At 41.2% G+C, this 72089-nt stretch overlaps 3 protein-coding genes and 1 long non-coding RNA gene across 4 annotated transcripts; all 4 read right to left on the bottom strand.

The window, feature by feature from the left end:
* Positions 1-881: 881 nt before the first annotated feature.
* LOC123607696 (olfactory receptor-like protein OLF3) lies at positions 882-1935 on the bottom strand. The gene has a single exon (XM_045497108.1). The coding sequence runs from the start codon at positions 1933-1935 to the stop codon at positions 982-984; it is 954 nt and encodes a 317-aa protein (XP_045353064.1). The 3' UTR covers positions 882-981.
* Positions 1936-25014: 23079 nt separating this feature from the next.
* LOC123607695 (olfactory receptor-like protein OLF3) lies at positions 25015-25968 on the bottom strand. Its single transcript, XM_045497107.1, has one exon. It carries the CDS (start codon positions 25966-25968, stop codon positions 25015-25017), a length of 954 nt encoding a protein of 317 aa, XP_045353063.1.
* A 26672-nt stretch (positions 25969-52640) lies between these two features.
* On the bottom strand, positions 52641-55555 carry LOC123607047 (olfactory receptor-like protein OLF3). The gene has a single exon (XM_045496010.1). It carries the CDS (start codon positions 53888-53890, stop codon positions 52937-52939), a length of 954 nt encoding a protein of 317 aa, XP_045351966.1. The 5' UTR covers positions 53891-55555; the 3' UTR covers positions 52641-52936.
* A 10620-nt stretch (positions 55556-66175) lies between these two features.
* On the bottom strand, positions 66176-71558 carry LOC123607694. Its single transcript, XR_006716855.1, has 3 exons — positions 71263-71558; positions 70835-71157; positions 66176-67664 (listed from the first exon to the last, which is right to left on the bottom strand). It is a non-coding gene; the product is annotated as an uncharacterized LOC123607694 (long non-coding RNA).
* Between the last annotated feature and the right edge of the window lie 531 nt (positions 71559-72089).

The raw sequence follows: 72089 nt of genomic DNA, 5'->3' as shown, positions 1-72089 counted from the left end.
ATTAATTAATGAGAATTTAAATTCCTGAGAAAAGACAATCTTGAGGGGAAAAAAGTCTATAAAATGAAAAAGATAAAAGTAAAACTTAACACATGGAATATAAAACTATACTCATCTGTTTCTACATATCTGAGAAGCCTGTTCTTAACATTTCTTCTTCCTGAAAAAATGAACATCTGGAAAACCCTTTAGGTGGTCCCAAACAAGCTAAGTTGCTGGAAGAGAGCAAAGGGCTCTTGGCTCTTCACGGGGCTTGAACCCACGAACCATGAGGTCATGACTGAGCTGAAATCAACAGTGGGGTTCTTAATCAACTGAGCCACCCAGGCAACCCCCCACCCCTGTCTAATGTTTCCATAGTGATTATGGAGCGAAACAAGACGTTCAGTTGATGCTCCTCCACTGAGGTACCTTCATCAGGCAGACAAGATGCTGTGAACACATGTAGCAGGTCCAGCACAAAGCCATCTTAACAGCCTTGAGAGCATCTCTCTTCTCAGAACAGTGACTCACAGTTACTGGATGTGGCTTTATACGTCACACATTATTTTTAAGTGAGTCTAAAATATGAAAACGTTTTAGTTCCCAGTAGAAACACAATTACCTTGTACAAAATTTGGATAAATAAGAACCAGCGGTCCAAAGTAAGATCCATGATTAGGCCCATGATTACAAACAATATGACAAATCAAAACAGTAAATGTTTTTCTTCTTATTACCCTCAGGCCATATGAATGGAGACTGAGAGAGTGTGGGAAGTTCTATTACAACAGTGCTTAACTCCACTGAACATGCTGCTGTGACATAAAAATATACCCACAACCCACACCCCAACCCAACCTCCAGCCTCCTACCCAGCATCACCTGTGTCAGCATCTCCTTCCTGGTTGCCAGGGCAATGCAGGTGATGCCTGCCATATCTGAATTAAGTGGGAGAAAACACAGGCAAAGCTCTTTTCTCTAGCTAATGCTCAGGATTCATCAAGTTGCCAGTTTTGACGTTAATCCAGATAACTGCCCTAGTAGTTTCTGCCAGGCCCCCTTCACCTCCTTATTCCTTACACTATAAATCATAGGGTTCAACATGGGTGTCAAAATGGCATAGAAGAGAGAGGTCAACTTCTCCTGAAGAATAGAGGGGCTGGAGCTGGGCTGGATGTAAGTGAAAATGGCCATGCCATAGCACAAGACGACCACTGTGAGGTGAGATGCACAGGTGTGGAAGGCTTTCTTTCTTCCCTCTCTGGACTGGATCTTCAGGATGGTGGAGATGATCTGGATGTAGGACAAGAGGACCAGGCAGAAGGGTGTCATCAGCAAGACAATGCTAGAAACCATGATCGCTATCTCATTGGAGGAGGTGTCCACACAGGCCAGTCTGACCACAGCTAGGAGTTCACAGGATATGTGATCAATATACTTGTTTGCGCACATGGGCAGCTGAAAGGTGATGATGGTCTGCATGAGAGAGTTGAGAGAACCACTGACCCAGGATGTGATGGCCAACCTAGTACAGAGCCCTCCATGCATGATGACCGAGTATCGCAGGGGGTCGCACACAGCCACATAGCGGTCGTAGGCCATCACTGCCAGTAGAACAAACTCAATCCCACCCAAGCCCAAGGAGAAAAATAACTGGGCTGCACAGCTCACAAATGGGATTGCTTTATGTTCTATTAGAAGATGCGCCAACATCTGGGGGACGATGCTTGTGGCATAAGAGACATCAACAAGGGAGAGGTTGGTGAGAAAGAAGTACATGGGAGTGTGGAGTCGGCTGTCCAGTCTGATCAGAAGAACAATGAAAAAGTTCCCCAGCACTGTCACCATATATATGATCAAGAAGAGGACGAAGAGGGAGACCCGTGTGTCCCAGTCACTGGACAGGCCGAGGAGTATGAACTCTCTCACGTAAGTCTGGTTACCCGTTCCCATTTAAAAATGTGAAGATTGTTGGGGCGCCTGGGTGGCGCAGTCGGTTAAGCGTCCGACTTCAGCCAGGTCACGATCTCGCGGTCCGTGAGTTCGAGCCCCGCGTCGGGCTCTGGGCTGATGGCTCAGAGCCTGGAGCCTGTTTCCAATTCTGTGTCTCCCTCTCTCTCTGCCCCTCCCCCGTTCATGCTCTGTCTCTCTCTGTCCCAAAAATAAATAAACGTTGAAAAAAAAAAACAATTTAAAAATGTGAAGATTGTTAATCTGCAAAGAGAGTCAGAAACAAGAGAAGTGGTTGAATCAAAGAATTATAAAAATAACTTTTTATGAGTTCATTTTATATACAATTGGCTAGCCTTAATCAGATGTTTGAGACCATTTGTGGGCCAAGATGATAGGCTTTATTCCAACATATATCTATTCTGTACCAGAGGCAGCCCAGCACCTTCAAAGGACATGAGGCGGTCTCAGGAAGACCCAGTTAAATCCTGGAGATAATGCACTGCAATTTTAGGAGCTCACATCTTTGCCAACTTACCTCAGATTGAGAGTGAGGGGAGTTTGGGAGGTGATAGTAGTAGGTAAAATGATAATGAAAAAAAAATCTGGTTGAAAACTTACAAACACTACCTTAAATATGTCAACTAGGCTCATCATGATAAAATGGATAAATCTATTACAAGAGGCAGGAACTCACTCTTTGGGAAGAAGCAGGGACTGTGGAAAGATCTAGAACTAGAGAAACCAGGTTTGTAATATGGTTTTATTTAGCAGCTTTGTTATTGTGGCTTAGGAACAAAATTTTATATACAAAAAAAGGATACTATTATGCAACCCTCAAGTACTTTCAAGCTGAAATGTAGGTAACTTTGGAGAAAGTACTTTATGGACTGTACTGATAATAGTAGTTCGATAGTAGTCTGAATATCAGTAGTAACATAACCTCTGCCTTGGAGTAGATAGAATAGCAAACAGGATTTTCCCATGTATAACCTCCAAAAAATCAGATATAAATGAAATTGGAGGCATTCTTTAATAGAACTGAGGGCTTTGGGATGATTGGTCTCCCTGAGGACCTGGGAACACTTTGTTCTTTTTTATAGCCTTGATCTCTTCAGTCTTCAGTGAGATCAGAAAGGAAAGGCAGGGGTGCCTGGGGGGCGCAGTCGGTTGAGCGTCCGACTTCGGCCAGGTCACGATCTCGCGGTCCGTGAGTTCGAGCCCCGCGTCGGGCTCTGGGCTGATGGCTCAGAGCCTGGAGCCTGTTTCCGACTCTGTGTCTCCCTCTCTCTCTGCCCCTCCCCCGTTCATGCTCTGTCTCTCTCTGTCCCAAAAATAAATAAACGTTGGAAAAAAAAAAAAAAAGGAAAGGTAATTGTGATCATATCTTGTTCTTTTTGTTTTTCTCTTTTTAACTTGATATTCTTAAGATTCTACCTCTGCATATGGGCTCAAAATAAAGGAAATGAGAGTATGGATATTTGGCTTTCTATCAAGGCAGAAAGGGAAGCAAGTGTTCATCATTGACCAGGGAAGAGTAGAATATATGCACAAATATACATAGATGTATGCTGGAATGGAGTTTCTTTCGTGTTTTCTTTCATCCCAGAAGGGTTCTTTAAGTAGAACTACATGTTACAATATCAACTTTGAACATTAAACAGAAACCGTTCAAATTTTTTTAAAGTTTCTTATAGGATTGATTCATGCTCATTATGACTCCATGTCTGTCCATTCCCTAACTTTCCTTTCCTTGATAAGGAATAAATAAGAGAAAGTAAAGGATAAGGGCAGTAAGAGGACATGAAGGCAGATGCAGAACCCATAAGCGTCTTGCCAGGGTCTGTGAGCAGAGAGGAGAAAGGCAAGACTTTCTATGCCTCTACTCTTACCTGATAAAGGATGAAACAAAATAAGCAGTTCTCCAAATGCCCATCTCTTTCATGGTTCAGCCGCATACATTTTTATAAACTCTGCTGGCATCTTCCTCTAACCCTGATCTGCCTTGCAACTCCTCTATCATGATCCTTCCACCACCACCCCTCACTTTACTTTCCTTCCATCATGGTCAGACCAAAACAACGTCTACTTACCTCAAAGGTGACTTTCAGATTTAATTCTAAAACCTCAAGAAAAAAATCTGTTCACTAATGTTGAATATGAACAAACCTGCAACAGAAAGTAGACATTTCTTTTTCCATTCATTCGGCAAACATTTGTGAAGTGCCATTGCTGCTAGATGCTGGGATTTCAAAGTGAATAGTATGTTTCCCTACACTTAGAGCTCATGTGGATGAAAAAGACACAGAACAGATGGTCATCACATCACTGCCCTCCCACCATTGCAATTACAAGCTGCCTGGAGAACAAGACAGCCCATGACTCACGCTGCTCCTCTCGCCCACCCTGCACGTCTCTCTACTACAGTCCTTGTCTCGTGACAAATGAGTGATCTGCTCTGAATCCATTCTCTTTTGCTTCCTGGAACCTGAAGCAAGCCACCCGGATACCCCTGAGCCTCATGGTTCTTCAATGGCACAATGTGGATAATATTGGCCAACCAAAAGGAGCTGAAGATCCAATATTCCTATACTAATGACTGAATCAGGGCAGGTATCCATTATTTGGTTTTAATAGTGGATCTAACCTTTGATTTTATACTCTGTATCTCTTTCATCTATCTCTTTCAAAGAAGATCTTATTCCTTCATTTATTCCCTCTCTTTGCCAGCCAGGGGTTTCTCTTGCTCCTCATTGACCACTTTCCCCTCATTAAAAAAAAACATACAGGGGCGCCTGGGTGGCGCAGTCGGTTAAGTGTCCGACTTCAGCCAGGTCACGATCTCGCGGTCCGTGAGTTCGAGCCCCGCGTCAGGCTCTGGGCTGATGGCTCGGAGCCTGGAGCCTGTTTCTGATTCTGTGTCTCCCTCTCTCTCTGCCCCTCCCCCGTTCATGCTCTGTCTCTCTCTGTCCTCCAAAAAATAAATAAACGTTGAAAAAAAAAAAAAACATACAACCTCTCAATATGGGGAGAGAAAGCTTTGCTATTTATTCTGATTATTTCCTCTTTCACATCCAGAGTTCTCAAACGATTGCTATCCACTTGCTATCACTATTTCCTCATAACATTCATCCTTTAAGCCATCAAAATGTGGTTTTCACCTTTACTAAGCCATAGAAATTATACTCTTAAAAACCACTGGTGGCCAAATACATGGGCTTTCATGTGATTTTCGCTGTTTAACTTATAACAGCGTCAACTATTTTGCTCCTTCAAACTCTTGACTCTATCCTGTGCTTCCGCCCTGCCCTGACTTGCCTCTGATCTGTTATCTCTCATCTGCATTCTTGGGGGATTTTTCCAAACTTTCCCACTCCACTGCTGTGAGAGCCTGGTCAGTTCTGTGCTCACCAACTGCACTGTTCTGTTTTTTCCCCCTGAAGGGATTGTAATTTCTAACTAAAATAATTGTGATCAACTGTGTGCAGTTCAGCCTCAGTCCTACATTTATCTCCTGGACTCCCCTCTGGAAGGTCCAGATGCTTTCCCCAACGGCATAATGCACGTCTTATAAATGTCTCACCAAGGCCTCCACTCATCTCCGCCTACACAGGATCCCTCCTGACGCCCTCATTTCTGTCAGTGCAGCAAAAGTTCTCCCACTCGCCAAACACATTCTTGCTGGACTTTTCCCTCCTCCTCCCCACTCCATGAGAGAAATCCTCTTTCTTTGTTTCCTTTATTACATATCCTCTATCTTCCCAGTGTCATTCACACTGACACTTGCCCTCATCACCCATGTCATGGAGTACAGGGCGTCCTTGTGAATTTTCCTGACTCCACCTCTACAGCTCCACCCTCCTACCCACTCCCTCCAAATCCCTCAGGAGATACAAATGTTTCCCCATCACTTCCTTGCACAGATCGTGACGTCTACGTGTCCACAGAATTAAGTTTTTCCTGGACAGGGGAATTTCCACACAATCCTCAATCTGGTCCTGTTCTATTTCTTTTATTTTACTATCTCTAGCATTTATCATCATACTCTGTATTTTACAACAAAGTATTTTATTAAAATAAGCTGATTAAAATAATACTGAAATAGTGGCACCTAAGTGGCTCAGTCGACTGAGTGTCCGACTTCAGCTCAGGTCATGATCTCGCGGTCCGTGAGTTTGAGCCCCGCGTCGGGCTCTGGGCTGACAGCTCAGAGCCTGGAGCTGCTTCATATTCTGTGTCTCCCTCCCTCTCTGCCCCTCCCCTGCTCACACTCTGTCTCTCTCTCTCTCTCTCTCTCTCTCTCTGTCTCTCTCTCTCTTTCTCTCTCTCTCTCTCTCAAAAATAAACATTAAAAGAATTTTAAGTGATACTGAAATAGCTTACTGAAATACTGAAATACTGATAGGTTAGCTGGTTATTTTTAATCCACCAAGGCTGCTATTCATTTCCAAAGACCACGGCCTTATTTCAAAATCATTAATATCCAAATACACCTTTTGTCCACATTCATATAGTCCTTCTGGGGACTCATGGTAAACAAAGAAAACTTAAACAGACCAGCCTTTGGAAAGGCAAATGCAGGAGGAAACAAGTGTTCATCAGATGCTGAATTAACATGACCTGCAGTTACTACCATCACCTTATTATTTTGGGGTCAGTTCCACTTAAATACAGCTGGGTTTCTATCCTGGCCTAGGATAGGAAAATGAACTCAGTGCAGGATGAGGGACTTTGGATCTCATGACTCCTGTCAAGAGGCCGGAGCTTGGTCTTCTCAGATCTAACTAATTTATAGGATCTGTAGCTCTCCCTAAATGTGTGCTTTTCACTTAAGTCAAAAAACAAAGGGGAAATGTGGGAATATTTGTTCCATTTGTCTGTATAAATAAGTCAACGGAAACCTTTTGGTACAAGGTTAGGCAGGCAGCTGATGTCCAAAAGCAGTATTGAACCAAAATGACCACAGTTAAGAGCCACATCTATTTAGTTCTTCCTCCTGCACGGTGTGTTTTGTGTTCTCTTCTGAGAATCTGTCCTACCTCTGGATACTTTGCCTTTTTTCCAGAATATTAACAATATTCTGTCAATAAACAACAGAATCCTATTTTACATATTTTCTCAACAAATCTCAAACCATTCTATGTTTTGAGCTATCATGGTCTATTCACAAATGAGTAATCCATGCTGTCTGCTCAGAAATAGTACTGAGGAATGACATCTCCTTGGACCTGATTCATCCTTGGTTCATCTCCTTGGACCTGAGCACCATGAAGGAAGAACTTCATGCCTCTGTTTTATGAATTATGGTGGATGTAGGGTAACTACTGTGGCCATAAAAAATAGAGCACGCTATGTGACTTAGTATGAAAGATGCCATAGAAATCCTCTATGAAAAATCTCATTACTAATGCCTGAAGTCTGTTATTTTTATGTGTAACATCTCCTTTTGATGACATATTTAAATCTGGAAAACATTAAATGGAAGGTTTAAAATATAAAGCAACTAATCTTTTTGTGAACTGGTATATGAATGACCCTGACACTGCAGAAAAAGTCAGGGTGAAATGTAGACAGCAACCTCAAATTTTCCCAGTTAAAATTTTACCTTTATAGACCTCCACTAAAATTAGCTCCAAGTGCCTCCTCCCATTATCCAGTAATTATTAGTTGCACAAATATCAGGACTAAAATGTTCTCTCCATGACAAAGAAATAAAGACACAGAGCAGGTGAACAAATTTCTCACACAACACCTTTTATGTGACACAATACACCTAATTTAAAAGTTAAATTTTAGTCAACCATTATGATCTTTTTAAAAATCAAATCTATTCATTGATTCCATGGAAACGGTTATTTTTTTCTGTTATAAATTTCATGTAAATTCTAACAAGTTAAATGTTATTTTTCAATCCTATTCCACTTCTATCTCCTTAAATTCAACCACAATTCTTTTTCTTATCTTTTTCAAAAAAATTTTTTAATGTTTATTTATTTTTGAGAGAGACAGAGAGACAGAGTGTGAACAGGGGGAGGGGCAGAGAGAGAGGGAGACACAGAATCTGAAACAGGCTCCAGGCTCTGAGCTGTCAGCACAGAGCTCAACATGGGGCTCCAACCCATGAACCGTGAGATCATGACCTGAGCCAAAGTCGGAAGCTTAACCGACTAAGCCACCTAGGCGCCCCTTTTTCTTATTGTTTCAATCTCCTACTATCTGGTGACATCTTTGGCTGAAAGTATATGTCATCTGAGCAAGAAGATGAACAGTGAACAATTCAGACAGTGATGCTTGCCAGTGTTAAAACCAGGATTGGTCTTTGTCTCCATGGGGCAGATAAAATTTGGCTGCCTCCCTTCATTTACAAGCGAAAAAGTTTCATGCCATCTCTGTAACTCCCTACACCAAGGTCTGCCTTCCAATAAAATGGTCCATGCTCTAAACTGCCCTTTCCTCTCCCCATCTTAAAAAGAATGTCAGCAAAGTCAAGATCTTAAGTCAAGTTAAATACATTTCTAATGGTAAATTCTCAGGAAGGAATTTTTGGTAAAATTTGTAAACACATTTGGGAGTCACGGAAGCGAGGCATCTCCAACTCATCTGTCATAATTTAAAATCTGACCAGACCTCCCAGATGGGAGCTCCTTCCACGTTCACCTCCCTACAGCTCTGCAAGAGGCCTGAGAAGAAGGATATCATGCCTTGTCCCTTGTAACCATGTGTGGCTTCTCAATATAAAGTGCCCCATTGGCCTTTTACTACGTCCTCCCCAGATTCCTGCTCTAATAGAACTGATAAGGCCTTGAAGAACTATGAACAACTACTCATCAAGAAAAATGAGGAACCTGGCCCACTGAGAAAATCTAACAAGCACTAAGAGAATTTTTACTATGCTGATGCCACACAGACAGGATTATTTCTTGTGGTTCTCTGGGAGGTCTTCAGTTGCTGCTGCTCACATTTTAAAATCACTTCTAATTGCACTTATTTTCCATTGCCTCTAAAATACTTGATTACATTTTGTAAGGATGGAAATATTCAGAGTTTCACAAATGGGTGAAAGGTTTCACATACCTTTTCTGCTTACAACATTCATCGCCAAATTTACCTTCCTACTGTCATGTGTAAACATTTAAAACTAACAATGTTTTCCAGTTCTTTTGGCTGGCTGCTTCAGTAAATTATCTTCTCCCTCTCCCCGTACATTAGGAAGGGTGAATTATTGATTTGAACAGATTCAGGAGGTATATGTACACTATAGAAGTATTCCTCAGGATCTCACTTCTTTCCAGAATTATATTTCAGAACAATATTTCTTCCCACCATTCATTGCCTATTCAAAGAGTGCATGGATGGACAAAACATTGATTCAGCCTCAAAAAACCAATCTGAAACACAGTGAGGCTTATGGGTAAGCCCAGGTATCCATACTGCACATTCATTACAGCAATAATACCCCACAGAAAAGGGGGAAAAGTCATAAATAAGCTTTATCTCCTCTGGAAGCTTTTTATGCATCATCTTTTTTAACACTCCATCGAGTCTTAATCTTACTTGCCTTTTTTGGAGTTCTCTACCATTTTGCTGTGACAGATAGAAATCCTGAACACAGAAACAAGCACATGAAGGTAAATCCCACAACCTACAGACATGTTTTGTCTCATGCTGGTCAAAATAAGCCAGAATCATACATTTACATACTTGAATCATCAATAGAAGTAGCACTTTAATTTAGAGAAAGATTCATCGGACCTAAGGCTAGACACGTAGATATTGTGTACATTTAATGCATCCATAATGGGCAGAAATATTTGCAACAACTTAATGCTTGGAACAGAAAACCCAAGGACCACTTGGGAGGGTCCCAAAAAGGTTTTATATCCTCAGAAGGCAACCAGTTTTCTACTTCCCATCTGTATTTGGCACCTGGAATTTCACATAAACAACAATTATTGACCCTCCAATATGTGTGATCCAATATGTGGATCCCTCCAATATGTTTCTCCAATATGTGTGATCCTCAAACCACCTTGATGACATATTTTATCATGATTTCACTCGGAAAATGCTCAGCTTCTTTGTAGGTCTTGTCCCCAGGGGGGAGTCTATGGCAGTACAATTCCCTCAGTCTGCTGTGTCCCCACAGTACAATCCCTCCAGTCCAATCTAGAGGAACTAACCCCAAAAATGAGAGTCAGGAGACCTCAGTTCTATGTTCCAGTTCATATTCAGAGTGTTGTAGGACTTGGAACAATCCACTTAACTATCTTACATTTCCATTTTCTAACACTGAAAGGAAAGTCAAATTACTTGATATACATACACTTTGGGAAGATTGAGGAAAGAGACTTCGTAGTTATTAATAATTTATCTTATTTGGAAATGTAATAAGCTCCTACCACATGTTCATGAATGTAAGACATAACTATCATTTTATAGATCTGGGCTTTTCCCTTAGGTCCTCCCCAAATATGATGCAGAGCTCATCCTTGGTATCTTCAATTTCTATATATGAATCATTCTCTTCTGCATCCCCACCATTACACGCTTTCTCTCTCTGTCAGTATGTATGTTCAGAACCAAGAACCTTTGGAACAGAAATGTATCTGAGCCCATAGCTTCAGGAAGGCAGAGCCACTTTAGTAAATTGTTTAACGTATATTTATTTATTTTGAGAGACAGAAAGAGAGAGAGAAAAAGAGAGAGTGAGCACGAGCAGGGGAGAGGCAGAGACAGAGCAGGAGAGAGAGAATCCCAAGCAGGCTCCAGGCTGTCAGCAAGGAGCCTGATGTATGGCTTGATCCCAAAAACCATGAGATCATGACCTGAGCAGAAATCAAGAGTCAGACACTTGACCAATTGAGCCACCCAGGCACCTGCCCAATTTACTGCATTTGCCATACTATTTACGATGAAAAGATTGGAACATCCGAGGGTCACATCCCTGATCCAAAGACCCTAACAAGTCAGAGCTGTTCTACTTCTGCCCCTCTAGACACCTCTGCACACACCCACCCTCTGCTGGTGCCTCCGTTAGCGCTCTCAAGCGTTGATTAGTGCCTAACACACAGGCGTGTCCACTTTCGTCCAAGTTTATGTTGGTTTCTACAGAATGCTTCCCTCCAACAAAGCCATGGGCCGGACCGATGAAGAGTTCCAGACTCCTCAGGCTCCTGGCTAAGGTCTCACCTGGGACTAGTTTCGATTGTGAGGGAAACAGCTACGAGAAATTCACAGGGGTCCCACAATCGGCTCCAATGCAAAGCTAATGAGGTGCAGCAGTGTTTGAACTAGCAACATGGGGCGGACAGACTCCCCTCAGGAGCTTCATTCATTAGAGTGTCCATGGCTGACAGCACTCCCACTTCTCAAGGTCAGGGCCTCCATGTTGCCCTTCTTCTCCCCATAAAGCCTGTTCTTCTCCATCCTCTTCAAACTCTAACAATCCCCTAAAGCCAAACGTCATTCTAAAAAGCCAAAGATGACAGCTTACTGAGGGTTCAGAATATTCTCCTGTAGCCCCAACCTGACATTTAGCACTCATGCCCCCTTTTTACTGAGCAGTGACTAGGTCTGCAACCACACCTGGTGAGGAAAAAATCAGTTATCCCCTTGGGCTCCAAGATACCCTCATTTCTCCTTCTGAACACAGGGGCATTGTCCTCACTCCCCTGACATGTGTGCAAAGAGCCCCCTGGGCCTGCGGCAAGCTTTGCAGGGAGGGACGCACACCCGAGTACATCTCTCACGGTACTATTCAAGTTCCAAAAATAATAGCGCTGTAGAAACAGATTTAATGCTCCAAATAGGATCTACAAACATAGAGTCTTATGGTCTCCAGGAAAAAAAAAAGTAAAGGGGATCCAAAGTCATTAATAATCAATCTCCCTGTCAGCAAATCCTTTGTCCCTTCCTCTCCCAGTCAAATACCCACTCCCTCTCAGCACCACCATGTACACATCCACGCACTTACCCGCTGTCCACACCTCCCCCCTCGATGCTCACTCAGCCATCTGCTTGTCTGCTCAGCCACCCACTTAGGCATCCCCTCAGCATCTACATGCCACCTCACCTACTTCCCTAACGTCCAGGAGTTATCTCCCAGGCATCCTCTCTTCTCTTCCATGTGGGCGTCATCCTGCTTGGCCACTCATTCTGCCATGTTATCATAACGCCTGACGCCACAGCACCCGTGACTTTGACAATGCTGCTGTGATCATCCAAGCAATAGAAAGGAAAGTAGAGATGCTTCTCTTTCCTCACCTGAGTTTCTGCACTCCCACAGAACTGACAGAATTGGTGGGATACTTTGAGGAAAGATGGAAACATTCCATGGTTGGGAGAGCTGTAGTCACCGAACCCAGACGTTCACATCACTGCTGTTTTTCTCCACACATCTGTAGACAACAAAGGAAACTCCCAAATTCCAAGCTTTGATAAGGACCCCACAGCACTCAGTAACTTCTGCTCCAAACTCGGAGGGCCTTCTTTGTCATTCAACCTCCATCACTCAGGAAGTTATACCAACTTGGACTCCAAATATGTGTAGCATGGATCCTCCCTTTCCATTGTTAATGCTACTGACTACTACTGTTTTAGTATTTGTACCAAAGTGCCAAGTAATTCAGCGCATTTCAAAGTGATAGCCTTCATTGGACCCAGGCTCACTGAATCAGAAACTACGCAGGAAGGTCAGCAAACTGTGGCTTAATGAGTCTTTCAGGTGTTTCTAATAGAATAAATTTGAGAATGCCTGGAACAATTTATTTGTAAACCACCGACCCATTAATCCTTCATTATAACACTTTATTTTACCATTACCCACTTTACAAGTATTTGGTCTATAGTCTCCAGTGACCTGAATGCCACATCTCAACCAACTGAGAGAGAAGAGGTTCAAATTCAACCAGAATTTCAATTTTTCCCACTTCTCTCCCCTGTGAGCCCCCACTCATCCTACAATTCCTGCTTTTCCACAAACAGTAAATACTCTCTTCTGCCCAGGAAGGTCATCTCTAGGGTCTGCCTAGGAATTGAAATAGTTCTTTCAAGAAGCATTTGTGACAGACATAATAATATATACTATCAATGTGTAGGCTTGGTTTGCAAGGTAAACATGAATATAACAAAGTATTTGCTCCAAACGCTATGCATATAATTTGGGTAAGCTGCTTTCAGAGAAGCAGTTTATGTGACAAATTCCTGGGCCTAAAAATCATAATTTGCCATTTTAAATTTTACTTAACTGTAAATTATCACTCTCATCTCCCATTTCTACTTTGTCTTTTAAAACACGCCTTTAAAAGTGAAAATATATCACTCTTGTACAGGATGTTTCTAGGGGCAAAGTGCGGAGGGAGCCAGGGAATACATGGGGACTCTGTGTACTTCCTGCTCAGTTGTGCTATGAATCTAAAACTGCTCCAAAAAACACAGTCTCCTAAGGGTAACTGGGTGGCTCAGTCGGTTAAGCCCACGGCTTCAGCTCAGGTCATGATCTCACTCTTTGTGAGTTCGAGCCCTGCCTCACACTCCCTGCTTTCAGCACAGAGCCTGCTTTGGATTTGGATCCTGTCTCCTTCTCTCTCTCTCTCTGCCCTTCCCCCCACCCCTGCTCATGCTCTTTCTCTCAAAAAAAAAAAATTAAAATAAAGAAATTGCTATTATTTTAAAAAACCGCAGTCTCCTTTAAAGGAAATAATATAAAGTTTTTCAGGTTGTTCTAACTCAAAAGTTTTGCAGTTCTAGGCTGCAAAAGGCTGGAAAGAACATCGGTTCCATCCTAAAAGAAGAGAGGGTAAACTGCAGAGTCATAACTAGTCCGAAATCATCAGAAAGCTGAGATGCAGGGCAACCCAACAGCATGAAATCTCAGGAAAGACCAGCACATGCAGGCAGAGATAGGACGTGAGGTCTCACTCACCTGGGCCAGAGCCTGGGAGGAAGACAAGCCTGGGAGAGTTGCTTTCACAAAGGGCTCACGTTGGGCAGTGGGTTACTAGAAGCACAGAATGGCTGAAGCCACAGCAAAAAGAGGCCCACCAGCTCCTGGGATTTTCTCCACACACTTAGAACGGTCCTGGCGAGGATGTCAGGGAAGAGTAGAAAACCAAAGAAAGCCTCCTCCGTGGTCCAGGTTTGGTGAAGGCACCACAGCCACGCAGCTGCGGAAGGCAGGCCCTGGGCACAGGCTCCGTCTCCGTTTTGGAAGAAAAGCCTGAGCCACTGGGGGGAGGGCAGCAAACTCTGTTCCCTCAGAGACGATGAAGACTCATTACTGAGGGAAGAGAACAGAGCAGGGGGAAAAACAACAACAACAACATTCTTTCATTCTTTCTCGAGGGTCCTTGGGGCAGGAGACCACTCTGTTCAGACAGGGAACCATCTCACCAGGCTGCAGGGGTGGAAAGACCACTAAGAAGGCCCCAACATGAGGCACAGCACTAAAGGATGTGCCTGAGACTGAGAAAGACCCAGGAGAAGGGGAAGAAAGCCTCACCCTCCATCACCAGGCCAGCAGGAACTGAGGAACAAGTCACAGCTGTTAACCAGGGCATAGGGGAAACCTGAACACCAACACACTGTCCACATGCAGCCTCACGGCCAAAGCCTAAAACTCAGGGTGGCTCACGACACCAGGGAAAGCCCTCCAACCCCTGAACACCCCACCCTCAGCACAAGAGAGAGAGAACATTAATTTACTGGTAGATAGGGACAAATACAGAACTCAAACCCAGCTCAACCCATGACTGCACTGATTGCCACACTCTCCTCACCAAACAAGACCCAGGACAGTCAGAAGAGATGTGCCATTCCAACACATAATGCTATTTATCTCAGTTTATTATCCTGCATGCAAAATGTTCAGTTGTCAGTCAAAATTAAGAGGAAAAGGCAAGACAAAGTTCAGTGTCATTGAACAAAGAAATTAACAGAACCAGAATCCGATGTACTTGGTTAAAGGTGTACTTGGTTAAAGGTTTAAATAACTCTCATACGTTAAGAATCTACTGGAAAAAATGGACAGTGTCACAAATGCTTGAGGGATGTCAATAAAGAATTGAAAACTACATGGAGGCATTAAATAAAAGTGCTGACACGAAGAACACAGAAACAGAAGTAAAGACCGCTTATGAGCTAACTCAGCTGAGCTGAGGAACCATCAGTGGTCTGGAAGCAGAAAGGCAGATTCAGAGAGGTCACCTGTGCACTTCCCTTGAAGGTGGGGGAAGGGACAGCAAAGGCATGGAGGCAGGGGGAAGGCGCAGGGCTCCTGCGGTGGACAGTGAAGAGTCCCAAACATTTCAGCTGGATGCAGAAATGAGGATACAGCATCTCCACATACTTTCCTTCTTTGCGTGTCATGTGTATATTCGTATTTTTGACTAATTTTCTTCTCCTTCAACTCTTTTCCTACTATTTTATATAGGGCTGTCCATGGTGGTAAATTTTACAGTTTATTCCACCATGTACAGAACATTCAGACAGGATTATGACATTTTAAAGAAGATGGTGAGTCCGTATAGGAATTGCCATTTGGGAGATCAAGTGTTACTCTGAAATCTCTTATAGTTTTTTTTTTTAATTGAAGTATAATTGACATACAATATCCAATTCATTTCAACCATACATCATAGTGAATCAATATTTTTATATAATATGAAATGATCCACACAATAGATCCAGTTAACATCTGTCATCAGACAAATTTATTATTCTATTGTTGATTTTATTCCCTATGCCAAACATTACATCTTTATGAGTTATTTTATGTTGAAAGTTTGTACCTCTTAATCCCCTTCACCTACCCCCCTCCCCAACTATTCCCCACTTTGGTAACCATCAGTTTGTTCCCTGTATGAGTCTGTTTCTGTTTTGTTCATATGCTATGGTTTTTAGATTCCAAATGTAAGTGAAATCGTGGTATTTGTCTTTCTCTGACTTATTTCACCTAGCACGATACCCTCTAGTTCCATCCATGTTGTCACAGATGGCAAGATTTCATTCTTTTTTATGGTTGACTAATAGCTCATAGAGTATATACACCATTATCTTCTTTATCCATTCATCTACCCATGAACATGTAGGTAGCCTCCATATCTTGGCCATTCTAAATACTGCTGCAGTGACATAGGGATGCATATATCTCCTCAAATGGTGCTGCAATGACATACGGGTGCATATATCTCTTCAATTTATTTTTATTTCTTAGGATAAATACCCAGAAGTGGAATTGTTGGGTCATACGATACTTCTATTTTTAATTTTTTTAATAGTCTCCATACTGTCTTTCATAGTGGCTGCACCAATTTATATTCCCACCAACAGTTGTATGAGGGTTCCTTTTTTTCCACATCTTTTCCAGCACTTGTTATTTTTTGTCTCTTTGATAATAGCCAATCTGACCATTGTGAGGTGATATCTTATTGTGGTTTTGATTTGCATTTCCCTGATGATTAGTGACGTTGAACATCTTTTCATGTGCCCATTTGACATCTTTTTATCTTCTTTGAAAAAATGTCCATTCAAACTTTCTGCCCATTTTTTATATGGGTTGTTTGTTTTTTGATATTAAGTTGGATAAATGTATATATTTTGGATATTAAACCCTTATCAGATGTATGATTGAAAATATTTTTTTCCCATTAAGTAGGTTGCCTGTTTGTTTTGTTGATGGGTTCTTTCTGTAGAAAAGCTTTTTAGTTTGATGTAATCCCATTTTACAAATTTTTTGCTATTATTGCACTTGCCTGAGGAGACCTATCCGCAAAAAAATATTGCCAAGACTAATATAAAAGAGCTTAATGAGTTTGGAAGCATTCCTCCCACTTCAATGTTTTGGGGATATTTTGAGTAGAATAAGTATTAACTCTTTTTTACATATTTGGTAGAATGCACCTGTGAAGCTGTCTGGTTCTGGACTTTTGTTTGCTGGTTTTTTAATAACACTAATTTTAATTACTTGTAATTGGTCTATTCAGATTGCTTATTTCTTTTTGATTCAGTCTTAGAAGGTTGTGTTTCTAGGAATTATCAATTTCTTCTAGGTTTTCCAATTTGTTAGCATATAATTGTTTGTAGTAGTCTTTCAGGATCCTTTGTATTTCTGTGGTGTCAGTTGTAACTAGTCTTTCAATTCTTTTTTTTTTTTTTTGAAGTTTTAAATTTGGGTTTATTTCCTCTGCTTCCTTGATACCCACTTTATTAGGCATCTTTTTTTTATTTTTTATTTTTTAAAATTTACATCCAAATTAGTTAGCATATAGTGAAACAATGATTTCAGGAGTAGATGCCTTAATTCCCCTTACCCATTTAGCCCATCCCCCCTCCCACAACCCCTCCAGTAACCCTGTTTGTTCTCCATATTTATGAGTCTCTTCTGTTTTGTCCCCCTCCCTGTTTTTATATTCTTTTTGTTTCCCTTCCCTTATGTTCATCTGTTTTTTCTCTTAAAGTCCTCATATGAGTGAAGTCATATGATTTTTGTCTTTCTCTGACTAATTTCACTTAGCATAATACCTCCAGTTCCATCCACGTAGTTGCAAATGGCAAGATTTCACTCTTTTTGATCCCCGAGTAATACTCCATTGTGTATGTGTGTATATAGATAGATAGATAGATAGATAGATAGATAGATAGATAGATAGATATAGATATATATATACACCATATGCTCTTTATCCATTCATCCATCAATGGACATTTGGGCTCTTTCCATACTTTGGCTATTGCTGATAATGTTGCTATAAACACGGGGGTGCGTGTGTCCCTTGGAAACAGCACACCTGCATCCCGTGGATAAATGCCTAGTAGTGCAATTTCTGGGTCGTAGGGTAGGTCTATTTTTAGTTCTTTGAGGAACCTCCATACTGTTTTCCAGAGTGGCTGCACCAGCTTGCATTCCCACCAACGATGCAAAAGAGATCCTCTTTTGGAGGATAAAAAGCTGTGCAGAAGCTTTTTATTTTGATGAGGTCCCAGTAGTTCATTTTTGCTTTTGTTTCCCTTGCCTCCAGAGATGTATTGAGTAAGAAGTTGCTGTGGCCAAGATCAAAGAGGGTTTTGCCTGCTTTCTCCTTGAGGATTTTGATGGCTTCCTGTCTTACATTTAGGTCTTTCAGTTTATTTTTGTGTATGGTATAAGAAAGTGGTCCAGGTTCATTCTTCTGCATGTCATTGTCCAGTTTTCCCAGCACCACTTGCTGAAGAGACTGTCTTTATTGCATTGGATATTCTTTCCTGTTTTGTCAAAGATTAGTTGGCCACACGTTTATGAGTCCATTTCTGGGTTCTCTATTCTGTCCCATTGATCTGAGTGTCTGTTCTTGTGCCAGTACCATACTGTCTTGATGACTACAGCTTTGTAGTATAGCTTGAAGTCTGGGATTGTGATGCCTCCTGCTTTGGTTTTCTTTTTCAAGATTGCTTTGGCTATTCGGGGTCTTTTCTGGCTCCATACAAATTTTAGGATTATTTGTTCTAGCTCTGTGAAGAATGCTGGTGTTACTTTGATAGGGATTGCATTGAATATGTAGATTGCTTTGGGTAGTATCAACATTTTAACAATATTTGTTCTTCCTATCCAGGAGCATGGAATCTTTTTCCATTTCTTTGTGTCTTCTTCAATTTCTTTCATCAGCTTTCTATAGTTTTCAGTGTATAGATTTTTCACCTCTCTGGTTAGATTTATTCCTAGGTATTTTATGGTTTTTTGTGCAACTGTAAATGGGATCGATTCCTTGATTTCTCTTTCTGTTGCTTCATGGTTGGTGTATAGGAATGCAACCGATTTCTGTGCTTTGATTTTATATCCTGCAGCTTTGCTGAATTCATGAATCAGTTCTAGCAGTTTTTTGGTGGAATCTTTTGGGTTTTCCATATACAGTATCATGTCATCTGCAAAGAGTGAAAGTTTGACCCCCTCCTGGCTGATTTGGATGCCTTTTATTTCTTTGTGTTGTCTGACTGCAGAGGCTAAGACTTCCAATACTATGTTGAATAACAGTGGTGAGAGTGGACTTCCCTGTCTCGTTCCTGACGTTTGGGGGAAAGCTCTCAGTTTTTCCCCATTGACGATGATATTAGCGTTGGGTCGTTCATATATGGGTTTTATGATCTCGAGGTATGTTCCTTCTATCCTACTTTCTTGAAGGTTTTTATCAAGAAAGGATGCTGTATTTTGTCAAATGCTTTCTCTGCATCTATTGAGAGGATTATATGGTTCTTGTCCTTTTTTTTATTGATGTGATGAATCACGTTGATTGTTTTGCAGATCTTGAACCAGCCTTGCATCCCAGGTATAAATCCTGCTTGGTCGTGGTGAATAATTTTTTTAATGTATTGTTGGATCCAGTTGGCTAATATCTTGTTGAGGATTTTGCATCTATGTTCATCAGGGAAATTGGTCTATAGTTCTCCTTTTTAGTGGGGTCTCTGTCTGGGTTTGGAATCAAAGTAATGCAGGTTTCATAGAAAGAGTTTGGAAGTTTTCTTTCCATGTCTATTTTTTGGAACATTTCATGAGAATAGGTGTTAACTCTTCCTTGAATGTTTGGTGGAATTCCCCTGGAAAGCCATCTGGCCCTGGACTGACAGGTTTTTGATTACTAATTCGATTTCCTTACTGGTTATGGGTCTGTTCAAATTTTATATTTCTTCCTGTTTCAGTTTTGGTGGGAACTTGGAAGTTGTCCATTCCTAGGAAGTTGTCCATTTCTGCCAGATTGCCCATTTTGTTGGCATATAATTGCTCATGATATTCTCTTATTATTGTTTTTATTTCTGCTGTGTTGGTTGTGATCTCTCCTCTTTCATTCTTGATTTTATTTATTTGGGTCCTTTCCTTTTTCTTTTTGAGCAAACTGGCTAGAGGTTTATCAATTTTGTTAATTCTTTCAAAGAACCAGCTTCTGGTTTCATTGATCTGTTCTACTGTTTTTCTTGGTTTCGATAGCATTAATTTCTGCTCTACTCTTTATTATTTCCTGTCTTCCGTTGGTTTTGGGTTTTATTTACTGTTCTTTTTCTAGCTCCTTAAGGTGTAAGGTTAGGTTGTGTATCTGAGATCTTTCTTCCTTCTTTAGGAAGGCCTGGATTGCTATATACCTTCCTCTTATGACTGCCTTTGCTACGTCCCAGAGGTTTTGGGTTGTGGTGTTATCATTTTCATTGACTTCCATATACTTTTAAATTTCCTCTTTAACTGCTTGGTTGGCCCATTCATCCTTAGTAGGATGTTCTTCCATCTCCAAGTAGTTGTTACCTTTCCAAATTTTTTCTTGTGGTTGATTTCGAGTTTCATAGCGTTGTGGTATGAAAATATGCACGGAATGATCTTGATCTTTTTGTACTTACTTAGGGCTGACTTGTGTCCCAGTATATGGTCTATTCTGGAGAACGTTCCATGTGCACTGGAGAAGAATGTATATTCTGCTGCTTTAGGATGAAATGTTCTGAATATATCTGTTAAGTCCATCTAGCCCAGTGTGTCATTCAAAGGCATTGCTTCCTTGTTGATTTTTTGATTAGATGATCTGTCCATTGCTGTGAGTGGGGTGTTGAAGCCTCCTACTATTATGGTATTACTATCGATGAGTTTCTTTATGTTTGTGATTAATTGATTTACATATTTGGGTGCTCTCACATTTGGCACCTAAATGTTTACAGTTGTTAGGTCTTCTTGGTGGACAGACCCCTTGATTATGATATAATGCCCTTCTGCATCTCTTGGTACAGTCTTTATTTTAAAGTCTAGATTGTCTGATATAAGTATGGCTACTCCAGCTTGCTTTTGTTGACCACTAGCATGATAGATGGTTCTCCATCCCCTTACTTTCAATCTGAAGGTGTCTTTAGGTCTAAAATGGGTCTCTTGTAAACAGTATATAGATGGATCTTGTTTTCTTATCCATTCTGTTACCATATGTCTTTTGATTGGAGCACTGAGTCCATTGATGTTTAGATCTTTCAATTCTGATTTAATTTATTTGAGTCCTCTTTTTTCTTGATGAGTCTGGCTAGAGGTTTATCAATTTTGTTTTTCTTTTCAAATAATCAGATTTTGGTTTCATTGATTTTTTAATGCTTATTTATTTTTGAGAGAGAGAGAGTAAGGGAGGGGGAGAAAGAGGGGGAATAGAGGATCCAAAGTGGTCTCTGTACTGACAGCACAGAACCCAATATGGGGCTCAAACTCATGAACTGTGAGATCATGACATGGGCCAAAGTCACACACTTAACTGACTGAGTCATCCAGGTGCCCCTTCGTTGATATTTTTAATTGACTTTTGTTTCTATTTTATTTTTTCTCTTCTGACCTATATTATTTCCTTCCTTCTACTAACTTTGGGCTTTGTTGTTGTTCTTCTTATTATTTTTCTAGTTCCTTTAGGTGCAAATTTAGACTGGGTGGTGGAGGGGGATTTTTCTTGTTTCTTATGGTAGGCCTGTATTGCTATAAATTTCCCTCTTAGAACAGGTTTTGCTGCATCTCATTAATTTTAGAAAGTTGTGTTCCCATTTTTATTTTTTGCAAGAAATTTTTTGTTTTCCTCTATGATTTCTTCATTGATCCATTAGTTGTTTACGAGGATGCTGTTTAGTGTCCACATGTTTGTGTTTCTCCAGTTTTCTTATAACTGATATCTAATTTCACATTATAATAAAAAAAAATGTTTGACATGATTTAATTTAATAAGACTTGTTTTTTAATTAATTTTTAAAATTTTTACTTTTTAAATAGGCTCCACGCCCAGCACAAGCCCAATATGGTCTGAACTCATGACCCTGAGATCAAGACCTGAGCTGAAATCAAGAATTGGATTTCTGACTGAGCCTCCCAGGCCCTCCTATTGAGGCTTGTTATATGACCTAACATGTGACCTATACTGGAGAATGTTCCATGTGTACTTGAGAAGAATGTATATTCTGCTGCTTGTGAGTAGAATATTCTGTATGTATCTATTAAGTTCATCTGGCCTAATATATTGTTTAAGGTCAATGCATCCTTATTGATTTTCTGTCTGGATGATCTATCCATTGATATAAGTGGGCATTAATGTCCCCTACTATAATTGTATAAATGTTTTGATTTCTCCATTTATGTCTATTAATATTTGCTTTATGTATTTAAGTGCTTCTATGTTGGGAGCATAAATATTTACAGATGTTATAGTGTCTTCTTGGATCAACATCTTTATTATTATTTAATGCCCTGCTTTGTCTTTTGTTACAGTCTTTGTTTTAAAACCTATTTTTTTAATATGACTATTACTACAGCTTTCTTTTCATTCCATTTGCATGGAATCTCTTTTCCTATCCCATCATCTTCAGTCTTTATGTGCCCTTAGATCTGAGATCAGTCTCTTGTAGACAGTGTATAGATGGATCTTGTTTTTTTATCCATTCGGCCTCCCTATGTCCTTTGATTGGAGCATTTAGTCCATTTGCATTTAAAGTAATTATTGACAGATATGTATGTCTTGCCATTTTGTTAATTATTTTCTGGTTGTTTACATAGTTCTTTTCTGCTCTTTTGGTCTTCTGTTTGTCTGTTTCCTTGTGGTTTGACGGTTTTCTTCAGTGATATGTTTGTGTTCCTTTCTCTTTTTGTGTGCATGTACCTATTATAGGTTTTGGGTTTGTGGCTACCATGAGATATATACATCTGTATGTATATATGTATGTATGAGTGTATATAAAATCAGTCTATTTTTAGCTGATAGTCAATTAACTTTGAACACATTTTAAACCAATTTTGAAAATTGTTAAATCATGCGATTTGACTTGACTTTTCTCTTTCCCCACTGCCACTAGTTTAGTTCATATTCTTCTAGTATCTCTGTAGTACTGTTGGAGAAGACAGCCAGCTGGACTCCTTGCCTCTTATATCCTCTTCCTCTGAATCATTTCCAAGAGTGATAACTCTAAAATGTAAGCTTTATCAAGCTCTAATCTTGCTTAAAAATCTTTACTACATCCATAATGCTGTTAAAGTTAAAAGAGTTTGGTATTCGGTGCCCTCAGTGATGCCTTCTTTCCCTGCCTGCTTCATCCTCACTGCTTCCTCAACTTCTCTGACCTGTAATCCAGCTTAAGGACATTTTTTTAAATTTTTTTTTAACATTTATTTATTTTTGAGACAGAGAGAGACAGAGCATGAACAGGGGAGGGTCAGAGAGAGGGAGACACAGAATCTGAAACAGGCTCCAGTCTCCGAGCTGTCAGCACAGAGCCCAACGCGGGGCTCGAACTCACGGACCGCGAGATCATGACCTGAGCCGAAGTCGGCCGCTTAACCGACTGAGCCACCCAGGCGCACCGACATTTTTTAATTCTTGTGCTTTCTTCCAACTCTGCACCTTTCACAGTTGTTACTTTGCTTGAGTTGTTGTCATCTCAATACCTTGTTCTCACTTTCCTGGTACAAGTACCATTTCTGATCCTTTCATACAGGAAGACTTCAGCAATCACCCCAAAGGCTTACTCACTGAGAAACTTATCACATTGCATTTTAATTGCTTCACCATCTATCATCCCTGCTATGTAGTTATATCATGGTCAGGAATGATTTATATTGATTATTGTGTCTCAAAAGCCATTCAAGGTTACAAACACACAGTAGATTCTCCATTAATATTTCTTGAATTAACACCAAGAGATATTTAACCCACTAGTATTGACATCTTTTGACAATCTGCCTATATCAAACATTGTAGGACCAAATTGTTTTAGAGTAAATTAAAATATCAAATGGGCTGTGGATTACATGAGACTTCAACATTCTGAACACTGAGATTGCGTGATAATGTGTTCACAAATGGGAGAACTACAAATTTACTGACTTACAGAAGACACAGCAGGAAGAAAGGACTTTGAGACTTCTTCAAGGGAGTAAGAAGATGAGCTACTATCACATTCTTTCTCCTCTTTCCCCTTCCTTATCCATTGTAGAATATTTCTTCCACCTTCTTTTTCCTTATTTAGGAAATCCAGTTTCATATATTCCACTTTCTAGTTTACAAAGATCAGCTAGGGTCCTGGGAGGAGGTATGGGAGAAGATGTTCAATACGGAGAATAAAGGAAGACACTGCACAGCTGACTCAACTATCCTGATTCCCAAAATACATATTGAAATTGTCTTGCCTTTCACTGGCTTTGGCTCAGCAATCTGTCCTTTCTAAGATTAACTGTATCTTTTATATTTTATGCATTAATTAATATTTTATGTACTTATTGTTCCTGAAGTCTCAAAAAAGAGGTTATGGATTTTTCAGAGATTGGACAGTTTTAACATTTAAGGTACTCCTTATATGTGCAGTAAAATTCCTCTCAAACTGTTTGTATGCTATCCAGTAGTAATCTAAACATGGCTTCTCCTTGACTGGCACTAGTCGTGTACAAACACCTTTGGTTACATGCCAGTCACTGTAAAACAAGACCTTCAGTTGATGCTCCTCCACTGAGGTACCTTCATCAGATGAGATGCTGTGAGCACATGTAGCAGCTCCAGCACAAAAACATCTTAACAGCCTTGAGAGCATCTCTCTTCTCAGAACAGCAACTCACACAATACTGGAGAAGGATATACCTGCTGTGTACTGTTTTGAAACTAAAATATAAAAACTGCTTTAGTTCTCAATGGAAACATAAAAACCTTTTATAAAATTTGGATGATTAAGAATTAGGGGCCCAAAATAAGGTCCACAATTAGGTCCATGAATACAAATAGCGTGACACATCAAAACAGCAAATTGTACTTTTTGTTCAAAGTACAAATTTATGTACTTTGTCCCAGGACAAATTTATGTATATGTCCTAGGACTTATGAAAGGAGATTGAGTAAGGGCGGGAAGTTCCATTACCGCAGTGCTTAACTCCACTGAACATGCTGCTGTGACATAAAAATACACTCACAGCCCACACCCAAACCCACCCTCCAGCCTCCTACCCAGCATCACCAGTACATGTGTCAGCATCTTCTTCCTGGTTGCCAGGGCAATGCAGGTGATGCCTGCCATATCTGAATTAAGTGGGAGAAAACACAGGCAAAGCTCTTTTCTCTAGCTAATGCTCAGGATTCATCAAGTTGCCAGTTTTGATGTTAATCCAGATAACTGTCCTAATAGTTTCTGCCAGGCACCCTTCACCTCCTTATTCCTTATGCTATAAATCATGGGGTTCAGCACGGGCATCAGAATGGCATAGAAGACAGAAATCAGCTTCTCCTGAAGGACAGAAGGGCTGGAGTGGGGCTGGATGTAGGTGAAAATGGTCATGCCATAGCACAGTACGACCACTGTGAGGTGAGACGCACAGGTGTGGAAGGCTTTCTTTCTTCCCTCTGTGGACTGGATCTTCAGGATGGTGGAGATGATCTGAGTGTAAGACAAGAGGACCAGGCAGAAGGGTGTCATCAGCAAGACAATGCTAGAAACCATGATCGCTATCTCATTGGAGGAGGTGTCCACACAGGCCAGTCTGACCACAGCTAGGATTTCACAGGATATGTGATCAATATACTTGTTTGTGCACATGGGCAGCTGAAAGGTGATGATGGTCTGCATGAGAGAGTTGAGAGAACCACTGACCCAGGATGTGATGGCCAACCTAGTACAGAGCCCTCCATGCATGATGACCGAGTACCGCAGGGGGTCGCACACAGCCACATAGCGGTCGTAGGCCATCACTGCCAGTAGAACAAACTCAATCCCACCCAAGCCCAAGGAGAAAAATAACTGGGCTGCACAGCTCACAAATGGGATTGCTTTATGTTCTATCAGAAGATGCGCCAACATCTGGGGGACGATGCTTGTGGCATAAGAGACATCAACAAGGGAGAGGTTGGTGAGAAAGAAGTACATGGGGGTGTGGAGTCGGCTGTCCAGTCTGATCAGAAGGACAATGAGGAAGTTCCCCAGCACCGTCACCAAGTACATGATCAAGAAGAGGACAAAGAGGGAGACCCGTGTGTCCCAGTCACTGGACAGGCCGAGGAGAATAAACTCTCTCACCCACGTCTGGTTATCTGTGTCCATTAAAAAACATAGGATTATTAATCTGCAGAAGGAGACAGAAATAGCAGAAACTACTGAATTCAAGAACCGTAAAAATAACTTCTTAAAAGAATGCATATTGAATACAACCTGTCAGCCTTAGCCAGATGTTTCTGATCATGTGTGCATCACAATGATAGGTTTGATCCTAATATGCATTCTCCATAAGAGAGACAAGTCATTCCTTCAAAATGAGCAGATAGTCTTAGGGATTTCTTGGAGGCCTAGAGATAATGCAGTACAATTTTAGGAGCTATGTATCTTTTCAACTTACCACAGTTTCCAGGGCAACAGAGGATTATAGGTTACAATGGGGGGATGAAGTGATAGACAGCAAAGATCAACATGATTCAAAGTCAAGAACAACCTTACATTATCTACTACAATAAACATGATAAAAGGAATAAACAACAGCAAGAGAGAGAGAGACAGAGATTCAGAAGTGGCAGATGTATAGTACAAACATGGCTAGTGTCTCATGCACAGATCTGGAATTTGAGAAGCTGGATATGAATCTTCTCTTATGACATACCAAATATGTGATTCGGGTTAGAGACTTAAGCTTTTACATATGAAATGTGATAACACTGCATAACTCACAAGTAGATTTAAGGCCAAATGTAGATAACTTATGAGGAACTTATAAACTGTTATTGGTAGTTGGACTACAGCAGGATTCAGCACTAGGTATCACAACATGAGCTCTTCCCCAGAAGAGACAGAGAAACAAATGTACTTTCCTTCACATCCCCTCCACCTTACACTCAATGCTAGAATAATCATCCTAAAACACAAATTTAATCACACCACTTCCATACACATATATATTTGGGATATCTAACTGCCTACAGAATTAAGAACATCACAGATGGGGGAGTATTCAAACATTCATTAAGGAGGACCTGCTCTATTGTTGCTTTCATTAATTTTAGCATTTATTATTATCTGGGTGCTTTAGAGCCAAGTGTTTTACTAAAGTATCCTACAAATGCTTAAATACTTTGCATGGATATGTCAGCTAACTATTTTTAACCCATCAGAAGTATATTTATTTCTAAAGTCAATTGCCTTGATTTTAAAATAATTTACATTCAAAATAATTGATATCCAGATATGCCTGTTTTCTACAGTCATAAAGTCTCCGTTTAGACTCCTGGTAGATTAAGAAACTAGAAATAGCATCTATACTTATTTTTGTTTGTTTGTTTGTTTGTTTGTTTGTTTGTTTGTTTGTTTGTTTTTAGAGAAAGAGAAAGGCTGTGTGCACATGCGTATGCATGTGGGTGGGGGGCAAAGGGAAAGACAGAAGGTCAAACAGGCTCCACATCCAACATGGGGCTCAATCACACGACCCCAAGAATCACAACCTGAGCTGAAATCAGGAATTGGATGCTCAAATGATGGAGCCACCCGGGCACCCCCAAATAGTATCTGTATTTTAAAAGCCAAATGAAGGAGGAAATATGGGTTGATCAGGTGATTTTAACACCTGCAATGAAACCATTCCCACATTCCTTTGGATCAGCTTTCAGCTAAATAGAGCTGGATTCCTAGTCTTCCCTCAGATGCACAATGAAATAATTGGTAGACAGTGTGCTGCACATCTAAACATTTTGTGTTAGAAAAATACAGCTTAGTCTTCTCAACTCTAATGGATTTGGGGATTTCATGCTATTCTCAAACTGTGCTATTCATTAACGTCAATAAGTAAGACAGACTTTTGAGATTATTTGTTCCCTTTTTCTCAGTAAAAATGAAATGCCCACATCCTTGTCATACAGGACTAGGGACACAGCTCTTACTTAAAGTCAGGTGTGAAAAACGAACACAGTTAGGAACCATTCTGGTTAGCTCCTCCTCCTGTACAAGACCATTTTGTGTTTTCTTCTCACTGTTCACCTCATCTCTAGCTGCTTTTTCTGTAGATACTTACTGTTCCTTTAATAAATAATAATTAATAAATAAATAATAGCAAAATCCTGTTTCACATCCTTTGGATCATATCTTCCTCATACTCATCAATCCTCCAACCACACCTATGTATGTTTGGAGATTTGTTAACCCAAAACTGAACAATTTATGCTGCCTGCTCAGACATGGCATCAAAAAATGATGTAATAGTGTAGTTCATCTCCTTAGACAGGAGCACTATGCAGGAAACATTTTCGGATTCTTTTCTTCTATGAATTGTGCAGGGTAGGACAATTACTGGGACTACAACAAATAGAACACAAAGCAATATCATAGGAAGGTGCCATTGAAATATTTTACAAATTTTCTCCTTGTTGCCCCATCACAAAGCTTTGAAACTCCAAAAATAGCTCGTTATCCCTTTTATGATGAAATTGTTCTTTGTCAATTCTGTAGATGTAATTATTCGAAAGGGGATTTTTAAAACATGAATGACCTAACCTTATTGTGATCTTGAACTAGATCATATAGAACACCAAAGGCCTTAGAGATGGAGGAGAGATCAGGAATGACACTGAAAATATATGGAAGATCAGATCTGAGGCATGGATACAGACATCACCTCTTCATTGTTAAAGTAGAACTTTGACCCCAGTTAAGGTATTCTCCCAATAACCAATTATTGATATAAATAGCAAGTAGAACCAAAATTCTTTCTCTACAGGACAGAGATATGCAAAAAAACCCAAAAAACAAAAAACAAAAACAAAAAAAACATTAGTGTTCAGATTCCTAATAAAACACACTTATCTATCTTTTTAAATAATTTTTAATGTTTTTTTATTTATTTTGAGAGAGAGAGATGTAGAGCATGAGCAGGTAAAGGGCAGAGAAAGAGGGAGACAGAGGATCCTAAGCAGGCTCCTTGCTGACAGCAGAGAGCCCAATGTGGGGCTAGAACTCACAAACTGTGAGATCATGACCTGAGCTGAAATTAGACACTTAATGAACTGAGCCACCCAGGTGCCCCAATATTATCTATCTAAAACAAGTATTTAGAAAGTTCAGTTTTATGGCACAAAAACAGACACATAGACCAATGGAATAGAATAGAAACCCCAGAACTAGACCCACAAACGTATGGCCAACTCATCTTTGACAAAGCAGGAAAGAACATCCAATGGAAAAAAGACAGTCTCTTTAACAAATGGTGCTGGGAGAACTGGACAGCAACATGCAGAAGGTTGAAACTAGACCACTTCCTCACACCATTCACAAAAATAAACTCGAAATGGATAAAGGACCTGAATGTGAGACAGGAAACCATCAAAACCTTAGAGGAGAAAGCAGGAAAAGACCTCTCTGACCTCAGCCGTAGCAATCTCTTACTCGACACATCCCCAAAGGCAAGGGAATTAAAAGCAAAAGTGAATTACTGGGACCTTATGAAGATAAAAAGCTTCTGCACAGCAAAGGAAACAACCAACAAAACTAAAAGGCAACCAACGGAATGGGAAAAGATATTTGCAAATGACATATCGGACAAAGGGCTAGTATCCAAAATCTATAAAGAGCTCACCAAACTCCACACCCGAAAAACAAATAACCCAGTGAAGAAATGGGCAGAAAACATGAATAGACACTTCTCTAAAGAAGACATCCGGATGGCCAACAGGCACATGAAAAGATGTTCAGCGTCGCTCCTTATCAGGGAAGTACAAATCAAAACCACACTCAGGTATCACCTCACGCCAGTCAGAGTGGCCAAAATGAACAAATCAGGAGACTATAGATGCTGGAGAGGATGTGGAGAAACGGGAACCCTCTTGCACTGTTGGTGGGAATGCAAATTGGTGCAGCCGCTCTGGAAAGCAGTGTGGAGGTTCCTCAGAAAATTAAAAATAGACCTACCCTATGACCCAGCAATAGCACTGCTAGGAATTTATCCAAGGGATACAGGAGTACTGATGCATAGGGGCACTTGTACCCCAATGTTCATAGCAGCACTCTCAACAATAGCCAAATTATGGAAAGAGCCTAAATGTCCATCAACTGATGAATGGATAAAGAAATTGTGGTTTATATACACAATGGAATAGTACGTGGCAATGAGAAAAAATGAAATATGGCCTTTTGTAGCAACGTGGATGGAACTGGAGAGTGTGATGCTAAGTGAAATAAGCCGTACAGAGAAAGACAGATACCATATGGTTTCACTCTTATGTGGATCCTGAGAAACTTGGCAGGAACCCATGGGGGAGGGGGAGGAAAAAAGAAAAAAAAGAGGCTAGAGTGGGAGAGAGCCAAAGCTTTAGAGACTGTTAAAAACTGAGAACAAACTGAGGGTTGATGGGGGGTGGGAGGGAGGAGAGGGTGGGTGATGGGTATTGAGGAGGGCACCTTTTGGGATGAGCACTGGGTGTTGTATGGAAACCAATTTGACAATAAATTTCATATAATAAAAAAATAAATAAATAAAAAAAAAAAAGAAAGTTCAGTTTTAGCCAGTCATGTATTTTTTTAAATTTAAATAAATAAAATCTGTCCATTTCCTTGAAACCTATGTGACCATGTATGTTGGGGAGCTAAACAATCTTGGGTGGGACTAATGAAAGTCCCAAATGCAAAAGCAGAACACACGAAGGTAAGTCCCACAACCTGCAGATATGTTTCTTTCGTGCTGCTCAAAATCACTCAGGGCCATACCTTCATCAAGTCAAACTGTCCACAGAAATGACACTCTCATTTAGAGAGAGATTTCTCTGACTTGTGACCGAGGAGTTGGTTGATGTCAGCACTGAGAGCATCCATCCTGAGCAGGAATATTTGCATCATCCTGACATATGGAAACAGAGAACCCCTGGGTGGCTTGGGTGGCTGGTATCTCCAAGACTGGTTTCGTCTCCTGAAAGAACAGTTACTTTATTCTCTTTGTGGTCCTGTGAACTTCTTCTAGCCTGATTTGGTTAACCTGACTTTTCACTTAATCAGAGTCCAGTCCTTGAAACTCAGTTTCTCAAACATATGCAAACCTGACACACACTTGGTGACATATTTTATTATGGTCTCATGTAAATTCTTCTCTTCTTGCTACTTCTTGGTCCCTGTAGCTAAGACTAGTGTTTTCATGACAATATAATTCCCTCCACCCGGCAAGTCTCCACAGTGCAATCCCCACGGCCAATGCCAGAAAAACCAACCCTGGGATGAATTAGGACACCTGAATCTTGCCTCCAGTTCATTCTCTGAGTGTCAAGGGTCTTTGAATAAGCCCTTAATTGCCTTACATCTTCATCTGTTACTAAAATAGAAAATCATAATATTGTGAGAATCAAGCTCTCCAGAAATAATTGACATAGGAGGATATAAGGCAATTGATAATATATCTTTTCTTGTCTGGAAATGTAATATATTAATATTACCACCATCTGCTAGTCACTATCAATACCTAACAAAAGACTCCATACTTGTGAGCTTCTTTCCTAAGTGTCTCTCTCTATGTCAGGACTAAGCTTTGGGATGGAGAAGCCTATTGTACAGTTATACCCAAGGCTCATGTTCCTGCAAAGCACAGCTACTTTACCACATTTGCTACAATACTTGAGAAGATTTCACCAGCCATGTTTCATGTCCCTGATCCAAGTTCCTAACAAGTCACTTCATTTCTGTCTCTGTCTCTGTCTCTGTCCCTGCTAAGGCCACACTCCCACAGGCTGCGGAAGCCTCTCAGATGGTAATCAGTGCTGACAAACGAGATGTGTCTGCTTTCCTCTAGGTTGAAGCTGCTCAAGAGCTCTCCCTCCAGCTAGGGATGGACCATAGTGAAGATACATCCCAAATTCCTCGGGCCCCAGTACTCCTCAGTCACCAGGGACCAGTTGCCATTGCGAGGGACGCCACTGGGAGGACGTTGACAAGGGCTCAACAACAGCTCACACACACAGACCTAATGAGCTTTGGCAGCAGCTGCATTGGCAGGGGAGGCTGACCCAACCCCCCAGGAGCTTCCTGCATGACAATGCTAATGGCTGCCACCACTCCCAATGCACAGGCCAGGGCCTCCCTGCTGCCCTTCTCCCTGTGGAAGGCTCTCCTCCATCCCTCTGCCTCTCACATCTTCGTTACAGCCTTAGGCCAGAGAAGCCAGCTTGCTGAGCTTGGATGATGTGCTCCTGGAGCCCAAACCAGACTTTAGCCTTCAAGGCCCCAATCTAGGAAGCCGTGACTGGAGCTGCATGTAAATCTGGTGGAAGCACCAATTCTGCCCTTTTGGTTCCAGATGCCCCTACATCTCCTTCTGGAGACAGGAGAGATGTGCTTCACTCCCCTGATGTATGTGCAGAGTCCAGCGGGCTTCTGTGAGCATTGCCAGTGTAATGGACATTCTAGTACATCCTCGTGGTACTATCTAAGCTCCAAAATTAACAGCCTCACATAAACAGATTTAAAAATCTGAATTTATAGGGGCTCCTGGGTGGCTCAGTAGGTTAAGCATCAGACTTCAGCTCAGGTCATGATCTCACGGTTTGTGAGTTGGAGCCTCACATCAGGGTCTGTGCTGAAGATCAGAGCCTGGAGCCTGTTTCAGATTCTGTATCTCCGTCTCTCTCTGTCCCCTGCCCATGTTCATGCTCTGTTTCTCTCTCTCTCAAAAATAAATAATCATTAAAAAAAAAACTAAATGTAGAAAAAGTTGATGAAGGAAGTATTAGCAACAAAATGGAAAAGAATTAAGATCATCCAAGATCCTTAACACAAAAAGGTGAACTTTCTACCTCTCTTCAAACTTTTGTTTTAGTTTAATTTTGTGCTTATAGAGATTGTGGACTTATATGCTGTTGAATGAAATAATACAAAAGTGACTCTTGTGCCCTTTTTTGAGGTTTCCCCAATGGTAACAACTTACAAAGCTATAGTGCAATATCATAAGATAACATGGTTTTTAACAGGCTATAATTACATAAAGAAATTGTCATAGGATATACTGTGATACTGTGATATTACAATATCACAAGATACTGGCATTGATATAGTCAAGATACCTAATGTTCTATCCCCACAAGAATCCATCATCTTGTCCTTTCATAGCTACGCCCACTTCTATGCCCCTACCCTCTCCTGGACCTCTGGTAATCACTACCTGTTCTCCATAATTTTGGCGATTGAAGAGTTAGATGTTAATAGAATCGAACAGAATATTGCTTCTGGGACTGGGGCTTTTTCACTCAGTGTAATTCTCTAGAGATTCATGCACATTGTTGTATATATCAACAGTTCAATCCCTTTTATTGTTGATGACTATTCTATGGTATGTACATACCACCTTTTGCTTAACCATTCACAGGTTGAAAGACATCCAGATTGTTTCTGGTCTGGAACTATTATCAACAAGGCTGTTATGTTTAGGTTTTTGGATGAGTGTAATGTTCATTTGAATAGGAAAAATCCCCAGAAGTACAATGGCAGGGTTCCATGCTAGTTGTAAATTTAGGTGTTTGGGCTTTTTATTTTATTCTGTTTTTTATGAAACTACCAATCCATTTTCCAAAGTGTCTGCATCATTTTACATTCCTATCATCAACGTATGGATGTCCAGTTTGTCCTCATCCTCATCAACATTTGGTATTATCATGGGGAGGAGCCAAGATGGGGGAACAGCATGGAAGTTATTTGTATGTCTTGCATCCATGAAATACAGCCAGACCAACACTAAACCATCCTACACACCTAGAAAACTGGAGGATTAACACAACAATCTACACAATGTGAACCACAGAATTCAGCAGGTACGCGGCATGGAGAGGTGAACTTGGGGAGCAAGAAGGTGCAGGAAGGGAGGTGCTTTTGTGACCAGAGAGAGGATGGACCCTGGGGCGGGGGTTGGGGGATAATACAGGAAAAGCACCCCTCCCAAAAAGCAGCTGGAGAGAAAGTGGAAAATTGGAAACAGCCACAGGGACTAAACTAAAAAGGGAGAAAGGAGAAAGGAGAGGGTTTAAATTCCATTAAGACTGTAAACAAGGGGAGTGCAAAGCCTGCAACTCCGCAGCTCAATACCTGGTGGTGCTCTAGTGGGAAGGGCAAATGCCCAGGAACAGAGTGAGGTCCAGGAGGTTCTCAGGCCACACGGGGAAAAGCAGTTCCACTGCTGGAAGGACATTTGGTAGAGGCTGTTGAAGCCACCCGGTCCCAGCAGACCCCAGAAAATGGCCACATTCGCTGGTGCTGGATCAAGGTCATTAAGGGTGAAGCCTGGTGCCAGATGTGTGTTGTGATTTTCCATAATCCCTGAAAAGCTGCTGCTACACTATCTTGCAAACTTTTTCTGGAGTGGGCTGGCACCTGGTCACAGTCTCAGGGCACTGGCAGCAGCAGGGTCCAGTGGGCGTTCCTGGGTGCAGCCAACATTCGGCCATTGCTCACTCGGCCATTGCTCGGTGAGACCCTCCCACAGAGGGGAGGAATGGGTCAAACCTGCAGTCCTTCGGAAGTAAGGGGCCAGGGAAAACAGCCGCATCTGAGACAAAATTCGGGAGAGAGGTACTGCCTGAGGCCTGGCCACAGAGAGTGAAAAAGCAGTGAGTGGACAAAAGCTGAAGACAGAGGATGGGTGCACGATTGCCGATCAGGAAGAAGAGACTGGGTAGCTGGGTGGCGCCATTTTCACCGCTCCCACACATGCGCATATGCACCTACAAGCGCCACAACACTCCACCCCAGTAGGCTAGCAGTGCCATCTGGTGGAGAGCGGAGCCATTACACTGAGCCCCGCCCAACTGGGTCAACTTCCCTCTTCAAGAATACAAGTCTTACCGCCGGCTTAGTTTATGGACTAAAAAGCACTACATAGACTGACTTCTAGGGGAAAGTGAAATAATTTCAGTCATACTTCAATCTGTTAGCAAGTCCATCTATTCAATTTTCTTACTTTTTTTTCTTTTTTACATTTCTTTTCTTTTTCTTGAATACAGAAGGAAAAAATTTCATTTTTATTTTCAATTTTTATTAAAAACATTTTTCTTTAATCTTTATTACTATATTTTTTACTTTTGTGTAAATTTTTTCAAATTCTATTTTACTCCCATCATTTTATTTTAGTCTAATTCAGTGTATTCACCTTTTCAAATCTTCAAACGATTTCCTTTTTTTTCCTTTTTCTTTTTTTCTCTTTTTCATTTCATTTCTTTTTCTTGAATGCAGAAAGAGGAAAAATTCATTTTTACATTCAATTTCCTTTAAAAATATTTTTCTTTGATTCGTTTCTACTATATTCTTTACTTGTGTGTATATTTTTTCAAATTCTATTTTACTCCCATCATCTCATTTTAGTCTACTTCAGTGTATTCATTTTATCAAATTCTCAAAATATTTCCCTTTTTTTCTCCCCTTCCCCTTTTTTTCTCTAATCTCAAACCACTTTCAACACCCAGACCACAACACACCTAGGATCTAGCATCATTTATTCAACTTGTGTGTGTGTGTGTGTTTAATTTTTTAATTTTAATATTTTTTTAATTTTAATTTTTTAATTTTAATTTTTCTACCTCATTAATTCCTTTTCTCCCTTCCAAATGACAAAACTAAGGAATTCACCCCCAAAAGAAAGAGCACGAAGAAACAACAGCCAGTGACTTAACCAACACAATACAAGTAAGATGTCTGAACCAGAATTTAGAATCACGATAATAAGAATACTAGCTGGAGTTGAAAATAGACTAGAATCCTTTTCTGCAGAAATAAAGATGTAAAAAATAGGCTGAATGAAATTAAAAATGCTATAACTGAGCTGCAATCATGGATGGATGCAGCGGCAGCAAGAATGGATGCAGCAGAACAGAGAATCAGCGATATAGAGGACAAACTTGTAGAGAATAATGAAGCAGTAAAAAAAGGGGGGAGATTAAGGCAAAAGAGCACAATTTAAGAATTAGAGAAATGAGTGACTCATTAAAAAGGAACAACATCAAAATCATAGGGGTCCCAGAAGAGGAAGAGAGAGAAATAGGGGTAGAAGGGTCATGTGAGCAAATCATAGCAGAAAACTTTCCTAACCTGGAGAAAGACACAGACATCAAAATCCAGGAAGCACAGAGGACCCCCATTAGATTCAACAAAAACCGACCATCAACAAGGCATATCATAGTCAAATTCACGAACACTCAGGCAAGGAGAGAATCATGAAAACAGAAAGGGAAAAAAGTCTCTAACCTACAAGGGAAGACAGATCAGGTGTGTAGCAGACCTATCCACAGAAACTTGGCAGGCCAGAAAGGAGTGGCAGGATATAGTCAGTGTGCTGAATCAGAAAAATAAGCAGCCAAGAATTCTTTATCCAGGAAGGCTGCCATTCAAAATAGAAGGAGAGATAAAAAGTTTCCCAGACAAACAAAAATAAAAGGAGTTTGTGACCACTAAACCAGCCCTGCAAGAGAAATTTTAAGGGGGACTCTCTGAGGGGAGAAAAGATGAATATATACATATATATATATATGTGTACACACACATACACACACACACACACACACACACACACACACACACATATATATATATACCAAAAGCAACAAAGATTGGAAAGGACCAGAGAACACCAGAACCTCCAACTCTACAAGCATCATAATGGCAAAAAATTCACATCTTTCAGGACTCACTCTAAACGTCAGTGGATTCAACGCTCCAATCAAAAGTCAGAGGGTAGGGGCGCCTGGGTGGCTCAGTCAGTTGAGCATCCAACTTTGGCTCAGGTCATGATCTCCCAGTTCATGGATTTAACCCCGCATCAGGCTCTGTGCTGACCACTTTCTCAGAGCCTGGAGCCTGCTTCAGATTCTGTGTCTCCTCCTCTCTCTGCCCCTCCCCCACTCATGTTTTTTCTCACTCTGTTTCTCAAAACTAAATAAACGTAAAAAAAAAAAAAAGACATAGGGTAACAGAATGGATAAGAAAACAAGATCCATCTATATACTATTTACAAGAGACCCACTTTAGACCTAAAGACACCTTCAGATTGAAAGTAAGGGGATGGAGAACCATCTATCATGCTAGTGGTCAACAAAAGCAAGCTGGAGTAGCCATACTTATATCAGACAATCTAGACTTTAAAATAAAGACTGTACCAAGAGATGCAGAAGGGCATTATATCATAATCAAGGGGTCTGTCCACCAAGAAGACCTAACAACTGTAAACATTTAGGTGCCAAATGTGAGAGCACCCAAATATGTAAATCAATTAATCACAAACATAAAGAAACTCATCGATAGTAATACCATAATAGTAGGAGGCTTCAACACCCCACTCACAGCAATGGACAGATCATCTAATCAAAAAATCAACAAGGAAGCAATGCCTTTGAATGACACACTGGGCTAGATGGACTTAACAGATATATTCAGAACATTTCATCCTAAAGCAGCAGAATATACATTCTTCTCCAGTGCACATGGAACGTTCTCCAGAATAGACCATATACTGGGACACAAGTCAGCCCTAAGTAAGTACAAAAAGATCAAGATCATTCCATGCATATTTTCATACCACAATGCTATGAAACTCGAAATCAACCACAAGAAAAAATTTGGAAAGGTAACAACTACTTGGAGATGGAAGAACATCCTACTAAAGGATGAATGGGCCAACCAAGCAGTTAAAGAGGAAATTTAAAAGTATATGGAAGTCAATGAAAATGATAACACCACAACCCAAAACCTCTGGGACGTAGCAAAGGCGGTCATAAGAGGAAAGTATATAGCAATCCAGGCCTTCCTAAAGAAGGAAGAAAGATCTCAGATACACAACCTAACCTTACACCTTGAGGAGCTAGAAAAAGAACAGCAAGTAAAACCCAAAACCAACAGAAGACAGGAAATAATAAAGAGTAGAGCAGAAATTAATGCTATCGAAACCAAGAAAAACAGTAGAACAGATCAATGAAACCAGAAGCTGGTCCTTTGAAAGAATTAACAAAATTGATAAACCTCTAGCCAGTTTGCTCAAAAAGAAAAAGGAAAGGACCCAAGTAAATAAAATCAAGAATGAAAGAGGAGAGATCACAACTAACACAGCAGAAATAAAAATAATAGGAGAATATTATGAGCAATTATATGCCAACAAAATGGGCAATCTGGCAGAAATGGACAACTTCCTAGGAATGGACAACTTCCAAGTTCCCACCAAAACTGAAACAGGAAGAAATAGAAAATTTGAACAGACCCATAACCAGTAAGGAAATCGAATTAGTAATCAAAAACCTGCCAAAAAACAAGAGTCCAGGGCCAGATGGCTTTCCAGGGGAATTCTACCAAACATTCAAGGAAGAGTTAACACCTATTCTCATGAAATGTTCCAAAAAATAGACATGGAAAGAAAACTTCCAAACTCTTTCTATGAAACCTGCATTACCTTGATTCCAAACCGAGACAGAGACTCCACTAAAAAGGAGAACTATAGACCAATTTCCCTGATGAACATGGATGCAAAATCCTCAACAAGATATTAGCCAACTGGATCCAACAATACATTAAAAAATTATTCACCACAACCAAGTGGAATTTGTACCTGGGATGCAGGGCTGGTTCAATCCACAAAAACAATCAACGTGATTCATCACATCAATAAAAGAAAGGACAAGAACCATATGATGCTCTCAATAGATGTGGAGAACAGATACTCAGATCAATGGGACAGAATAGAGAACCCAGAAATGGACTCACAAACGTGTGGCCAACTAATCTTTGACAAAGCAGGAAAGAATATCCAATGCAATAAAGACAGTCTCTTCAGCAAGTGGTGCTGGGAAAGCTGGACAACAACATGCAGAAGAATGAACCTGGACCACTTTCTTACATCATACACTAAAATAAACTCAAAATGGGTGAAAGACCTAAATTTAAGACACGAAGCCATCAAAATCCTCGAGGAGAAAGCAGGCAAAACCCTCTTTGATCTTGGCCACAGCAACTTCTTACTCAATACATCTCTGGAGGCAAGGGAAACAAAAGCAAAAATGAACTACTGGGACCTCATCAAAATAAAAAGCTTCTGCACAGCTTTTTATCCTCCAAAAGAGGATCTCTTTTGCATCGTTGGTGGGAATGCAAGCTGGTGCAGCCACTCTGGAAAACAGTATGGAGGTTCCTCAAAAAAACAAAAATAGAACTACCCTACGACCCAGAAATTGCACTACTAGGCATTTATTCAAGGGATACAGGTGTGCTGTTTCGAAGGGACACATGCACTCCCATGTTTATAGCAGCACTATCAGTAATAGCCAAAGTATGGAAAGAGCCCAAATGTCCATTGACGGATGAATGGATAAAGATGTGGTATATATATATATATATATATATATATATATATATATATACACACACACACACACACACACATACATACATACAGTGGAGGATTACTTGGCGATCAAAAAGAGTGAAATCTTGCCGTTTGCAACTACGTGGATGGAACTGGAGGCTATTATGCTAAGTGAAATTAGTCAGTCAGAGAAAGACAAAAATCATATGACTTCACTCATATGAGGACTTTAAGAGACAAAACAGATGAACATAAGGGAAGGGAAACAAAAAGAATACAAAAACAGGGAGGGGGACAAAACAGAAGAGACTCATAAATATGGAGAACAAACACAGGGTTACTGGAGGGGTTGTGGGAGGGGGGATGGGCTAAATGGGTAAGGGGAATTAAGGAATCTACTCCTGAAATCATTGTTGCACTCTATGCTAATTTGGATGTAAATTTTAAAAAATAAAAAATAAAACAAACAAAAAAAAAAGAAAACATTTATCACTATTTTCATTTAGTTTGCATTTTCCTAATGTTTATAAATGTTGAACATCTTTCTATGTGCTTATTTACCATCTGTTTATCTACTTCAGTAAAATGGATTTTTATGTCACTGGATTGTTTGTTTTTCTACTGTTAAACTTTGAGAATTCCTTGTGTATTCTAGATACTAGTCCACAGCTGAATATGTGGTTTGCAAATATTTTCTTCAGCCTGTACCTTAACCTTTTATCTTCTCAATAGAGTCTTTCTCAGGGTAGAATTTTATAAGCTTGGTGAAATTCAATTTATCATTTTTCACATTGTAACACAGGCTTATGTCACATCTAAGAAAACTTTTCCAATCCCTAGATCGCGTTATTCTCCTATGTTTTTAAAAAATTTATAGTCTTATATTTTATAAGTCTATAATGCTCTGGGGGGGTAACTGTTTCATAATGTGTGAGAAGAAGCTATTCTTGATATACAGATTTTATACATGTTTTGTTAACTTTGCACAAAGTTATCTTATTTTTGAGTTTTTGCATAAGCGCGTTCATGGAGACACTGACCCAGGATGTGATGGCCAACTTCGTACAGAGCCCTCCATGCATGATGACCAAGTATCACAGGGGGTCACACATAGCCACATAACAGTCATAGGCCATCACTATCAGTAGAACAAACTCAATCCCACCCAAGCCCAAGGAGAAAAATAACTGGGCTGCACAGCTCACAAATGGGATTGCTTTATGTTCTATTAGAAGATGCACCAACATCTGGGGGACGATGCTTGTGGCATAAGAGACATCAACAAGGGAGAGGTTGGTGAGAAAGAAGTACATGGGAGTGTGGAGTCGGCTGTCCAGTCTGATCAGAAGGACAATGAGGAAGTTCCCCAGCACTGTCACCATGTACATGATCAAGAAGAGGACAAAGAGGGAGAACCGTGGGGCGCCTGGGTGGCTCAGTCAGTTGAGTGTCCGACTTCGGCTCGGGTCATGATCTCAGTTTGTGAGTTCCAGCCCCACATCAGGCTCTGTACTGACAGCTCGGAGCCTGGAACCTGCTTCGAATTCTGTGTCTCCCTCTTTCTCTGCCCCTCCCCTGCTCGCTCTCTCTCTCTCTCTCTCTCTCTCTCTCAAAAATAAACATTTTTTAAAAAATTTATAAGAAGAAGATGCATATGTCCCAAGCAAGCACTGGACAGGCCAAGGAGAATAAACTCTATCACGCACTTCTGGTTTTCCATTCCATTAAAAATTGTGATAATTATTAATCTGTAGAGAGAGCCAGATATAACAGAAGCTGCTGAATGAAAGAACCATAAAAATAACTTCTTGTGAATACATGTTGTACACCTCTGACTAGGCCTATTCTGAGGTTTCATACCATTCATGATCCAAAATGGCAGGTGTGATCCTAACAGGCACTATATCCACTCTGCATCAGAGTCAGGACAGTACACATAGGGTGGTTTCGGGGCGCCTGGGTGGCTCAGTCGGTTAAGAACATAGGGTGGTCTCAGGGAGACCCAGTGAAAGTCTGAAGATAATGCATTACAATTCCACGAGCTCACATCTTACAAACTTAACCTCAGATTCCAGGGCAAGGAGAGGATGGTAGGTGACAATCATAGGTACAATGATAAACGATGAAGAAAACTTGGTTGGAGAGTTTTTAAAAACTACCTTGCATATATCAACTAGACCCATCTGGATAAAATGGGTGAACTTATTACAAAAGGAACCATTGGGAAAAGTCAGGTCCTTGGAGAAAGATCTGGAATCAGAGAACGTATATTTAAATTTTGATTTTATTGGGGCACCTAAGGGGCTCAGTCGGTTAAGCGTCCAACTTCGGCTCAGGTCATGATCTCGTGGTTTGTGAGTTTGAGCCCCGCTTCGGGCTTGTGCTGACAGCTTAGAGCCTGAAGCCTGCTTCGGATTCTGTGTCTCCCCCTCTCTCTGCCCCTCCCATGGTCATGCTCCGTCTCTCTGTCTCTCAATAATAAATAAACATTATAAAAAAAATTAAATCTGATTTTATCCAGCAACTCTGTTGTTTGGTTCAGTGACAAATTTTATGTATGAAGCAGATAATATTACATGACTCACAAGCACATTTAAGCTGAAATGTAGGAAATGTATGAGGAATGTCCTTGTGAAATATTAGTGACAGTACTGATATAATAGTATGGGTATGAGCACTAACATGACCTAATTTAAAGTTAATATTGGTCAACCTTTATAAACTACTTTTTAAAAAAGGAAATGTGGGGCCCTTGCATGGATCAGTCGGTTAACCCTCTGACTCTTGGTTTCAGCTCGGATCATGATCTCGCAGTTCGTGAGTTCAAGCCCTGCACCGGGCTCTGTGCAGATAGCACAGACCCTGCTTGGGATTCTCTGTCTCCTCTCTCTGCCGCTTCCCCACTCACATGCAATCTCTCTCTCTCAAAAATAAACATTGAAATTTTTTTTTTAAAGGAAATGTATTCACTGATTCCATGGATATAGTTTCTGGATTATAAACTGATGTAAACTATAACAAGTGAAACATTATTTTTCAACATGTTCTACTTTTATCAATCTAACCTACCACCTGATAACATTTTCAGGTGGAAGTATATGTCGCCTGAACAAGAAGATGAACTGAAAAATTCAGACAACGCTGCCGGCTGATATTAAAACCAGGACTGGTTTTTATGTCAATGGGATAGATAAAATTTAGCCTTGGTTTATTCCTGCCTCCATTTATCTATGGCTGTCTTCAACACCTCCTCTATGAATAAAATACTTTCATGCCATCTCTGTAACTCCCTACACCAAGGGAGTAAAATGGTCCATGCTCTAAAACTGACTGCCCTTTCCTCTGCCCATCTTAAAAAGAATCTCAGCAAAGTCAAGATCTTAAGTCAAGTTAAATAGATTTCTAATGATAAATTCTGAGGCAGTAATTTTTGGTAACATTTGTGAACACATGGTATTTTGGAGTCATGGAAATGAGGTGTCTCCAACTCATCTGTCAAAATTTACCTAAACTCTGACCAGTGGACCTTCCAGAAGGGAGCTCCTTCCATGAGTTCCCTACAACTCTGCGGGATGCCTGAGAGGAAGGGGATGGCCCTCAAGTAACATGGCTTTGCAATGTGGTAAAGTGCCCTCTTGGCCTTTTGCCACATCCTCCCCATATTCCTGCTCTAATAGAACTGATAAGGTCTCAAAGAACTATGAGCAACTACTCATCAAGTAAGGCCAGAAACCTGACCCACAGAAAATCAAACAAGCACTGACAGAATTTTCACTATATTGGTGCCATATAGAGAAGATTATTACTTAATGGTTCTCTGGAAATGTCTTCAGTTGCTGTCTTTCCCATTTTAAAGTCATTTTAAAAAATCTATTTTAATGCTTATTAATTTATGAGAGACAGACAGAGCATGAGAGGGGAGGGACAGAGAGAGAGAGAGAGAGGGAGACACAGAATCCAAAGCAGGCTTCAGGTTCCGAGCTGTCAGCACAGTCAGGCGTGGAGCTCTAACTCACTAACCACAAGATCATGACCTGAGCTGAAGTCAGATGCTTAACCCACTGAGCCACCAAGGCTTCCCTAGAATCTTTTTTTTTAATTTTTTAAATGTTATTTATTTTTGACAGAGAGACATAGCACAAGTGGGAGAGGAGCAGAGAAAGAGGGAGGCACAGAATCTGAAGCAGGCTCCAGGCTCTGAGTTGTCAGTACAGAGCCCTACATGGGGCTCGAACTCAGGGACCATGAGATCATGACCTGGGCCAAATCAGACACTCAACAAACTGAGACACTCAGGCGCCCCTAAAGTCATTTTTAATTGCTTTTAGTTTCCATTGCTACTCTATGGACAAACACTCCATATTCAAATAAACTTGCAAACATGAGAGTGTTCAGGGCTTAACACAAGGGTACTTTTTCTATTTGCAACATTCATTGCCACATCTTAGTTTCCTACCCCAGTGAGTGCTTTATTCATTTAAAACTATCTTTTTCCACTTCTTTTGGCTGCCTTCTTCAATAAATTGTCTATTTTATCTCCATTAGAAAGGGAGAATTGTTAGTTCAAACAGACTCAAGAGGTATGCACACTATAGAAGTTTTCCCCAGTATCTCACTTTCCAGAATTATATTTCAGAATAATAATTCTTTCCACTTTTCATGCGAATTCAAAGACTGCAGAGATGGAGAAAACCTTGGACTGGCCCCCAAAATCCAATGTGAAATATAGTGAACCTTGAGGTTGAGCCCACTACCCATATTTCCCCCTACTCATTATAGAGACGATGCCCTGTACCTAAGGGATAAAAATGCTGAAACCTTTTTCTCCTCTGAAAGTCTATGCATATCTTTGCAATCGTCCATCAAGTCTCCGTCATATTGGATTCCTATTTGGAGTCCTCTACAGTCTTAGCTCAGACAAATAAAGTCCTGAATACAAGAGCAGAGGACATGAGGGTGAGTCCTACAACCTACAGATATGTTTTATCTATGACTAGGCCAAATACATAAGAACCATAAATTCACAAACTTGATTATCAATGGAGACGGCACTTTCATTTATAGGAGGATTCACCTGAGCTGTGGCTGAGTATTTAGCTGTTGCATATACTAAATGTACCCATCATGGGCAGGAATACTGGCACCAACCCAACGTTTTCTGTTAACGGTTTTATATCCACAGAAGTCAACAAGTTTTCTACTTCCCATCTGGATTTGGTGCCTGGCATTTCACATAATAAGCAATTATTGACCCTCAGTTTCTCCAATATGTGCGATACTCAAACCACCTTGATGACATATTTTATCATGATTTCACCCGGTAAATGCTCAGCTTCTTTGTAGGTCTTGTCCCCAGTGGGGAGTCTATGGCAGTACAATTCCCTCAGTCTGCTATGTCCCCACAGTGCAATCCCTACAGCCCAATCTAGAGGAACTAACCCCAAAAATGAGAGTCAGGAGACCTCACTTCTAGTCCCAGTTCACATTCAGAGTGTTGTAGGACTTGGAACAATCCACTTAACTATCTTACATTTCCATTTCTAACACTGAAAGGAAAATAAAATTACTTGGTATACATATACTTTGGGAAGATTGAGAAAAGAGACTTTATATTATTAATAATTTATCTTTTTGGAAATGTAATAAACACCTACTACATTTTCATGAATGTAATACTTATCATTTTACAAATCTGGACTTTTCCCTTAGGTTCTCCCAAAATATGATGCAGAACTCATCACTAGCCTCTTCAGTTTTAAATATGAATCATTCTCTTCTGCATCCCCACCATTACACGCTTTCTTGTTGTCACTACATCGTGCAGAAGAGAAAACCCTTGGAACAGAAATGTACCTGAGCCCAGCATCGGGAAGGCAGAAACATTTTACTACATTTGCCATCTTATTCATGGTGGGAAGATTGGAGTATCCGTGGGTCACATCCCTGATCCAAAGACCCTAACAAGTCAGAGCTGTTCTACTTCTGCCCCTCTAGACACCTCTGCACACACCCACCCTCTGCTGGTGCCTCCGTTAGCGCTCTCAAGCGTTGATTAGTGCCTAACACACAGGCGTGTCCACTTTCGTCCAAGTTTATGTTGGTTTCTACAGAATGCTTCCCTCCAACAAAGCCATGGGCCAGACCGATGAAGAGTTCCAGACTCCTCGGGCTCCTGGCTAAGGTCTCACCTGGGACTAGTTTCGATTGTGAGGGAAACAGCTACGAGAAATTCACAGGGGTCCCACTTTCGGCTCCAATGCAAAGCTAATGAGGTGCAGCAGTGTTTGAACTAGCAACATGGGGCGGACAGACTCCCCTCAGGAGCTTCATTCATTAGAGTGTCCATGGCTGACAGCACTCCCACTTCTCAAGGTCAGGGCCTCCATGTTGCCCTTCTTCTCCCCATAAAGCCTGTTCTTCTCCATCCTCTTCAAACTCTAACAATCCCCTAAAGCAAAGGTCATTCTAAAAAGCCAAAGATGACAGCTTACTGAGGGTTCAGAATATTCTCCTGTAGCCCCAACCTGACATTTAGCACTCATGCCCCCTTTTTACTGAGCAGTGACTAGGTCTGCAACCACACCTGGTGAGGAAAAAATCAGTTATCCCCTTGGGCTCCAAGATACCCTCATTTCTTCTTCTGAACACAGGAGCATTGTCCTCACTCCCCTGACATGTGTGCAAAGAGCCCCCTGGGCCTGCGGCAAGCTTTGCAGGGAGGGACGCACACCCGAGTACATCTCTCACGGTACTATTCAAGTTCCAAAAATAATAGCGCTGTAGAAACAGATTTAATGCTCCAAATAGGATCTACAAACATAGAGTCTTATGGTCTCCAGGAAAAAAAAAGGGGGGGGGATCCAAAGTCATTAATAATCAATCTCCCTGTCAGCAAATCCTTTGTCCCTTCCTCTCTCAGTCAAATACCCAGTCCCTCTCAGCACCACCATTTACATATCCACACACTTACCTGCTGTCCACAACCACCCCCCCCCCGATGCTCACTCAGCCATCTGCTTGTCTGCTCAGCCACCCACCTAGGCATCCCCTCAGCACCTACATGCCACCTCACCTACTTCCCTAACGTCCAGGAGTTACCTCCCAGGCATCCTCTCTTCTCTTCCATGTGGGCGTCATCCTGCTTGTCCACTCATTCTGCCATGTTATCATAACGCCTGACGCCACAGCACCCGTGACTTTGACAATGCTGCTGTGATCATCCAAGCAATAGAAAGGAAAGTAGAGATGCTTCTCTTTCCTCACCTGAGTTTCTGCACTCCCACAGAACTGACAGAATTGGTGGGATACTTTGAGGAAAGATGGAAACATTCCATGGTTGGGAGAGCTGTAGTCACTGAACCCAGACGTTCACATCACTGCTGTTTTTCTCTACTCATCTGTAGAAAACAAAGGAAACTCTCAAATTCCAAGCGTTGTAAGGACCCAACAGCACTCTCAGTCACTACTGCTCCTAACCTGGGGACCTTCCTAGTCATTCAACCTCTATCACTCAGCAAGTTATACCAACTTGGACTGCAAACATTTGTGGCGTGGAGGCACCTAGGTGGCTCAGTTGGTTAAGCATCCAACTCTTGGTTTCAGCTCAAGTGATGATCTCACAGTTTGTGAGTTCAAGACTTGAATTGGCCTCTGCCATGCTGGTGCAGACCCTGCTTGGGATTCTCCCTCTCTCTCTGCCCCTCCCCAGCTTGTACTCTCTCTCTCTCCCTTTCTCTCTCTCTCTCTCAAAATAAATAAAACTTAAAAAAAATTGTGGCATGGTGCCTTCCTTTCCATTCTTTTTTTTTAATTTTTTTAACGTTTATTTATTTTGAGACAGACAAAGACAGAGCATGAATAGGGGAGGGGCAGAGAGAGAGGGAGACACAGAATCTGAAGCAGGCTCCAGGCTCTGAGCTGTCAGCATGGAGCCCGACATGGGGCTCAAACTCACAGACCGCGAGTTCATAACCTGAGCCGAAGTCGGATGCTTAACCGACTGAGCCACCCAGGCGCCCCTCTTTCCATTCTTAATGTTGCTGACTGTTATTGTCTTGTATTTGTACCAAAGCCAAGTAATTCAGTGCATTTCAAAGTGATAGCCTTCATTCGACCCAGGCTCACTGAATCAGAAACTACACAGGAAGGTCAGCAAACTGTGGCTTAATGAACCTTTCAGGTGTTTCTAGTATAATAAGTTTGAAAATGCCTGGAACAATTTATTCTGTAAACCAGTGTCTTGTTAATCCTTCATTATAACACTTTATTTTACCATTACCCACTTCACAAATATTTGGTTTATAATCTCCAGTGACTTGAATGCCACATCTCAACCAACTGAGAGAGAAGAGGTTCAAAGTCAACCAGAATTTCAATTTTCCCCACTTCTCTCCCCTGTGAGCCCCCACTCATCCTACAATTCCTGCTGTTCCCCAAACAGGAAATGCTCTCCTCTGCCCAGAAAGGTCATCTCTAGGGTCAGCTTAGGAATTGAAATAGTTCTTTCAAGAAGCATTTGTGACAGACATAATAATATATACTATCAATGTGTAGGCTTGGTTTGCAAGGTAAACATGAATATAACAAAGTATTTGCTCCAAACGCTATGCATATAATTTGGGTAAGCTGCTTTCAGAGGAGCAGTTTATTTGACTTAAATTCCTGGCCTTAAAAATCATTATTTGCCATTGAATATTTTGCTTACCTGTAAATTATTACTCCCATCTCCCACTTATACTTTGTCTTTTAAAACATGCCTTTAAAAGTAAGTAAAGGGGCGCCTGGGTGGCGCAGTCGGTTAAGCGTCCGACTTCAGCCAGGTCACGATCTCGCGGTCCGTGAGTTCCAGCCCCTCGTCGGGCTCTGGGCTGATGGCTCAGAGCCTGGAGCCTGTTTCCGATTCTGTGTCTCCCTCTCTCTCTGCCCCTCCCCCGTTCATGCTCTGTCTCTCTCTGTCCCAAAAATAAACGTTGAAAAAAAAAAATTAAAAAAAAATAAATAAAAAAAAAATAAAAGTAAGTGAAAATGACTTCAGCCTCATAATATAGTTTGAAGTATAGAATTATGATGCCTCCAGTTTCACTGTTCTTTTTCAGGATTGTGTTAGCAATTCAGGGTCTTTTGTGGTTTCCTACAAATTTCAGGATTGTTTGTTCTAGCTCTGTAAAAAATGCTGGTGGTATTTTGACAGGGATTGCATTAAATGGGTAGATTGCTTTGCATAGTGTAGACATTTTAACAATATTTGTTCTTCTAATCCTTGAAGATGGAATGTTTTTCCATTATTTTGTGTCATCTCCAACTTCTTTCATAAGTGTTACTTTTCAGAATACAGTTCTTTTACCTCTTTGATTAGGTTTACTCCTACGTATCTTATGATTTTTGACACAGTTGTAAATGGGATCAATTCCCTGATTTTTCTTTCTGCAGCTTCATTATGGTATACAGAAATGCAACAGATTTCTGTACATTGATTTTATATCCTACAACTTTGCTGAATTTGTGTTCCAGTAATTTTCTGGTAGAGTCTTTTGAGTTTTCTACATAATCATATCGTCTGCGAATAGTGAAAGCTTGACTTCTTCCTTGCCACTTTGGATGCCTTTTCTTTCTTTTTGTTGTCTGATTGCTGAGGCTAGGACTTCCAGTACTATGTTAAATGACAGTGGTAAGAGTGGACATCCCTGTCTTATTCCTGACCTTAGAGGAAAGCTCTCAGTTTTTCTCCATTTAAAATGTTATTAGCTGTGGGTCTTTCATATATGACCATTATGATGTTGACGTATGTTCCCTCTATCCCTACTTTGTGGAGGGTTTCTATCAAGAATGAATGCTGTATTTTGTCAAATGCTTTTTCTGCATCTATCGATGGGATCATGTGGTTCTTATCCTTTCTTTTATTAATGTGGTATATCATGTTGATTGATTTGTGAATACTGAACCAGCCCTACAGCCTAGGAGTAAATCCCACTGGATCGTGGTGAATAAATCTTTTAATGTACTGTTGGATTTGATTTGCTAGTATCTTTTTTTAATTTTTTATTTTTATATTTGAGAGAGAGAGCACGAGCAGGGCAGAGGCAGAGAGACGGAGACAGAATCTGAAGCAGGCTCCAGGCTCTGAGCTGTCAGCACAGAGCCCAATGCAGGACTCGAACCCACCAACCCTGACATCATGACCTGAGCCGAAGTCGGACGCTTAACTGACTGAGGCACCCAGGCACCCCTTGATTTGCTAGTGTCTTATTGAGAATTTTTGCATCCATGTTCATCAGGGATAAGGTCTGTAATTCTCTTCTTCAGTGGGGTCTTCGTTTGGTTTTTTTGAATTAAGGTAATACTGACCTCATAGAACAAATTTGGAAGTTTTCCTTCCATTTCTATTTTTTGGAACAGTGTAAGAAGAATAGGTATTAACTCTGTTTTGTGTGTGTGTGTGTGTGTGTGTGTGTGTGTGTGTGTGTGTGTGTGTGTTTTATTTTAGAGACAACAGGGGAGAGGGACAGAGGGAGAGAAAGAGAGAGAGAGAATCTCAAGCAGGCTCCACGCTCAGCATAGAGCCTGAGGCAGAGCCTGATCCCATGACCCTGGGATCACTACCTGAGACAAAATCAAGAGTTGGATGCTTACCCAACTCAGCCACCCACATGACCCAACTATTCTTTAAATGTCTAGTAAAATTCCCCTGGGAAGTCATCTGGACCTGGACTTTTGTTTTTTGGGAGATTTTCGGTTACTGATTCAATTTCTTTACTGGTTATCAGTCTATTCAAATTTTGTATTTCTTCTTGTTTCAGTTTTGGTAGTTTGTATGTTTCTAGGAATGTATCCATTTCTTCCAGATTGCCTAGTTTGTTGACATATAATTTTTCATAACATTTTCTTATAATTGTTTGTATTTCCATGATGTTGGTTATGATCTCTGCTCTTTCATTTGTGATTTTATTTATTTGGGTTCTTTCTTTCTCTTTTCTTTTTGATAAGTCCGGCTAGGGAGTTATCAGTCTTATTATTCGTGGGGCACTGGCTGGCTCAGTCAGTGAAGCATGCAGCTCTTGACCTCAGGGTTGTGATTATGAGCCCACATTGGGTGTGGAGATTACTTAGAAATAAAATATTTTTAGAAAATTTTATTAATTCATTCAAAGAAACAGCTCTTAGTTTTACTGATCTTTTCTACTGTTTTTTGTTTGTTTTTTCTATATCATTTATTTCTGTTCTAATCTTTGTAATTTCCCTTCCTCTGCTGGTGTTAGATTTTATTTGATGTTCCTTTTCTAGCTCCTTTAAGTGTAAGGTTAGAGTGGGTATTTAAGACTTTTCTGGCTTCTTGAGGTAGGCTTGTGTTGCTATATATTTCCATCTTCTTACCGCCTTTGCCGCATCCCAAAGGTTTTGGACTGTTGTGTTTTCACTTTCACTTGCTTCCATATATTTTTTAATTTCTTCTTTAATTTCCTGGTTAACCCATTCATTCTTTAGTAGGATGTTCTTTAACCTCCATGTATTTGTGGTCTTTCCAAATTTTTTCTTATGGTTGACTTCAAGTTTCATAACACTGTGGTCTGAAAATATGCATGGTATGATTGCAGTCTTTTTATACTTGTTGAGGCCTGATCTATGGCCCAGTATGTGATCTATTGTGGAGAATGTTCCATGTGCACTCAAAAAGAATACGTATTCTGCTGCTTTAGGATGAAATGCTCTGAATATATTATACATATTATATTATATATATTTATATATATTTATATAAAGACCACTTATGAGCTGACTCAGCTGAGCTGAGGAACCACCAGTGAGTCTGGAAGCAGAAAGGCAGATTCAGAGAAGTCACCTGTGTGCTGCCCTTGAAGGTGGGGGGAGGGACAGCAAAGGCATGGAGGCAGGGGGAAGGCGCAGGGATCCTGCGGTGGACAGTGAAGCATCCCGAACATTTCAGCATCTGGATACAGCATCTCCACATACTTTCCTCCTTTGTGTGTCATGTGTATATTCGTATTTTTGACTAATTTTCTTCTCCTTCAACTCTTTTCCTACTACTTTATATAGGGCTGCCCATGGTGGTAAATGTTACACTTTACTCCATGGTTTACATAATATTTAGACCAAGATAATGACATTTTAGAGGAGGTATGAGGTCCATGTAGGAATTGCAATCTGGGAGAAGATGTAATGTCTCTCTAAAATCTCTTTTAAATCATGTAATTTGGCTTAACTTTTCTCCTTCGTTCAGATTCCTCTAATGTCTCAATAGTACTGCTAGAGAGGTCAGCCAGCTGGTCCCCTGGCCTCTAAGCTCTTCTTCCGCTGAATCATTGCCATGGCGATAATTCTAAAATGTAAATTTTATCAGGTCATATCCCTGCTTAAAAATATTTGCCAGCTCCACATTGCTATTGAGTAAATCTAAAATATAATATGGCATTCAATGCCCTCTGTGATCTGAACCTTCTTCACATGCCTGCTTCATCCTCACCATTTCCTCATCTTCTCTGTCCTGCAAGCATGGCTCCAGGGAATTTTTGAACTCTGTGCTCTTGTCAAGCTCTGTATTTTTCACTGGTTTCCCTCTGTTTGGGTTGTTATCATTTCAGTAACTTGTACTCACTTTCCTCATCTAAACAAGGAACATTTCTTGTCCTTTCATATAGGAAGACTTCTGGACTCACCCCAAAGTCTTACTCTCCTTGACTATTCCACCTCATTAGTTTACGAAGACCAACTAGGGGTCCTGCCATGTGAGGGAGGAGGAATGGGAGAAAGTGTTCAAAACAGAGACTAGAGGAAAACACTGCACAGGTATCCGGATTCAATGAATGCATATAAAGTTCTCTTATCTTTCATTGGCTTTGGCTGAGGAATCTGTCCTTTCTAAGATTAACTACATCTTTTATATTTATACATTATCTCAAATTTTGTGTGCTAATTCTATGGTTAAAGTCTAGGAAGAGAGTTAATACTTATTTCAGAAATGGGATGGTTTTAACATTTAAATGGCACCCTCGTATATGTAGTTAAACTCTTCTCTAACTGTATTAGGTGGTGCCCCAAATGTGGCATATCCTTGGCCCGTAGTAGCCTCATCTAAATACCTTTAGTTGTATTCCTATCACTGCAAAACAAGACCTTCAGTTGATGCTCCTCCACTGAGGTACCTTCATCAGGCAGACGAGATGCTGTGAGCACATGTAGCAGGTCCAGCACAAAGCCATCTGAACAGCCATGAGAGCATCTCTCTCTTCAGAACAACAACTCACACAATTACTGAATGTAGATACAAATGCTGCTCAGTAATTTGAGTCTTAAATGTGAAAATGCTCTTGTTACCAATGAAAACACAATAACTTTATATAAAATTTGAATGAATAAGAACCAATGGTCCAAAGTAAGATTCATGAATAGGTCCACAATTACAAACCGTGTGACACATCAAAACAGCAAACTGTACTTTTTGTTCATTACTGCCAGGACATATGAATGGAGATTGAGTAAGGGTGGGAAGTTCCATTACCACAGTGCTTAACTCCACTGAACATGATGTTGTGACATAAACATACACCCACAGCCCACACCCCAACCCACCCTCCAGCCTCCTACCCAGCATCACCAGTACATGTGTCAGCATCCCCTTCCTGGTTTCCAGGGCAATGCAGGTGATGCCTGCCATATCTAGTTAAGTGAAAGAATTCACAGGCAAAGCTCTTTTCTCTAGCTAATGCTCAGGATTCATCAAGTTGCCAGTTTTGATGTTAATCCAGATAACTGCCCTAGTAGTTTCTGCCAGGCACCCTTCACCTCCTTATTCCTTATGCTATAAATCATGGGATTCAGCACGGGCATCAAAATGGCATAGAAGACAGAAATCAACTTCTCCTGAAGGATAGAAGGACTGGAGCGGGGCTGGATGTAGGTGAAAATGGTCATGCCATAGCACAGTACGACCACTGTGAGGTGAGACGCACAGGTGTGGAAGGCTTTCTTTCTTCCCTCTGTGGACTGGATCTTCAGGATGGTGGAGATGATCTGGATGTAGGACAAGAGGACCAGGCAGAAGGGTGTCATCAGCAAGACAATGCTAGAAACCATGATCGCGATCTCATTGGAGGAGGTGTCCACACAGGCCAGTCTGACCACAGCTAGGAGTTCACAGGATATGTGATCAATATACTTGTTTGCACACATGGGCAGCTGAAAGGTGATGATGGTCTGCATGAGAGAGTTGAGAGAACCACTGACCCAGGATGTGATGGCCAACCTAGTACAGAGCCCTCCATGCATGATGACCGAGTATCGCAGGGGGTCGCACACAGCCACATAGCGGTCGTAGGCCATCACTGCCAGTAGAACAAACTCAATCCCACCCAAGCCCAAGGAGAAAAATAACTGGGCTGCACAGCTCACAAATGGGATTGCTTTATGTTCTGCAAGAAAATGTGCCAGCATCTGAGGAACAATACTTGTGGCATAAGAGACATCAACAAGGGAGAGGTTGGTGAGAAAGAAGTACATGGGAGTGTGGAGTCGGCTGTCCAGTCTGATCAGAAGGACAATGAGGAAGTTCCCCAGAACCGTCACCAAGTACATGATCAAGAAGAGGACAAAGAGGGAGACCCGTGTGTCCCAGTCACTGGACAGGCCGAGGAGAATAAACTCTCTCACCCATGTCTGGTTATTTGTTTCCATTAAAAAATGTGAAGATTATTAGTCTGCAGAGAGTCAGAGAGAACAGAAACTGTTGAATGAAAGAACCATAAGAATAACTTATTCTTAAAAGAATGCAATCCTAATGATATGCCATAGCTAGATATGTTCAATCACATGGGCCAAGTTGATACACTTGATCCCCTGTATCTACTCTCCATAAGAGAGGAAACATAAGGATGTGATGTGGTCTCAGGGAGTCAAGTAAAGTCTGGAGAGAAAGCAGTGCAATTCTGGAAGTTCTATATCTCTCCAGTTTACCCAAGTTTCCAGGGCAGGGGAGAACTGTAGATGACCATGGGAAGTAAAATAAGCAATGATGGTAAGCATGGGTCAACATTCAAGCACAACCCTACATGTGTCTGGTGCACAAAACATGACGAAATGTATAAATAAATTGCCAAAGAAAAAAGATTTGGAAGAGGCAGATACAGACTGCAAATAAGGCTGGCATCATGGAAAAATCTGGAATTAAAGAACTTGAATATGAAACCTGTTTTCATGATTTACCAGATATAAGATTGAGTTAAGCATTTAAACTCTTACATACAAATGGGCAATGTTGTGTAACTTACAAGTATGTTTAAGCGCAAGTGTGGATAACTATGGGGAAAGTACTTCATAACCTCTCCTTGGGAGTAGTGCAATTCTCTGTTTATCAGTATAAGTTGTAGCAGGAGCTCCAGGCTGGAGAAACAGACTAACAAGTGCTGTGCTCGCCTCTTCTGGCCTATCCACGATTTCAGACAAAACAGGAAGCAACACCTTTAGTAGACTGAAATCTACCAGGTGGGGAAATATGGGTCTTTTGAGAATTTGGTGTCTTTGGTCTTTGGAAGGAGAAGAGTGGTCATTGTATCTTATTCTTTCCTTTTATTTTGCTACCCTTCGTTTCCCACTCGTTCTGACTTACTCTTCCTATTTTTCTACAACTCTGGCCCTTGTGTATGGTCTCAGTAAAAAGGACAGTATGGAAATGGTTGCTTTAGCTTTCTAGTATAAAAAGAGGGAGAGAAAACAAATCTGTTAACTTTAGTTGACTCTATAGCAGATCTGCATAGGAAGTAGACATTTGTTTTTGATTAATTTGGCAAATATCTCTAAGTGCCATCTTGGCCAGATGCTGGGAATTCAAGGGCAGTATTATACTTCCTTGTGCTCCGAATGCTCAAGGGGAAGAAACAGGCACAGAACAGATTGTCATTTCCATCACTGTACCCCTGTTGCATGTGCGAGCTGCCTGGACATCAAGCCAGCCCATGACTCACTCTGCTCCTCTTGCCCACCCCGCACAGCTCTCTACTACAGCCCTTGTCTTGTGACAAATGATTGACAGTGTTGGATCCTAGAGAAAGTGGGACCTGTAGAGCCCGGAAGTTTTTGCCTTAAATCTGTTCTCTTCTGCTTCCTGGAGGCTAGAGCAAGCTACTGACCTCTCTTAGCTTTATATTTCTTAATTTGTAAAATGTGGGAAATTTTGGCCAACTGAAAGGATCATTGGTGAACTCAAATGTTTGGAAGATCTACGGTCAGTCCAATAGTGACTGGATAGGCAGGGGCCCAGCAGTCAATGAGGACACTTGGTCGACCTTTCATTTCACATTGATCACATTTGGGCTCTAATTCCCCTTTCTACCAACCAGGGTTTCTCTTACTTCTGGTTAATTCCTTTTCCCTCATTATAAAAACCCAATTTTGGGGGAGCCTGGGTGGCTCAGTCGGTTGGGTGTCCGACTTCGGCTCAGGTCATGATCTCACAGCTCGTGAGTTCGAGCCCCGTGTCGGGCTCTGTGCTGACAGCTCAGAGCCTGGAGCCTGCTTCAGATTCTGTGTCTCCCTCCCTCTCTCTCTCTACCCTCCTCCACTCATGCTCTGTCTCTTTCTGTCTCAAAAATAAATAAACATTAAACAATTTTTTAAAAATTGGGGGGGAGAGACTCTGTGCTACATAATTATCATTCTGATTCTCTCTTCCTTTTCACATCCAGAGTTCTGAAATGATTGGTGTCTAATTGCAGGGTTTATTTCCTCATAACATTCATCCTTTAAGCCATGGAAATCTGGCTTCCATCTTCACTAATCCATAGATATTGCCCTCTTGAAGGGCACTCATAGCTTTCTTTCTTTCTTTTTTTTTTAATTTAATTTAGTTAACATGCAATGTAGTCTTGGTTTCAGGACTGGAACTCATGGCTTTCTAATCATCAGATTGATGGAATTTATTCTACGTTACTTCTTTACTGTTTAAATAATTGAACTATTTGTTCCTTCACACTCTGAACTCTGTGATGCTCTTCTGTCCTGATTTTCTCCCCATCTAACATTTTTGTCTGTAGTCTTGGATACGTATTTTAAATTCTCCTGCTGCATTACTGTGAGAATCTTCCAAGATTCTGTGCACAGAATGTGTGCTTTTCTTTCTACAGCTCGTCCTTGGAGGACTCGTCTAAAACTATAATCATTGTTTTCAACTCAGGATCTTCCAACTCAAGCCCACGATGATCTCCTAGACATCTCTGCAAAGTCCAGATGCTTCTCCAACAGCTTAATGAATGATTCCTAAATATCCCACCAATGATTCAGCTCATCTCTCCACAGCCTGTACACCATCCAAACTCCTTTATCTCAAGCAATACACTGCAATTCTCTCTCTCCCAGGACATCATGTTTAGTTTTTTCTTCTTCCTTACACCCCACAGAACAAATCCTCTTCTTTCATTCTGTATTTATGAATCCCTCACCTCTCCCTTGGACTTCATTCACACTGATAAAATACCACCACTGTGTTATCACCCTCCATCCGGTAAGCACAAAACTTCCTTTTGAATCTCACTGATCCAGCCTGCACCCAGTCCTGCTAATACTTAAATAATTTTCATGGATACATCAGCTAGTGACTTTTAACTCATCAAACAGCATATATATTTCTCAAGTCTGTTGCCTTTGTTTTTAAGATTTTAAAATGTAATTAATTGATATCCAAATATGTTTGCTTTCTACAATGATAGAGTCCATTTTTGGATAGCTGATAGATTAAGAAAATAGAAATAGCATCTGTATTAATTCCTTTTGTGTGGAAATTATCCTTTTTGTGCCTGTTTTGGATTTAATTGCTCTAAATGGAATTTTTAAAACATAAATTACTTGACCTTATTGTGAACTTCAAAATAGGTCACGTAACAAAAAACTGAGACCCCTACAGATGGAGGATCAGGAATGACACTGAAATTATAGGGAAGATCGTGTCTGAGGCATGGACGCAGATGTCAACTCCTCATTGTTAAAATAGGACTCTGATCCAGTTAAAGTACCTCCAGGTGCCTTCTCCCATCATCTAGTTATTAACATAAGCAGTGAATAGAAGCAAAATGTTTTCTCTATATGACAAAGATATGCAAACAAAAAACAAGTTTTCAGATTCCCAATACAACACATATTATCTAACTTAATATAACAAATTAGAAAGTTCAACTTTAGCCACTTATGTAGGTTTTTTTTTTTAACTTAGGTACAGGAAATTAGTCCATTTCCCTGAAACCTATGTGACCTTGTGTGTTGGGGAGCTAAACAATCTTGGGTGGGACTAATGAAAGTCCCAAATACAAAAGCAGAACACACGAAGGTAAGTCCCACAACCTGCAGATATGTTTCTTTCGTGCTGCTCAAAATCACTCAGGGCCATACCTTCATCAAGTCAAACTGTCCACAGAAATGACACTCTCATTTAGAGAGAGATTTCTCTGACTTGTGACCGAAGAGTTGGTTGATGTCAGCACTGAGAGCATCCATCCTGAGCAGGAATATTTGCATCATCCTGACATATGGAAACAGAGAACCCCTGGGTGGCTTGGGTGGCTGGTATCTCCAGGACTGGTTTCGTCTCCTGAAAGAACAGTTACTTTATTCTCTTTGTGGTCCTGTGAACTTCTTCTAGCCTGATTTGGTTAACCTGACTTTTCACTTAATCAGAGTCCAGTCCTTGAAACTCAGTTTCTCAAACATATGCAAACCTGACACACACTTGGTGACATATTTTATTATGGTCTCATGTAAATTCTTCTCTTCTTGCTACTTCTTGGTCCCTGTAGCTAAGACTAGTGTTTTCATGACAACATAATTCCCTCCGCCCGGCAAGTCTCCACAGTGCAATCCCCACGGCCAATGCCAGAAAAACCAGCCCTGGGATGAATTAGGACACCTGAATCTTGCCTCCAGTTCATTCTCTGAGTGTCAAGGGTCTTTGAATAAGCCCTTAATTGCCTTACATCTTCATCTGTTACTAAAATAGAAAATCATAATATTGTGAGAATCAAGCTCTCCAGAAATAATTGACATAGGAGGATATAAGGCAATTGATAATCTATCTTTTCTTGTCTGGAAATGTAATATATTAATATTGCCACCACCTGCTAGTCACTATCAATACCTAACAAAAGACTCCATACTTGTGAGCTTCTTTCCTAAGTGTCTCTCTCTATGTCAGGACTAAGCTTTGGGATGGAGAAGCCTATTGTACAGTTATACCCAAGGCTCATGTTCCTGCAAAGCACAGCTACTTTACCACATTTGCTACAATACTTGAGAAGATTTCACCAGCCATGTTTCATGTCCCTGATCCAAGTTCCTAACAAGTCACTTCATTTCTGTCTCTGTCTCTGTCTCTGTCCCTGCTAAGACCAGACTCCCACAGGCTTCGGAAGCCTCTCAGATGGTAATCAGTGCTGACAAACGAGATGTGTCTGCTTTCCTTTAGGTTGAAGCTGCTCAAGAGCTCTCCCTCCAGCTAGGGATGGACCATAGTGAAGAGACATCCCAAATTCCTCGGGCCCCAGTACTCCTCAGTCACCAGAGACCAGTTGCCATTGCGAGGGACGCTACTGGGAGGACGTTGACAAGGACTCAACAACAGCTCACACACAGACCTAATGAGCTTTGGCAGCAGCTGCATTGGCAGGGGAGGCTGACCCAACCCCCCAGGAGCCTCCTGCATGACAATGCTAATGGCTGCCACCACTCCCAATGCACAGGCCAGGGCCTCCCTGCTGCCCTTCTCCCTGTGGAAGGCTCTCCTCCATCCCTCTGCCTCTCACATCTTCGTTACAGCCTTAGGCCAGAGAAGCCAGCTTGCTGAGCTTGGATGATGTGCTCCTGGAGCCCAAACCAGACTTTAGCCTTCAAGGCCCCAATCTAGGAAGCCGTGACTGGAGCTGCATGTAAATCTGGTGGAAGCACCAATTCTGCCCTTTTGGTTCCAGATGCCCCTACATCTCCTTCTGGAGACAGGTGAGATGTGCTTCACTCCCCTGATGTATGTGCAGAGTCCAGCGGGCTTCTGTGAGCATCGCCAGGGTGGTGGACATTCTAGCACATCCTCGTGGTACTATCTAAGCTCCAAAATTAACAGCCTCACATAGACAGATTTAAAATCTACATGTACAAACAAACTGATTAAGGAAGTATTAGCAACTACTGAGAAAAATAAGAAAGAATTAAGATCATCCAAGATCTTTAACACAGAAGGGTGAACCTTCTAACCCTCTTCAAACGTTTTTTCAGGTTTATAAACACATAATTGACAAACAAAATTGCAAAATATTTAAAGTGCACAACATGATGATTTCATATGTGTATACATTGTGGAAGGATTGAAATTTTATTTTTAATTAGACATTGTAGTTTAAGATCATGTGGATATACATGCTGTTGTAAGAAATAATACAGGGGCGCCTGGGTGGCGCAGTCGGTTAAGCATCCGACTTCAGCCAGGTCACAATCTCGCGGTCTGTGAGTTCGAGCCCCGCGTCAGGCTCTGGGCTGATGGCTCAGAGCCTGGAGCCTGTTTCTGACTCTGTGTCTCCCTGTCTCTCTGCCCCTCCCCCGTTCATGCTCTGTCTCTCTCTGTCCCAAAAAAAATAAATAAACGTTGAAAAAAAAATAATAATACATAAATATCCTTTTGCCCAGTGTCCCCATGGTAAGTAATACCCTGCAAAGCTATACTGCCTTGCCATCAGATAACATAATAGTAACAGGATGGAATTAAATAAATATTAAATTATAATCATATGATATATGAGGTGATATTATAATATCACAAGATATTGGCATTGATGTAGTCAAGGGACAGAATGTTCCATCAGCACAAGAACCCTCCATGTGGTCCTTTCATAGCCACGCCCACTTCTGTGCAGCCCCTACATCTTCTTACCCTCTCCTGGACCTTTGGTAATCACTAGCTGTTCTCCATATCTATAATTTTGGCAGTTCAAGAATTACATCTAAACGGAATCATATAGTATATCCTTTCTATGACTGGCTTTTCACTCAGCATAATTCTCTGGAGATTCATCTGGGCTTTATCTGTCAATTATTCATTCCTCTTCAGTGTCGATGGGCATTCTATTGTGTATGTGCACCACCTTTTACTTAATCACCCACATTTTGAAGGACATCCAGATTGTTTCTGGATGGTATTATTATAAATAAAGTTGTTGTAAACACTCACATGTAGGTTTTCACGGGAGAATGAGCATTCGTTTCATTAGGATAGATGGCCAACAGTAAAATGACTGCTCACAGGATGGTACAAATCAAACTAACATATACACAAATGAAATCCCAGAAGAATAGAAATAAAAGAAGAAAGAATAAATATCTGAAAAGATAATGACAGGAGATCTTTCCATAAATAATGAAACCCACCAAAGCACAGATGAGTTCAGAGAACAGTAAGGAGGATAACTAGAAAAACAAGCAAACAAATAAAAACAACTAGAGATATCATATTCCAGCTGCTTTAAAGAAAAAAGGTGAAAATCTTGGAAGTAATGAGAAAAACAGACGTGAAGAAAAACAAAGATAGGAATTTAAAAACTTCTCTTTAAAACTATGGAGCCTGGGGCGCCTGGGTGGCGCAGTCGGTTAAGCGTCCGACTTCAGCCAGGTTATGATCTCGCGATCCGTGAGTTCGAGCCCCGCGTCGGGCTCTGGGCTGATGGCTCGGAGCCTGGAGCCTGTTTCCGATTCTGTGTCTCCCTCTCTCTCTGCCCCTCCCCCGTTCATGCTCTGTCTCTCTCTGTCCCAAAAATAAATAAACGTTGAAAAAAAAAAAATTTAAAAAAGAGAAATTGTCAAGTCAAATTTCTATGCCCAGAGAAAATATCTTCCAAACATGAAGGAGAAAGAGGAGTTCACCAGACAAGCAAGCAATGAAAAAAAAATAGAATTTATTGCCGGAAAATCCACACTCCAAAAAATGTTCATGGAGGTTTTTCAGGCAAAGGGAACATGACGCCAGGCAGAATCTGGATACACACAAAGATGTGAAAAGTGCTAGAAATGGTAAAATTGAAGATAAACATAAAACTTAATTTTTTAAAGATTTAATAGACTACAAGATAATAGTCTAAAGCAGAGGCTACTTTGCGTCATCTCGTAAGAAGGACCCAGCATGTGGTCCGGAGCCTCAACAGACCAGACCACAGAATGTGATCCAGTCAGGGGATTCAATTGCTTCTAATTGGGTTTTCTTTCCATTTGGTTTGCTCTTGGATCCAGCAAATACGAAGTACAAAGAATATTTAAAAAAAATTTTTTTAATGTTTTTTATTATTGAGAGAGAGAGACAGAGCATGAGCAGGGAAGGGGCAGAGAGAGGGGGAGACACAGAATCCAAAGCAGGCTCCAGGCTCTGAGCTGTCAGCACAGAGCCCAACGCGGGGCTCAAACTCACAAACCACGAGATCATGACCTGAGCTGAAGTCGGATGCTCAACCAACTGAGCCACCCAGGCACCCCCTCCCCTTAAAAAATTTTTTTTTCAATGTTTCAAAGTACAAAGAATATTTTTAAAAATCAGGATGCAATTGAAAGAAAAGTAGTAATTGGAACATTTAGCGGATAATTGATGATATTAAGGAATTATTTTTAAGTTGAATTAAATGTAATAGTATTCCAGTTATAAATTTAACAATTTCTATCTCTTAGAAGTGCACAGTGAAATAATCGTTTCAGGATAATTGAGGGAAGGGGAAATGGTGAGGCTATATATAAAACAAGACTGGCCATGATTCGATCATTTGGACGTTGAGCACTGTATGCATGAGATTTCCTCCTCTTCTGTAGGATTTTGTAATTTTATATGAGAAATGTTTTTTAATTCTACCAAAAGCTGATCGTTTTAACGTATAAAATAATGAGGCAGCTCCCTCCATGTTAACCACAAAACGGTTTCCATGATATGTTGTAGAGGAAAGAAAGCAAGACATAAAGTAGCTTGTCTGGAATACTACCAGTTAGGTTTAAGGTCTAAACATACACAAATATGTACTGTGTTTGCCTTTAGAGAAGGCTGCAGTCGACGTGTGAAGAGATTTACAGTTTTTAACGCACGCTTTGGTACTGTTGGGAAAGTTTTGCCAGGCACAAAAGAAAGTAATATGTTTTAAAAATCAATTTTCAGAGCACCTGGGTGGCTCAGTTGGTTAAGCGTCTGACTCTCGATCTCAGCTCAGGTCTGGATCTCAGGGTCGTGAGTTCAAACCCCTCACTGGGCTCCACACTGGGCATGGAGCCTACTTTTAAAAAACATTAAAATTAAAATCAGAAAAATCAATTTTCAAAATCTTCTCTTTGTCCCCACCAGCACTATGGACTTAAGGATGTTTCTTAACCTCTCTGTGCTTCCAGTGCCTCTGCTATGGAAAGGGACTAATAAAAGTGCTTTCCCCCAAGGGTAACACTGAAAATAAATTAGTTAACTTGTGAAAAGTGCTTCCTGGGGCGCCTGGGTGGCGCAGTCGGTTAAGCGTCCGACTTCAGCCAGGTCACGATCTCGCGGTCTGTGAGTTCGAGCCCCGCGTCAGGCTCTGGGCTGATGGCCCAGAGCCTGGAGCCTGTATCCGATTCTGTGTCTCCCTCTCTCTCTGCCCCTCCCCCATTCATGCTCTGTCTTTCTCTGTCCCAGAAATAAATAAACGTTGGAAAAAAAAATTTTTTTTTAAAAATAAATAAATAAATTTAAAAAAAAAAGAAAAGTGCTTCCTGTCTTGCCTTGTAAGAACTCGATCTCACAATCTTACTTGTATTGTTGAGAAAAAGAAATAAGGAAATGGTCTAATGCTTGAGGACTCACAAGTCTCAACATGTAACATATTACTCAGAATGATCTGTTCAAGAGTCCGGGTGTCTCCCACTGAGAAACAACAGCTTGTGTGTTGGTTTGTCGTATATGCTCCAACCCAGGGGCTCTCAACCGAAGGGGAATTTTGTCTTCCAGGGGACGTTTAGTTTTCTAGTGGGTAGAGGCCGAGGATGCTACTGAAAACCCTACATTGGACAGTCTCCTATGACAAAGTACGGACATTGGACAGTCTCCTGTGGCAAAGTATAATACAGCCCCAAACATCAACAGCATCACGACCAGGAAACTGTTCTAAACTATGACCAGCATCTGGTGCTGTTTCTTCCAGACAGCAGAGCAGTCACATCCAGGTTCCAAAAGGTAAGTTTGAGAGGAGCATTTTTCATGGTTGCCTATCATATCAAAAATCACTTAAATGCATCATTTTAAGATTAAGAACCTACCAAAATCCTTTATTTGCCTTTATATGCACAAATAGCTAAATCAAGATTTTTTTGATTAAAAGATATGTGTGTTCATAGATGTTCTCAGATTACGCACATTAATTTAAGCGCCACTATTCACGGTGACCAATTATCCTAAAGGCCTATAGAGATGAAATGTTGGGGTCCACAAGAGAAACAAGGCAACCTTGGGTAAGCAAATGTTCCCAAAGAGCTTGTTTTACACACGAACCTTAAGGATGTATTTGTGGTTACTCAATACTGAATCAGATTTTTCTTCTCAAATATTTTTCAGTTCCCAACTTTTAAAATGAGTTTCCTCTTAATGGCTTCAGTGTAGCATTTCCTCTTCTGTTGCCCTGCATCTGACAGCTCTTTCCTCTCTCCTGTGGGTCCAGAATGTTCTTCGTAAGCATCTACTAAATTGGAATGCCTGCAGTCTCCAGGTGGCCCGCTAGCATTTAATGGATTGGCGCTGGCTGAGAAAATGCCACCCTGAAAAAAATATAATCTATGCAGTGAAGAGAAAACCGGAAATTTAACAGATAGACTCTGAGATACATGATATTATGTTCTCGCATACCTAAGGCCCACTCTCAACATTTCCGCTTTCTCAGAAGGAAGATCTGGATGACCCTTTGGGTGAAGGACAGAAACAAGTTCTGAAGCTGGCAGAAGGGAGGGATCATGGGATGGGAGGTGGACAAAAGTCACACTGGGACCACACACCAGTCACACAAATGGGGCACAGCATCTTCACGTATGCCCCTCCTTGCTGTTGCTGAGCGCATTTGTATTTTTGACCAATTTTCTTCTTCCACGTCCTTTCCCTTACCATTGTTTACAGGCTATGTTTATGGTGTCCTATTTTTTCACATTAGTACACAGGTAGCAGACTATCCACGCAGGACTTTGACATTCTAGAGGAAGAATGGACTAAACATGGGAAGAAGGAAATACGTTGATTTGGGGCTGTCAAAGGTGTGAAATGTAAGCAATTATCTGTCATGATTTTTTTTAAACCAGCGTCTGAACCTTCCTTCTGTGTTTGGGGTATCCACCCTGAAAAGAGGCTAAAATGTTCCCAGCATCCCTTGCAGCAAGAACACCCAGGCTCTGTCACTCAGGTGCTTTCGTGCCAGATTTGGGACAAGGATTTGCAATCAAAATAGGGAGGAACTTCCCAGAATTAAATGTTCTGAGGCCGGCACTTGAGGCAAAGCAAATCCAGTTTCTAGAATCAGTCGTGATTAACAGCGCACTAGGGATATCTCTGTCTGGGTCCAGGAAAGACCGTGGGATGTCTGCAAAGGACCAGTCTGCAGAATGATTTTTTTTAACCATTTTTCATGATGCGGTCAACTCTCCGCCTGATTTCGGAGATTTTGTGAGCTATTTAGTGCCTGTGTTTTCTGCTTACATTAGCCCGACTTCTCCTCTCCTGCTTGCAACTAATCACTGTATGATCATATTCAGAAACTTGGTAAATGATAGGAATAGTACAATGAGTGGAGTTTTTTCTTCTTTCCACTTTTCTATTTCACTATCATAACAGAAGAAGGGGAAAAAATGGGCTTTATTTTTTTGTCTGTTCATCTGCTTTTTCTTTTGAAAGCTTGGCTCTGACTCTAACTACGGGGAGGAGACCCCCGAAGAATGGTGGCAAACATTAACTCTGGAAACTTCAAGGCACCAACCTCAACTCACTCTCCTATGGCGACCTGTTTGGCACCTAGATGACAGGTTTGCCCTATAAAAGGATGACTCATCACAGAGAATCAGGAAAAGCACTTCAAACTGTCAGCAATTGCCTCTCTGGACAGCTTTCAAAGCCCGCCATCTGTCCCCACCAGGGTCAATTTTCCTAGCTTAAGCATTTAGAGCTAATTGAAAAGATGTGTTTGGTTTGCTTTTCTAGCTACCTTTATTCTCAGGAAAAATCTTTCGTATTTCCTTCTCTCTCAATCCTCTCAGGATTTTTGCCCTACCAGAAACCCAGAGGGAAGCCTGTTAGGTTTGTAGAGGCATATGCCCTTCCTCACATCATGAAAGGAGCCTGACTACTTCTGTCCAGTTGTAAAGCCTTTTGGTTTTCTATTTCCTTTTTGAAGAAATGAGATGCAACTCCCTTCCTTTTATCATATGGAGTTTTCTGACTATCCCTGATGTAAAGTTCATGGGCATCTAAGAATACTTCTCAAAAACCTTTGGCATTAGTAACCAACAACTTCTTTTTTAATTTTCTTTTAATTTTTATTTATTTTTGAGAGAGAGACAGAGTGTGAGCAGGGGAGAAGCAGAGAGAGGGAGACACAGAATCCGAAGCAGGCTCCAGGCCCTGAGCTGTCAGCACAGAGCCGACGCAGGGCTTGAACTCACGAACCATGAGATCACGACCTGAGCGGAAGTCAGACGCTCAACTGACTGAGCCACCCAGATGCCCCAGTAACCAACAACTTCTGCAAATTCTTTATGACAGTGCTTCCATGAATAATCTGTCTAAAAGTCTGAATCCCTCCAAAAGCGAAACATTTTAGCATAACATTCTAATACTATTTAAAAAAATTTTTTTAAATTTTATTTTAGAGAGATAGAGACAGAGACAGAGACAGAGCGCGAGTTGGGGAGGGCAGGGGGGCGGTGGGAGGCACAGAATCTAAAGCAGGCTCCAGGCTCTGAGCTGTCAGCACAGAGCCTGAGGTGGGGCTGGAATCCATGACCCGTGAGGTCATGACCTGAGCTGAAGGCAGATGCTTGACCTGCTGGGCCACCCGCTTGTCTCTCAAATACTATTTTTTAATGAGCAGATTCAGTTTTAGCTCCCCAAATCTTCTAAGAACAGAAACTCCCAGAAGTGCATCTATAAACCTTAAGTTGATGATCTAGCACAATTACAGTCAGCAAAATGACCATAATATGCAAAATGCACTACATGGCACGGGCAGCAGGTCGGTTTTTCCTGAAAAATGGACCTGTGAGCTGATAGAGAAAATACAGGCAGCAGTTAATATGATGTATGTGGGGAGGGTGCCCTGGAGAGTGGGGAAGTGAACAAGACCTTGATTTCTGGGAAAGAGAAGCATCTCTGTACGGCTCCGGTGATGGGAGGTATCACAGAGCTGTGTGCTACCAGAGGAGCCTGGGTAGGTGGGTAAAATCAAAACTTAGAGGCCATAAAAAATTTTAGTCTCTCATGACCAAAAGGGAGCTGATTATAGGTGCCTGGCTGCAGTGTGGGGAAAGGGTTGTTGAATACAGGAATAGACATGGGGCCAACCGGGTCAGAGGTGAGGCCGCCCTGGGGAGAACCGACAGCAGGCTGGAGGAGGGCAAGGCAGTGGGAATGGAGACGAGGAAAGGAATCAGAAATCCAGGAGGTGAAACTGACGTTGCTTAACCGTGCATTGACTTGAAGCCTGCGGCAAATTCTTTGACTGAGTTCCTGGTTCTTCTCTTGGATGGTTGTCCACACACACTGCCACCCTCATGACTTGACCTCATCTCCCTCTCTCTCTCAGTTCCTGCTATTCCCTGACCATGCGTGGCACTTTTCTACCTCAGATCTTTGTCTGGGCTGCTCTCTGGAGCAAGACCCTCTTCTCCAAATACCCATATGGCTCATTCCACAGCTCCTTCAAAGTTCTGCCCAAATACTGTATTCTCACTGGGACAACCGAGATCTTCCTTCCCTCCACACAACTGATCTTCCTATTTTATATTTTCCTATAGACTAATCATCTTCGAACACCCCTAAAATGAATATATCCTTTTCTTATTATTGTGTTTATCATGTCTCTTCCCAGTAGGGTGTAATCGCCACGAGGAAAAAGATTTTAGTCTGTTTCGCTCACTGATCTATCACCAGCTCCTAGAAAATGCATAGGATGCGTAAATGCACACTGAGTAGTTGATGAAGGAATGAATAAATAAAGGAAGAAGGAATATCTTAATTATCACAGTTGTCCTGGTGAGGAGACTCACCAAATACCAAAGAAATCTTTCTTTACCTTCATGTCTCATCTGAACTTTGCGTGGTATGCTTGTTTCCATGTTGCTGATTTTTATACATATCAAAACCAGGTGCCTATGTTTTCTGAATGAAAATAAAATGAACTCAAATTCTGCAGCTTGTCAAATCCACAGCTTGAGAAACGTGGTAATAAAGAACATCCTATAAAGAGAATTAAGGTCAAAATGTAAGTCCATTCATGAGTTAAGTCATCCAAACTATCACTTTAAATATGCATATGCTTAGGTACTACATTGCAATAATTACATCATCTTGGTTTTCATGGTCAAAAAGAAGACACATTTGAAAGTTGTAGCCTCTGGAATCTAGAAGATAAATATTGACCAAACTACTCGTCGTTTGCCTGTAACTGATTGTCTTGAACATTTTAACTGAATATGCTCAGCAGCTTGAGAATTAATATTAGCTAAATACTGTCACTGTATATTATTACTTTTTTATTTTTTTTAAGTTTATTTATTTATTTTGGGAGAGAAAGTGAAAGTGGGGGAGGGGCAGAGTGAGAGAGTCCCAAGCAGGATCCACATTGTCAGAGCAGAGCCCCACAAGGGGCTCGAACCCACAAACTGTGAGATCATGACCTGAGCCAAAGTCAGACACTTAATGGACTGAGACACCCAGGCACCCCTACCTCACTTTTTTTTAATTGAGACATAACTTTTATACAATAAAATGTATAGAATTGAGTGTTCAGAGCTGTGAGTTTTGACATACATGCCCTATACTCTCCCTCCAAACAAGATATAATACATTTCCAGAAACTCCCTTTGGGCCTCATGCCCCATTGTAGCCAATACACGCCCACAACAACAGCCAATTTCTGATCTTTATCCCCATAGATATTAGTCTTCCTATTCCTGCAATTCATTAAAATGGAATCTTCAGTATCTATTCTTTTGGGTCTCACTTAACTGCACTCATCACCCAACACAGATGTTTATTTTTAAAAGATGTTTCTTTCTTGTCTCTTCTCAATACTGCAGGGACTTGTGTTTGTTCAATGATGTATTCCTGGTACCCAGAGCAGGGACTTGCACATAGAAAGTGTACAGAATTGGGGCACCTGGGTGGCTCAGTCAGTTAGGCATCCGACTTCAGCTCAGGTCATGATCTCACAGCTCATGAGTTCGAGCCCCGCGTCAGGTTCTGTGCTGACAGCTCAGAGCCTGGGGCCGGCTTCGGATTCTGTGTCTCCCTCTCTCTCCGCCCCTCCCCACTTGTGCTCTGTCTCTCAAAAACGGATAAATGTATGGGGCGCCTGGGTGGCGCAGTCGGTTAAGCGTCCGACTTCAGCCAGGTCACGATCTCGCGGTCCGTGAGTTCGAGCCCTGCGTCAGGCTCTGGGCTGATGGCTCAGAGCCTGGAGCCTGTTTCTGATTCTGTGTCTCCCTCTCTCTCTGCCCCTCCCCCGTTCATGCTCTGTCTCTCTCTGTCCCAAAAATAAATAAACGAAAAAAAAACGGATAAATGTAAAAAAAAAAATTTTTTTTTAAAAGAACGTGTACCGAATTATAAGGATATGCCGTTCAGTTAGGGTGCATGTGGCTATAAAGGGGTAGCCTCAGGGGAGCTTTGTGGTGGGAGAGCAATTCTGTATCTTGATTGGTGCTTACACAAATCTACACATGTGATACAACAGCATAGAACTACACACACGCACACACACACACACACACACACACACGAGTACATACAAAACTGATGAAATCTGAGCCAGCTCTGTGACTTGTCCCAATGTCTGTTTCCTGTCTGTGACATTGCACTATAATTACGCAAGATGTCACCATTATGGAAAACTAGGTAAAGGGTACACAAGAAACCCCTGTTCATTTTTTCTTTTACAGCTCCCTGTTAATCTATAACTATTTCAAACTAAAAAGTTTTTCAAACTGTTGAATGATTTAATTAATTCATTAAGCACAATATTCAGGTATGTTTTTAAAAATAAGAACTTCAAAAGGAAGATAATATTTAATACTGTTCAGAGTAGCTTTCTTTGGATCTCGTACTGATGGCAGATTTATTTTTGTCTATCTAGATGTTTAAATTCCTCATGGAAAAAAAATGTAACTTTAGACTTTCACTTTTGTTTTGGTTTGGGTTTCCTTTTGTTTTGTTTTGTTTTTTGTTTTTTTGTTTTTTGGGGGGCTTTTTTGGTCCTTTAGATATTCTTTGAGTCTCTTGCCAAAGAAAGAGGCTTTCAAATAATCCTTGAAATGTAAAGATATCAACCCAGCCCCCTAAGCCGAGACCCCAGTTTGCCCTAAGGTGAGAACACGTCCCCGGAACCTAGTAAACCACGTGGTTGCCCGGCGAAGCTGCTGTGGGCTGTAGATACCAGTGGTCTCTCTCCAGGCAGCCTCTGAAAACTGCTTGATGTCTTCCTCCACTGGAGAGTTGATTTGTCTAGCCTGGCACTGGACAAGCTCATTGGAAAGAACAGATGTGGTTTGCGGGTTTTAGGTAATTTGCCTAAAGGAAATATTTTCTCCCTGCCCCTCCCACCTGAAACAGAAAAAGAAGTTTCGTGGGCATATAAGGGCATTGTGCTCCTAATGCCATTGGAAAGCCATGCCCGTGACTCATTCTTTCCATTCCTAGAAGGCAGCTCAGCTTTACAAATTGAACCTATTTATTTATTTGGGGGGAGGGGGGCTCAGTTTTCTAGTTTTTTAAAACTTAAATCCAAGTTAGTTAATGTAGAGTGTAATAATAATTTCAGGAATAGAATTTAGTGATTCTTACATATAACCCTCAGATGCTTATTTATTTTAATGCAAAACAACCTCCTTCCTTCTCGTTTCTGCTCCTCTACCCGATAGGCCCTTGGCAATAATTTTCAGAAGGTTTTTGGAACTAGCAGCCTCCAATTGTGCAAAATGTCGCTGATAGCACTCCAGTAAGAAAGCTGTATCAGAACCAAGAGCTAAGAAAGAATTTGATCCTTTAAAAGGAAAAAAAAAAAAAGAAAAAAAAGCACATTTATCAAGACTAAAAGATTTTTAAGTGATTTTGTCATTTCTTTTCACCCAGCTCTGTGAATTGCCAAAGTGTGGGAGCCCCACAAGTTGCCATCTATGAATCTTATTGAATCAGGAGCATCTCCACCACAAAGCTCCAGCCCCTCGGGCCTCCAGTGGGGCCCAGAAGGAAGGAAGGAGGCTTCTATGGACAATAATTCTCCTTTTCACTCTCTTTTCCTACCTTACAAACTCCAGGATGTTTATCTGTCTCCTTATCACTTCTCTGAGATAACCTCCTTTTAAACGTGTTTTGAGCTGAAATAGTAGCACAGATGAGGGGGTTTTTACCTCTAAGAGTTTCTGGAATATACAAGTTCCAAATGAGAGGGCGGGAGGACCTTTTCTCGGGCAAGGTCGCAAGCAGTGCGAGCGGCTGGAATGGTGGATCTTCATGAACCCGTGAGGCATAGGAAGGTGCATCCAGGAGCTAAAGACTCTCTGTGAGCCCAGAGGGGGACAAAGCTTCCTTGAGGAGCATCTGTTTCCGTTTTTCTCCACCTGTGTTACTCTTGTGCCTTCTTTCTCATCTCAAAATTTCACAGTCCTGACGTATTCCTTTTTTTCTTTAGCTATGTGGAAAGGGAACTCTCTTCATTGCCATGACCTGAAAACTGAGGTGCAGAGAAGAACAAGGGTTACTCAGCATCACACAAGGAATCAACCCCAGAGCACAGCCCCCCCCCACCCCGCCACCCCCCCCATCCCCGGTTCTCTACCTTCCATCTGTTCTTTCCGTTGCACGACCCCTGGAGCTGAGCACACTCACACCGGTTCCACATGTTGGGGGCACAGGCAAGGGCGATCCACCAGCCGGCACTCACACACTCGGCACCCAGGCTGGGGTGCAGCCTTGATTCGTGATGGCAGAGGCAGACACAGCCCTTCCTCTCCCATCCCCTTTTGCCGTCTCCCCCTCCTGACCCTCCCATCAAAAACAGCTAAGAGAGGGGCGCCTGGGTGGCTCCGTCAGTCAAGCATCTGACTCTCGATTTCGGCTCAGGTCATGATCTCACGGTTCTTGAGTCAGAGCCCCACATCGGGCTCTGTGCTGACAGGGAGGAGCCTGCTTGAGATTCTCTCTCGCCCCTCCCCCTCTCATGCATGAGCGCGCTCTCTCTCTCTCTCTCAAAATAAATAAACCTTTTTAAAAAGCTAAGAGAGATGTTTCAAATAATCAAAGAAAAAAGGCTAATGTGAAACAAGAATGCTGCCGATACAGATAAAGCCAGGTCAGTGGCCTTAGGTATATACCATGGCTACCACATTTGGGATAAGTGAGTTTATGCGGTTGTGAAATGAATCCACTAAATTAAAATAGCATAGGAGAACTGTACTACAGGGGAGCTACATGAGAGATTTTTGCTAAAGAAACTGCTTGGCAGACATCACCTTAGTCAAGTAATGAGCATGAACATCATTTGTAATGGGGTAAGTGGAAATCACGTGACATCTGATAGCATGAAGAACCCAGCGTCAACTTCTGTGATACTCTGGCCCAAATGCATAACCTAAAACTAATGACGAGGAAATAGCAAGAGAAATT

Source organism: Leopardus geoffroyi, chromosome A2 (assembly GCF_018350155.1).
Source record: "Leopardus geoffroyi isolate Oge1 chromosome A2, O.geoffroyi_Oge1_pat1.0, whole genome shotgun sequence".
In the NCBI taxonomy this organism is placed as follows: Eukaryota; Metazoa; Chordata; class Mammalia; order Carnivora; family Felidae; genus Leopardus; species Leopardus geoffroyi.
Note: the sequence above shows the minus strand (reverse complement) of the source record. Positions and strands in the feature narration are given on the sequence as shown.

What these genes read in the sequence shown, in the direction of transcription:
- LOC123607696 (XM_045497108.1), bottom strand. Translation starts at nt 1,935, where the DNA reads ATGGGAACGGGTAACCAGACTTACGTGAGAGAGTTCATACTCCTCGGC.
- LOC123607047 (XM_045496010.1), bottom strand. Translation starts at nt 53,890, where the DNA reads ATGGAAACAAATAACCAGACATGGGTGAGAGAGTTTATTCTCCTCGGC.
- LOC123607695 (XM_045497107.1), bottom strand. Translation starts at nt 25,968, where the DNA reads ATGGACACAGATAACCAGACGTGGGTGAGAGAGTTTATTCTCCTCGGC.